General features: G+C 39.4%; 6 protein-coding genes, 1 long non-coding RNA gene, 8 other non-coding genes and 1 pseudogene across 18 annotated transcripts; 6 read left to right on the top strand and 10 right to left on the bottom strand.

Annotated features, from left to right (window-relative positions):
- The first annotated feature begins 1,812 nt into the window (after window positions 1–1,812).
- On the top strand, window positions 1,813–8,861 carry LOC133743008 (type I inositol polyphosphate 5-phosphatase 2). Of its 4 annotated transcripts, none has more exons than XM_062170745.1 (11): window positions 1,813–2,801; window positions 2,906–3,017; window positions 3,107–3,199; window positions 3,527–3,614; window positions 3,711–3,815; window positions 4,654–5,536; window positions 5,901–6,085; window positions 6,720–6,828; window positions 7,248–7,396; window positions 7,812–8,039; window positions 8,386–8,861. In XM_062170745.1, the coding sequence occupies exons 1-10, from the start codon at window positions 2,772–2,774 to the stop codon at window positions 8,023–8,025; spliced, it is 1,968 nt and encodes a 655-aa protein (XP_062026729.1). In that variant the 5' UTR covers window positions 1,813–2,771; the 3' UTR covers window positions 8,026–8,039; window positions 8,386–8,861. The 4 variants fall into 4 exon arrangements, with proteins under 4 accessions (XP_062026729.1, XP_062026728.1, XP_062026730.1 ...); XM_062170744.1 differs by having other exon boundaries at window positions 1,817–2,801; window positions 8,455–8,861; XM_062170746.1 differs by having other exon boundaries at window positions 1,819–2,801; window positions 2,971–3,017; window positions 8,455–8,861.
- An 8,400-nt stretch (window positions 8,862–17,261) lies between these two features.
- LOC133746269 (peroxidase 20-like) lies at window positions 17,262–20,446 on the top strand. Its single transcript, XM_062174442.1, has 4 exons — window positions 17,262–17,504; window positions 17,703–17,894; window positions 19,597–19,762; window positions 19,829–20,446. The coding sequence occupies exons 1-4, from the start codon at window positions 17,280–17,282 to the stop codon at window positions 20,257–20,259; spliced, it is 1,014 nt and encodes a 337-aa protein (XP_062030426.1). The 5' UTR covers window positions 17,262–17,279; the 3' UTR covers window positions 20,260–20,446.
- A 2,257-nt stretch (window positions 20,447–22,703) lies between these two features.
- On the top strand, window positions 22,704–23,999 carry LOC133744758 (serpin-ZX-like; annotated as a pseudogene).
- Window positions 24,000–27,263: 3,264 nt separating this feature from the next.
- Window positions 27,264–30,734, top strand: LOC133707100 (uncharacterized). Its single transcript, XR_009844920.1, has 2 exons — window positions 27,264–27,415; window positions 30,494–30,734. It is a non-coding gene; the product is annotated as an uncharacterized LOC133707100 (long non-coding RNA).
- Window positions 30,735–32,052: 1,318 nt separating this feature from the next.
- Window positions 32,053–33,735, top strand: LOC133744756 (serpin-ZX-like). Its single transcript, XM_062172808.1, has one exon. The coding sequence runs from the start codon at window positions 32,053–32,055 to the stop codon at window positions 33,676–33,678; it is 1,626 nt and encodes a 541-aa protein (XP_062028792.1). The 3' UTR covers window positions 33,679–33,735.
- Window positions 33,736–35,562: 1,827 nt separating this feature from the next.
- On the top strand, window positions 35,563–38,787 carry LOC133745491 (S-norcoclaurine synthase 1-like). Its single transcript, XM_062173573.1, has 5 exons — window positions 35,563–35,708; window positions 36,166–36,580; window positions 37,542–37,789; window positions 37,932–38,256; window positions 38,367–38,787. Exons 2-5 carry the CDS (start codon window positions 36,323–36,325, stop codon window positions 38,619–38,621), a joined length of 1,086 nt encoding a protein of 361 aa, XP_062029557.1. The 5' UTR covers window positions 35,563–35,708; window positions 36,166–36,322; the 3' UTR covers window positions 38,622–38,787.
- Window positions 38,788–40,649: 1,862 nt separating this feature from the next.
- Window positions 40,650–40,729, bottom strand: LOC133707581 (small nucleolar RNA snoR14). The gene has a single exon (XR_009845196.1). It is a non-coding gene; the product is annotated as a small nucleolar RNA snoR14 (small nucleolar RNA).
- Window positions 40,730–41,033: 304 nt separating this feature from the next.
- Window positions 41,034–41,127, bottom strand: LOC133707572 (small nucleolar RNA Z101). The gene has a single exon (XR_009845187.1). It is a non-coding gene; the product is annotated as a small nucleolar RNA Z101 (small nucleolar RNA).
- Window positions 41,128–41,209: 82 nt separating this feature from the next.
- Window positions 41,210–41,292, bottom strand: LOC133707584 (small nucleolar RNA snoR14). The gene has a single exon (XR_009845199.1). It is a non-coding gene; the product is annotated as a small nucleolar RNA snoR14 (small nucleolar RNA).
- Window positions 41,293–41,393: 101 nt separating this feature from the next.
- LOC133707582 (small nucleolar RNA snoR14) lies at window positions 41,394–41,480 on the bottom strand. The gene has a single exon (XR_009845197.1). It is a non-coding gene; the product is annotated as a small nucleolar RNA snoR14 (small nucleolar RNA).
- A 1,693-nt stretch (window positions 41,481–43,173) lies between these two features.
- Window positions 43,174–43,252, bottom strand: LOC133707566 (small nucleolar RNA R12). Its single transcript, XR_009845182.1, has one exon. It is a non-coding gene; the product is annotated as a small nucleolar RNA R12 (small nucleolar RNA).
- Window positions 43,253–43,333: 81 nt separating this feature from the next.
- Window positions 43,334–43,427, bottom strand: LOC133707573 (small nucleolar RNA Z101). Its single transcript, XR_009845188.1, has one exon. It is a non-coding gene; the product is annotated as a small nucleolar RNA Z101 (small nucleolar RNA).
- Window positions 43,428–43,545: 118 nt separating this feature from the next.
- LOC133707583 (small nucleolar RNA snoR14) lies at window positions 43,546–43,629 on the bottom strand. The gene has a single exon (XR_009845198.1). It is a non-coding gene; the product is annotated as a small nucleolar RNA snoR14 (small nucleolar RNA).
- Window positions 43,630–43,701: 72 nt separating this feature from the next.
- LOC133707578 (small nucleolar RNA U61) lies at window positions 43,702–43,793 on the bottom strand. The gene has a single exon (XR_009845193.1). It is a non-coding gene; the product is annotated as a small nucleolar RNA U61 (small nucleolar RNA).
- Window positions 43,794–46,049: 2,256 nt separating this feature from the next.
- Window positions 46,050–46,523, bottom strand: LOC133744755 (putative invertase inhibitor). The gene has a single exon (XM_062172807.1). It carries the CDS (start codon window positions 46,521–46,523, stop codon window positions 46,050–46,052), a length of 474 nt encoding a protein of 157 aa, XP_062028791.1.
- Window positions 46,524–56,071: 9,548 nt separating this feature from the next.
- On the bottom strand, window positions 56,072–60,073 carry LOC133706945 (ribose-phosphate pyrophosphokinase 1). The gene is made up of 8 exons (XM_062132495.1): window positions 59,793–60,073; window positions 59,334–59,504; window positions 58,840–59,088; window positions 58,393–58,536; window positions 58,145–58,312; window positions 57,623–57,692; window positions 57,122–57,203; window positions 56,072–56,597 (listed from the first exon to the last, which is right to left on the bottom strand). The coding sequence occupies exons 1-8, from the start codon at window positions 59,931–59,933 to the stop codon at window positions 56,417–56,419; spliced, it is 1,206 nt and encodes a 401-aa protein (XP_061988479.1). The 5' UTR covers window positions 59,934–60,073; the 3' UTR covers window positions 56,072–56,416.
- Between the last annotated feature and the right edge of the window lie 5,038 nt (window positions 60,074–65,111).

Raw genomic sequence — 65,111 nt, 5'->3', positions numbered from 1 at the left:
AGAGACTCTTTTTTCCCCAAAGTGGAGAAAAATCAAAATATGGGGAAGGGGAAAGTGAGGAAAGAGAAAACCAAATTCTCTATATTTATAGCAATCTCTAAAATTTTAAGGAATAATATGAAGATTTTAGAGATTGTTGTAAAATAAGGAATCTGTTGGAGTTGGGGAAGAAAAAGATGCTAAAGTTTTAACTTTTGCTTCCTTATTATACAGAAATTATAAGGAAGTTGTTGGAATTGCTCTAAAAGAAGGAAATCCTATGTTTAATTAAGGGACCTAGGGAAGTAAAGACAATGACGCCTCAACATTTCAGTTAGAGTGTGTTTGGATGAGGGAAAAAATGATGGAATTTAATTGAAAGTGAGGATTTCATAATTCCTAAAAGCCAATTCTCTCGTTTGGCATTATCAGATTGGAAATTTTAAATTTCTCTGTGGAAAAAAATGAAGGAATTCGTTATTTAAATTTCTCACTTCAATTTCCACCAAAATAGGTGTCATTTACGAATTCATTTGCATTATTTAATTTTTATTTCCAAAACAAGACTTTTTTCTATTTTATCTTTTTATTTGTTTTAAACTTTCTTAATTTATTACACATTTCAAATCCTAAATAGATGCAACCAAACAATAGAAATTGCAATTAATGGAATTTTAGATTGATGGAGTGAAAGATTCCATCATTTATAAATTCCTATACGGATTTTAAAATTTTCTCATCCAAACACACCGTTAATGATTCAAACCATGGATTTATGTTTGATATCACTCCAACCAAATTAGTCAAATCAGAAATTATGTAGTGGCAGTTGATGAACTTAAACATTGTATGATTAGCGGATTAATTTATACATTGTGGAGCCAAACGTTTCCTAGGAAACCAGGACAAACATTTTGACATGCTTACCCTTTAGAAAATTGGGATTTCGACATCTCTTTTAACGGGATGTTAACAAAGATATATGAGTGCATTTCGAAAGAATAACAAGTAACAATTGCTTTCGAAGTTTGAATATCAATTTGTCCCTTCACATTAAAGGGAGAAAAGTTATGTATTAAAATCATTTTTTTTTATTATCATACTCATCTTAGGCAGGTAAATAACGATATTATTAGTATTATGTATAATAAATACACCACATGACAAAATCAAGTACAATGTGTTAATGAATTGTTGCTTCACTTATTAGGGACATAATTGCAGCATACTAGCTAACAGCTTTTTAATTGATGATCTGTACGCACTAAAAAATAATGCATCCTTTCGCAGTGTATGTGACTTTTCCCTCAATACTCATTTGACTGTTCAAAGTTAAATGAGCGATAAATGAATAGTATTTATTACGAATCAATTCTTATGAAATGTACATTTTTACTATCAAAAATTCTTTAAAATTCAAAATAATCTCCAATTACGCCAAACCTAGGTAAACAAAATTCTTTCTAACTGATAAACTGAATGTTAATATTTTATTTTGAGAAATATTGGAACCACTAGAGAAAAGTTTAATGGGGACCTAATTATGACGTAGTTTTCACGTAATAAAACAAAGAAATAGAAGAAGAGAAAAGGAGAATAGAGTTGGCCGGAGAAATGGAAAAAGAAAACTCGAGTGCAACTGCATGGCATTCACATATGGTGCTCTCAGTCCATCTATGCTGCTGTGGTCCCTTAAATCTTCGTATCGTGTCGTTTTTCCATTTCTACACTGACATCAACCTACACCAATGACCAATCTGGTACATTTGGCAGAAAAGCGGAACCAAGGTCTGCCATCCTCATCTACAGCTGTCCCTAACATCACCTCCCTCCCTATTACTTTAGTTTCTGATCAATCAGTGAATAGTTGAATACCCATTTGACTTGCTTAACCAGGTTGCCCCAAGTTCCTTTGAAATTTTATGTGGTGGGGATCACTGAATCTTGTCACTGACGGTGTGAATAGTCATTTAATTTGTTACTTGGTGCCTTGCTGTTCTTATCAGTGTTCAAGTTTTTTGGTTGATGAACCACCGGCCAAAATTTCTAACTTGGGTCAAGACTTGTGGTCGGCAATAGTCAATTATTGTTGGGTTTTGGCATTTCAGGTGAGAGGTTGAGAAAGCAGCCAATAGTTTGCTGAAATGAGAGCAAAGCCAGTTGGAATTAAGTGTTTCTGAGGTGTATTTCCCATTTGTTTAATTAAACTTGTACTAAACTATTCCATCAGTTTCTACTCTGAAAGTGAGTAGCTTTTTGTTAACTGGGTATACTTTTTTTTTACTATTAAGTCTTTGTTCTTTAGTTTCCGGCTAAATGGCTTATCTTGGCAGTGGAACCAGTAGCTGTAGCATATCAGTTGGTCTTATGACTTTTGGTTTGTTATGATGAAAGGGACATCATTGTCGAGGAAACTTTTTGGGGACTTGTGAATTTTTCAAATACTTCCATGGTGTTGTTTTGTGAATCAGAAAAAAATATTTGTTATGTGAGTGGGAGGACCATTGAGTATTCTTCTTTGGCAAGTTGAAATTATGGGTGTTTGTTAAGTATGTCCTCGCTTTCTGTCCTTTTTCTTCTGTGTCCTCGCTGTGGATGAATCTTCCCTGTGAGAAGTTTACTTGTGGGCTACCATGTAATGGTCTGAAAACTCTTATTTAAATCATAAAAAATATCCATCAACAGAGGTAATTGGATCCTGTTCTGAGATACCTCCATATTTAAGAGCTTGTGCCTTTTGAGTGTAGTATATAAGTAATCAAAAGTAAGTTCTTAAGCTGAGGCTGAGGGGGATGAATAGCAGAGGAGGAAAGCGCCCTGAGGTATGCTTTTAAAATAAGCACTAATCTGTTAACTGCTTTTTGATGAATCAAGATGAGGTACATGGTTCTTGGTTACTGATGTGGTCAAATTGCATTGATTGCAGGCCTTCTGGCCTTCCATTATGATGAAGAAATGGTTGAATATAAAGCCTAAGGTCTATGATTTTAGTGCAGATGAGGTTGACACCGAAACTGAAACTGAAAGCGAAGAAGAAGGTATGGTTCCAGCTTCCTACATTAACATCAGGGTTCTTGTGTTTTCTTTGCTCTGCTTTAATCATGTTTTCTGCAATCGTTTCTTGCAGCTTGCTCTCCTAAAGTTGCAAGAACGCGTATGCGCAGGGATCATGGCCTTAGGACAGAGGGGAACCAATCCAGTTTCTCAACTCAACTTCCAGGCAATACTTCTTTCTGTGTTAGCAAATTGGTTCTCTTAATTGATTTCAACCAGTGTTAAGTCACCTTACAAATCAGATCTCAAACAACCATTTTTAGATGTTCAATCTGTGTTATATTCCAGTCTTTCTATTTCATGATAAAGTGATTAGTTCGGTTTTATTTGGCGGGCTTCAAGTTGATAACATTGCTGCAATCTTGTGGGGTTCCTTGAAAAGGAAACCACTTGGGAATGTTAAACATGTAGCTGCTTGTTCTATCGTATTTTGGAGTGCTTTTACATTCTTCTTGTCTAATAATGTACATATATATGATATTTATTGGTTCAGATCCGCCTTCTTTTGGCTATCAGTTAAGACATAGGAGAGGAAAATCAGAAACTACGCGTGCTCAGTACATAAACACAAAGGATGTGAGGTTTGTCTATGTTTTTCTACCTCCTGCAATGCTAGGCCTAGAAGTAGCACCAGTTTGGTTCTTAATGGAATTTCCTGGGGGCAATGTTTCATGTAGGGTGACAATAGGCACTTGGAATGTTGCTGGAAGAGTTCCAGATGAAGACCTTGATATTGATGATTGGATTTCTTCGGAAGAGCCATCGGATATCTACATTTTCGGGTCAGTACTTTCCATCTTCCTCAACATAATCAACCTAGGCACATACTTTTAGTGTTTTCTGCACCAGGTCCTCCCTTCCGCTCCATAGGCAGCAAGTTCCATGCATGTTGGCGTCTGTTTTGTATCATGCTGCAAAAATTTCCCGAAATATAGTAGAATGCTTATACTTTTTACATCAACCTGCCCCACCTAAAATATCTTCTCTGCTAATCACTAGCTACCAATGCCTTCTTTTATTTTTTGTTAAGGAATCTGTTATTTATAGCATTCTATATTCATTGTCCTGATATAAAATTGAATGGGGTGACAGCAAATAACATTAGAAACGAATAACTATATAGTGGTCTGTTTAAATCTGTAGAAGAATATAAACAAGATGCTCGTCTGCATGTCTATAACCTTGAAGAAGCCTTGGAAGAAATCAGTAACATTTCGGATGATCATCATGCATGTCCTGGTATATGCTAGTTGCATAGCATCATCCTGAATTATCATCTTATCAAGCTTTAATCATTGTGTCCAGTGCTCTATAAGTCTATATGCTTTCTTTGTAACACATTTGAATGCAGAGTGCTTTGCCTACTGTTTATTGAAGGATGTCAAGAAGTTAGCATATAGTTGACATCACATTGTTTAAGCTTTTCTAAATGGTTTAAGTATTAGATGCCGGTGGGTGCATTGCATGCTTAACTACATGAAATTTCAGCCTAGCAGAATCTTGATGTTAGATATGTCTATCTAAAAATAGTTAATACTGTAGATATAACCAATATCATGGCCGCTAAGAAAGTTTTAATGTAATTTTGATTGGCACTAATGTATCAGCTGTATGGTTCAGTTTTCAAGAGGTTGTCCCTTTGAATGCTGGGAATGTATTCGGAGCAGAGGATAACAAACCGATACCAAAGTGGGAGGCAATCATTCGCAGAACTCTGAACAAATCATTGGAACCTGAAAGCAAACATAAATGCTACAGTGCTCCACCTTCACCTGTACAAAGGACTTCTTCTGTTGCTGATGTACTTGCAGATGAGATTAATGATCTTCCACTAGGGTTGCTCTGCCAGGAATATGTTGGAGCTGCTAATGGTTGTGACTTGGAACAAGTTGAATTGACTAAAGCACTAAGTATCGGAAAGAACTTACAGTGGAAGAGAATTTATGGCATTGATTGTGATAGTAGACTAGATTGGCCTGAACGCTCATTAGATGCTACCCCTCAAGTTGTCTTCTCAAATTCTAAATTGCGGCGGGTCATGAGTACTTCTGCAAGCATTGGCTTTAATTTGCCTAATCCTTTAATATTCGGTCCTCAAAATTTATCACTAAAAGGTAGTGGATTGAAAAGATCACACCATAGCTTTGGGAGTCTGGGATCAATATTGATGCAGCAGAAAGAGATGCCCGACTTTCTTGACTCTCTCGCTGCTATGTCCGACAGGTTTTCAGAAGAGGAAGAGGACACCTTCGATGAATTACCAACTGAACAACCTTATAATGAAGTAATCATAGCTGGTGTAAAGTTTCATCCAACTGAACAACCTGATAATGAAGTAATCATAGATGGTGTAAAGTTTCATCCTACATACGTGCGAATTGTCAGCAAGCAAATGGTAGGGATATATATATCCATCTGGGTGCGTAAGAAGTTGAGGAGACACATTAATAACTTGAAAGTATCTCCTGTTGGAGTTGGTCTAATGGGCTACATGGGAAACAAGGTAGTGCCTTTTATTTAATTTGCTGACATATCTTTTGCAAAAAAGTATGTGGATGTTTTGGAGAATTGTCATTTTCTTGATTTTTTCTTTTACAATCTGTAGCTGTCTGAAGTGAATTACATTGTGTTCAATCTTGCTAAATGTTGGTGCTGTCTTTATTTCTTAGTGATTGTGTGCCCCTTGAATTGCTGTTTTACAATATGATTAGCTCCAAGCTGAAGATTGCATTTTTTTTTTTTGAATAAAGCTGAAGATTGCATTTATTGTAAAGGAGATAACATTTTAAAGCATATACACTGATTAATTTAAATGTTCTTGCCTTTTTGTTGTTGGCTATCATTGTAATTCATGGTTTCTGATGCAGGGGTCAGTTTCTGTAAGCATGTCCCTTTTTCAGTCACGAATGTGCTTTGTGTGTTCTCATCTGACCTCTGGTCAGAAGGAGGGGGCTGAACAGAGGCGAAACTCAGATGTGTATGAAATTATACGACGCACCTGTTTCTCATCTGTCTTCGATACAGATCAACCACAGACAATTCCATCCCACGAGTATGCATATAATTGTCATTTCAATTTTTCGATGATGTCCTTTATGTTAACGGTTTTTTTATTCTAGATCTAATTGCAGCACACATATTTTCTGTCATCTATTTATACCCTATCTTTACTCAAAAATGCTTGAACTACTTTAGAAATACTAATACCTATTCTTTTGTGTTTACGATAACCTCATCTGTTTTTGTTAAAACTTGGTTACGTCTGGACAATGTCAATATAGACAACAAATGGGCTTTATAGAAATTTCCACACTAGATATGAAAGTACTAACACTTAATAGATGAATAAATAATGGTCAGTCACAGTGCAAGTAATTGTTCTTGATCCATGAGAGCAAAAAGGGAGGGTGAAAATACAAAAATCCTCTTTTGTTTTTGTTTATATGCTGTAGATACTAATTCAGAATATTATTAGAGGTATTTAGATGATAAATTAGTGAGAAGTGTTGATGGAAGTTAAAATTCTGAGGTGCTTTTCAGTTTCTCATGGCTGAGCCAGTTGTTTAGTAACTTTAAGTATGTGAACAACTTCTATATTGGCCTCTTCCTACTAGCTTTACTTCATACCGGTTAAATGCCAACATGAAACTGTTATTTAATGTGTTTGGGGGTGTTTTTGTAAACAGTCAGATCTTCTGGTTTGGGGATTTGAATTACCGCCTCAATATGTCAGACACCGAGGCAAGGAAGCTTGTTGCTCTGAAACAGTGGAATGAACTTCTCAACAATGATCAGGTGAGATCATCATGCTCTTTGCAAAACCATGCTCAGTGTTCCAATCAAGTTAGCTTTTAGTGCCAGTATGTGAAATATGCCTCTCCGATTTCATTTTGCTACAGAAAATGGTTCAGGAATTCTATGTCCTGATACAAATCTCTTAAATACCTTAGAAAGTTTTAATTTGGATATAACTTTGCTTCCAAGAGTTGTGATCTACATTCAATTAGGAAGTTTTTAATTCACCTATCAGGCAAAAGGATTGGATATTTGATCGTTTGGACCTTAAAGGAAATTGTACGAATCTTTGGTCATGATAGTCTTCTGAATCTAATGAAAAATTAGTTCCCAACCTTATAGTCTTGTAAATATACCGGCCAAAAGAAACAAAGTCTTGTAAATTGAGGTGGGGTTTAATGTGATTACCCAATGTGCAGCTAAGCAAAGAACTCCGCAGTGGGCATGTATTCGAGGGTTGGAAAGAGGGGCTGATACATTTTCCACCTACCTACAAGTATGAAATCAACTCCGATACATATGTTGGCGAGAATCCAAAGGAAGGAGAGAAGAAGAGATCACCAGCATGGTGAGTAAAACTTTTGTGGACCTAATGAGTTAAGTTATCTTTCTCATTTCTTGAACGCTAAAAGTAGTGTATTTGAATCAACTATATCATGTTAAATTGTTAGTATCCTTAACTTTTGTGAGAATGTGGAGTGTTGTCCCATATTGCAAAAATATAAATTTGCATCAGTGAAAGGGTCTGGACCTCTCCACCTATGGCAATTGGTTTTGGGGTTAGATGCCTTTGTTTCTTCATAACATGTTCACTTCTTTTCCCTTCCTTCTTGGCGAGGGCAGAGTTGTTTACATCCCCTGTGTGGAATGGTTTGCAGCTTCATGAATATAAGTACTTTTTCCATTCTAGATATGGATTAAGTTATCACCATGAATCAGGCAATTGATGTCTAGTTCCTCTGTCTACTTGGTTACTGTAACAGGTGTGATCGTATACTGTGGCTAGGAACAGGCATCAAACAGCTTTCTTATAAGCGGGCAGAAATGACGCTTTCAGATCACCGACCGGTTAGTTCAAACTTCGTGGTTGAAGTTGAAGTGCTAGATCATCAGAAGCTACAAAGAGCTCTCAATTACACTAGTGCAGCAATACATCCCGACATTTTCTTGGATGGAGATGAGGATTTAGAATGTTAAGTAGCAGAGACGAGGTAACAATCTTGAGAATCTTTTATTTTCCGTATGTTTGTTTTACTTTTCTAAAACTGATCAGGAAGGAACAAGTAAGAATTGCCTAATGTGAATTGCATTGGCAAAAACTTGATGATAGTCGGTTCAACTTGTGAGACTTGATCATTAAAACAGTCTGGATGACATCCCTGCCTGTGATACATAATTTACTAGGGAAATGCTGCCGACTGACCCTTTTTTGCTTCAATACCTTTATCCTCTAACTCTACCTCAGAAGACTTCAATATGTGAAGTTTATTCAGAATTTTTTGTTTCCTGGCTGTTTATTTTGTGATATATTCACTGTTGCTCATTTCATATTTGAAGGAATATAATGATCTTCCTGCTGCATCTACATGCATGTCCGTACATAACGTGGAATTATTTTTCAAACAGGGAATTGCAGACCATTCGACAATGTTGAAACGTTGGTTGGTATCTTTTTTGACAGACGGAGTTCAATCATTCAAGATGCTGCTTTCAATTACTGTTTACTGCCATAGGAATGTGGATAGCAATAGCTAGCTAGGATAACAACAAACTTTAGATATTATACAAATCAGGTTACTGTATAGATGGGAAAAAGAAAAAAAAAGAAAAAAGAGCATCTTTTTTTTACTCGAACTGTTGTATCTTTTGATTCCCTTGTATTTGTCGTATGTATTACGGTTTTTGGGTTGTGCCAGTGAGACTCTTTGTTACTTGGAAGCCTAAAAAGGGGGTCATATACATAACAGTTGAATAGCACATTGATGTGATTAACAGAATATTAAAGTTCCAGAATATCATCCACTTTGAATGTGTATCTTCTCTTGGATTTGTGCGGATTGCGGAGGAAGAAAAATATAGTTGTTTTAAGAAAATGTGGTGTTTGATGCTGATAAGGATTATATTTTTCAAGAAAATGTGGTGTTTGATGCTGATAAGGATAGAGGTAGGCTTTTAATTTTGATTTTCAGGGATTCGGTTGTATTAGGGGTTTTTCTTTGTAATATTTTGATTTCATCTAAAAAATGAAAGAAAATCGTGCTTGGTTGTCACAGTTTTGGCAGGTGAATTGACAGAAACCATTTAATAGATCCAAGGGTGTTATTGGGAAGTTGAGAGACTTCAAGAAACCGTTGTTAGTTTTATTTCCGAGATTTGATCGATCCTCTTGCGATCCTGAATAAGGTGTAGGGCGGATATAAATTGAATGTGGAGAGTTAAATGAAATCCAGTTATGAAACAGTTTTCAGGTCCAACAATAATATTCAATTTTTATAACACATATTCTTCATGAAAACCTAGACCTCTGAATTTATCAAGAATGTGAATAGTTTGATAGTAAATACATCAATGAGAAACATAAATTCCTCGATAGCATCTTACATTAAAAATTTAAAATACTCATAGAAAGTATGTAAGCAAAAAATAACTCTAAAAGATACATCAAAACTACTTTTCCTAGACTCTTAGTAGCATAACATATTTTAATTTTTAACAATTTCAAAAATTTATCTCTCAATCAACAACTTGTCACCATTTTGTGTTCAAATTGAGAGGGCTAAAAGAATTACTATGCCCACTTGTAGGAGGTGGTCGCGTTGGGGGTGGCGGGCATGTAACTTGCTCTGGCGGAGTCAATTTGGATGCTTTATCTTTTGGAGTTGTTGAAGATGTCCACTTGTTGGCATCTGTTGCTCCATACACTGGAGAATTATTTGAAGAACTCATCTTGCCTAAACTTAGGATATTTACTAAAATTCTAAACCAAAAGGTGTTGTGAATAATTTGATGAGAAAAACATGACCAGGAGCCTCTATATATAAGACTTGTTTTTCCTTTCCACAATTTTAGAGGAATTGTAATAAGACTAGGGAGTAATTTTTTCATAACAAGATAGGAAATCTTTCCTAATCCAAAAGGGAAAAGCTTTGATTCATATTACAATTGGAAAGATTAAACGAATCCACTTCCAAGTCTTAGCTGACCCTCTTGCAATGATAATTTTGTAAATTGATTTCTTGATTGTTTTCCCAAACCAAACAAAGAAGACAATTCAATAAAAGGGAGGTAGTTGATAGTTGAGAAAATCCTAATTAATCATCCACCATTTCCAAGTTTGCTAGATCAGGGTCTCAGATTCAGAAGAATTCAAGATGATTATTATACGTGGAAGCTGCTTGGTGTTCATCTGCAACCCATACTTTCATGTGGAGTGACCTTCCCTTTTGAGACTCGTCGATGGAGAGAGTAGATTAGCTGTATCATGCTCTTGTTAATATTAATAAGTAATATTACTTTACGTTGTTTCATTGAGCTGCCTGAAGGTCTCAAACTTCCAGGAACACACCATCTAGTTGTGAGCGCGGCGAGAGGGCGTCTTCAGATATCACGGTGGGACGATGTTGATTCCATATATCTTTAGAGTTTGGAACTTGAAGGAATGAGAATTTGTAGAATATGTTAACATATAACATACATATAGTAACTATAATTTTAGGATTTAATAATTACTCAAGTCAGAACCTACTTTACTCTAATGTAGACTTTATTAATGAGGAAATTTCTAGTAAGTACACCATGGAAGAGAGGGGGAGGGGTGGGTTAATTCCCTTCCGGTCATTATACTTTCAAAATGACGAAAAGGGCATCACATGCTCTTTGCAAAACCATGCTCAGTGTTCCAATCTAGTAAGCTTTTAGTGCCAGTATGTGAAATATGCCTCTCCGATTTCAGTTTACTACAGAAAATGGTTCAGGAATTCTATGTCCTAATAAAAATCTCTTGAATACCTTAGAAAGCTTTAATTTGGATCTAACTTTGCTTCTAAGAGTTGTGATCTACATTCAATTAGGAAATTTTCATTCATCTATCAGGCAAAAGGATTGTATACTTCACAGTTTGGACCTTTAAGCAAATTGTGTGAATCTTCGGGCATGATAGTCTTCTGAATCTAATGAGAAATTAGTTCCCAACCTAATAGGACGTCTTGTAAATATATCTGCCAAAAGAAACAAAGTCTTGTAAATTGAGCGAAGTGGGGTTTAATGTGATCACCCAATGTGCAGCTAAGCAAAGAACTCCGCAGTGGGCATGTACGTATTCGAGGGTTGGAAAGAGGGGCTGATACATTTTCCACCTACCTACAAGTATGAAATCAACTCCGATACATATGTTGGCGAGAATCCAAAAGAAGGAGAGAAGAAGAGATCACCAGCATGGTGAGTAAAACTTTTGTGGACCTAATAATGAGTTATCTTTCTCATTTCTTGAACATTAAAAGTAGTGTATTTGAGCCAACTATATATATCATGTTAAATTTTAGTCCCCTTAACTTTTGTGAGAATGCGGAGTTCCATATTGCAAAAATATAACTTTGCATCAGGCAATTAATTGTGACTAGTTCCGCGATCCTTTGTCTACTTGGTTACTATAACAGGTTTGATCGTATACTGTGGCTAGGAGCAGGCATCAAACAACTTTCTTATAAGCGGGCAGAAATGTGGCTTTCAGATCACCGACCGGTTAGTTCAAACTACGTGGTTGAAGTTGAAGTCCTAGATCATCAGAAGCTACAAAGAGCTCTCAATTACGCTGGTGCAGTAATTGTTAATTAGATGCGGATTTAGAATGTTAAGTAGCATAGACGAGGTAACAATCCTGAGAATCTTTTATTTTCTGTATAAATGTTTGTTTTACTTTTCTAAAACGTACAGATCAGGAAGAAACAATTGAGAATTGCCTAATCTGATATATATGCGCTGGCAAAAACTTGATGATAGTCGGTTCGACTTGTGAGACTTGATCATTAATTAAAACAGTCTGGATGACATCCCCGCCTGTTGATCATTGAAACAGCCTGACTGACGTCCCTTTTGCTTCAATACCTTTATCCTCTTAACTCTACCTGAGAAGACTTCAATATGTGAAGTTTATTCAGAATTTTTTTGTGTCCTGGCTGTTTATTTTGTGATATATTCACTGTTGCTCATTTCATATTTGAAGGAATTAATATTATAATGATCTTGCTGCTGCATCTGCATGCATGTCTGTACGTAATGTGGAATTATTTAATTTTCAAACAGGGAATTGCAGACCATTCGACAATGTTGAAACGTTGGTTGGTATCTTTTTTGACAGGCACAGTTCAATCATTCAAGATGCTGCTCTCAAATACTGTTTACTGCCATAGCAATAGCTAGCTAGGATAACAACAAACTTCAGATATTATACAAGTCAGGTATTACTGTACAGATGGGAAAGAAAAAAAAAAACAGAGCATCATATCTTTCTTTTACCTCAAACTTGAAATGTTGAACGTTTAATTCCCTTTTCTTTTTTCATATGTATACGTATATGTATAGTTAGAATTTTTTGTTAAACAGCGACAAGCGTGGTCCGTGGTCCACCATTGTACCGATACTGTCTCAACTTAACCACATGTTAATTGAGTTTTAATTACAAAAGGCATCGGTATAATTGGGTGTGATCCACCCACTTATAAATTATATGGGTCCTTGACCCAAAGCACTAAAATTGAACAAAAATATCCCACTTACCCTGTTTAAAGCAAAATGACAGTTTTACCCTTAGCTTAATTAATTAATTACATGTACCCTCTATGCCTCTCTCTTTCTCTCTCTGCTTTCTCCACGATCTGCACTCTCTCAGTCTCTCTCTCTCTCTCTCTCATCACTCTCCGATCCGATCCTTCCTTGGATTCATTTACGAGTCTTCCTGCTCCGATCGAGCCACTCTGAAGCGGAAGTACTCGTCCATGGCAGAAGACGGCGTCGGCAGTGGCGGCGTTTCGATCGAGAAGCATCATCATCACCACCTCAGGCCTAAGATCGGCGAGTTTTGTTTGTTGTATGTTTGAAGGAGTTTGACCAAAGGCTCAGCTTCCCCAGCATCCTAAGATTCACGAGCGAGTCACTGAGTCGGCCGCCGAGTTGGAGGCGAGGCAAGCGGAGCTCGGAGACCCTAGTAGTATCGTCGCAAAAGACGCAGCGCCAGTCGCAGGGAGCGGAGGGCGTGGAGAAATCCCAGCAGTTCCATGCGGCAATCGGATCCTGGAGGTTGAGCGTGAAGGAAGGCGTGGATCTTGGATGGGCTTTCAGGGTAGCGCTGGGTGGGCAGGGAAAGAAGGGCGGTTGCAGAGAAGCCATTTGCGATGCATTTCCGTAGGTTCATTTGCGAGTCTTTCTTGTCTATTTGTTTGTTGTCATCATGGTTGGCGTTGTGCTATGTAGATACACATTGCATTGGATGTGAATGTGGAAAGGGCAGAGCATGTGCTCATATGTGCCCAATTTTTTTTTTTTTTTTTTTTTTTTAAGTAATGGGACAGAAGGAAAGAAAAAAAAAGTTTTGAATGTCTATTGAGGGGCAATAGACGTTTTAAAATTGATATAATCTCTTCGTTTTATTTGTCTAATTTTAGGAATATTAGTTCCCATTTTGGCTATCGAAAGTTCTATTGAGGGGCAATAGGCGTCTATTGGGGGGCAATAGACCCCAATAGACATCTATTAGCGGGGCAATAGACGTCTATTGGGGGCAATAGATGTTTTTAGAAAATTTCGGTGGGCAGCGATCGGTGACCGGATTCCGGCGACTGGTGATGGACTCCGGCGGCCGGTGACCGGCTCCGGCGAAGTCTCCTATGGGTTCTCTCTCTCTCTCTCTAAGTAACAAAGGGATGAGGGTAAAATGGTATTAAAAAATAAATAAAAAACAAAAAAAAAACCTTAATGGGGGGTATTAGGGAAGACCTCCTTAGAGTGTTTTGGGTAAGAGGGAATTAAAAAAACTTAATGGGGTAAGTGGGAAAAAAATCCCTAGAAATGGGGTAAATGGACAAAAACCCTAAGTTATATTTTATTTGTCACTTTTCCAATGTGTTAAATTTTATTTGTCACTTTTATTTACCCCTTTTATACGAGGCCTTTTTCAAATTTAAAGCTGCTTGGCAAAGAAAAGAACTTAGCCGGCCCCCTCCGACCCATCAAGCTCGTCCTCTAGAATGTCAACATGATTCAATCTACCGAAATCTGTCTGACTGTCGACGAGAGTTTGCATTAACAATCCAATTCCCACATTGGAAATTGGGACACAAGTCTCATATCAGAGACTTGGCCAATATAACAATCCAAGGCCCACATGATTCAATCTACCGAAATCTGTCTGACTGTCGACGAGAGTTTGCATTAACAATCCAATTCCCACATTGGAAATTGGGACACAAGTCTCATATCAGAGACTTGGCCAATATAACAATCCACGACCCACATCGGACACTTGGTAACAATCCAATCGGAATATTCCGATGGCAATATAAGGAACCCAAATTCGGGCCCATGACAATTGGAGACGCAATTGAAGAGAGACCCGCTCTGATACCATGTTAAACAGCGACAAGCGTGGCCCGTGGTCCACTATTGTATCGATACTGTCCCAACTTAACCACCTGTTAGGTGTTGGGTTTTAATTACAAAAGGCCTCGGTACAATTGAGTGTGATTCACCAACTTATAAGTTATATTTTATTTGTCACTTTTCCAATGTGGGATATTTCCTCTCCAACATTTTTGCTTGTGAGGCTGTGACTCTGGGACTTGGAACTCTAAAACGGGGTCATATACATAACACATAACAGTTGAACAGCACATTGATGTGTTAAGAAAATGTACTTTAATATGAAGTGGTGATTGATGCTGATAAGAAAGGATGTAGGCCTGTGTTTTGTTGTCACAGTTTTGGCAGATGAATTGACAGAAACCATTTAAATAGATCCAAGGGTGTTATCGGGAAGTTGGGAGACTTCAGAAATCTTTGTAACTTTTATTAAACAGAGTTGTTCTATTTCCAAGTTTTGATCGACCCTCTTGTGATCCTAAATAAGGTGTAGGGCAAATATAAATTGAACGTGGAAAATCAAATGAAGGCCGGTTATGAAACAGTTTGTGTGGTACCAGGATAAAATCCAATTTTTATAATACATATTGTTCGTGAAAACCTGGATCTTTGAATTTATTGAGAATGTGAATAATTTGATAGTAAATATATCAATGAGAATACATAAATTTTTTGATAGCATCTTGCCATCTTACATTAAAATTCTCATAAAAAGTACGTAAACATAAAACAATATATGAACAAACTAAAAGATACATCAAGACTACTTTTCTTACACTCTTAGTAGCATAACATATATTAATTTTTAACTACTAGAACAATTTCTCACTTGATCAACAATTTATCACCATTTTATGTTCAAATTGAGTGGGGTAAAAGAATTATTGTGCCCACTTGTTAGAGGTGGTCGCATTGGGGCTGGCGGGCACACAACTTGCTCGGCGGAGTCAGTTTGGATCCTTTATCTTTCGGGGTTGTTGATGATGTCCAATTGTTGGCATCCATTGCTTTATAAACTTGTGAATTATTTGAAGAACTCATCTTGCCTAAACTTAGCTAACACAAAGAACGATATTGACTAAAATTCTAAACCGAAATGTGTTGAGAATAATTTGATGAGAATAACATGGCCAGGGTCCTCTATATATAGGAGTTGTTTTTTCTTTCCACAATTCTAGAGGAATTGTAATAAGACTGCTAGGGAGTAATATTTTCAAAACATAATTGGAAATCTTTCTTAATTCAAAAGGGAAAAGCTTTGATCCATATTACAATAGGAAAGAATATTAATGGATTCGTCTTCCGAGTCTTAGTTAAGCCTCTTGCAGTGATAATTTTGTTCCAAAAACACTTGATTTCTTGATTGTTTTCCCTCACCAAACAAAGAATACAGTCTAATAATAAAAGCGAGGGCAGTTGATATTGAGAAAACCCTAATTAATCATCAACCATTTCCAAGTTTGCTAGGTCAGGGTCTAACTATTCATAATGATTATTATACACGGAAGCTTCATGTTCATATGCAATCCATACTTTAAGTACGAAAAGTAGATCCTGACTTTCATGGGGAGTGAGTCAGTGACCTTCGCTTCTGAGACTCGTCGATGGAGAAAGTCAATTAGTTGTATTATGCTCTTGTTGATATTAATAATTAATATTACTAAACGTTGTTTCATTGAGCTGCCTGAGGGTCTCACACTTCCAGGAACACACCATATAGTTGTGAGCGTGGGGAGGGCGTCTTCGGATATTACTCAGTGGGGCGATGTTGTGTTCATATATCTTTAGAGTTTGGGACTTAAAGGAATGAAAAATTATAGAATATGTTAACATATGACATACATATATACGGTAATACTATTTTAGGATATTAGAGAACTTTATTAATTTATCTTAACAAGAACTTTTTTCTAGTTAAGTTGTCGTCGAAGTGGTAGTATGAGTCCTTAAATGATAAAATATTTAATAACATAAGGCATGCATGAGAAATGTTAGCATACATGTTCCTCATCCAGAAGAAAGTAGTGGAGACTGGAGAACAATCTAGTCCAAGACAAATTCAAATTGTTACCCGAACGAGTTTCCCTGCAGGCCTCCAAAGATATTATAGTATAGTATCAAAACGGTAAGGTTTTCTGCACTAACTTTGTTCTACCTCCTTGGCACTGGCCATATATGAAACCTGCTGACTATAACTTATATAGGTGCAGAAAGTTGTTTACAATATTTAAGAATTAAACTAAGGTTAATTACTGTATAATGTCTTCCTTATTTTTATTTTTTACATCAGAACCGGGGCATTCTTATCCTAGCTAGCTACATCAATTTTTAGACCATTTCACAGACTATATAATGTCTGCAATGCATATCCATATAAAGCAATATGTGCATTGGCGGTGCTGCACTTACACGCCAGTTCGTCCTCGAGAGTGCAATTTATATGCTGAATATAAATTAGATGAAGTAGAATACCATGATCTTGGAGGAAAAACGGACAAGAGTAAGATACTTTCTGGTGGCTGGAAGTTACGTTTAGTTAAAGATTAATGTAGCAAATATTAATTTTAAGAGGCAGTTAGCTAGGTAGCAGTTGTTGCATCAACTTTGATCAAAGTATCAAAAAAAAGGAATGTCTTTATGATAAGTTGGTTTGAAAACATGAAAAGAAACACTTTGAAGGGAGCACAATTAACAAAACGTCATTCTATGACACACACAGCCTGATAACTAGCTAGTTTACTTATAAAACATTCCTATCCCAGATAAACCGATCAGTTATTATTATTATTATTATTATTTCATGCACCACTTCATTTTCTATGATGGAGCAGAAGGGGAGGATATTCTTGATTTTAGTAGCAATGGTTTTTCATGGCACTGAATCTTTCAGTGATGATGATGGACCTCTTGTTCTTGACTATTACAAAGAAAAATGCCCTTTGTTGGAAGAGATTGTGAGGCACAATGTTGAAGTTGCAGTTTTTAAGGATCCTCGGATGGCTGCTTCTCTCCTTCGCTTGCATTTTCATGATTGTTTTGTCATGGTACTCTCTCTCTCTCTCTCACACACACACACACAAAATCTTTCAAGAAGAAATAGTGACAGTTTAGCGTTGATAAGTTGGTTACCTCCAACTGGTAGATCTGTGTATCTTTATATAAGAAATAACCAGAATGCATCTTTAAATTTATTATGCTTTCTTATTAATTTCGGTTTCTTCATTTCTTGTGTGAATCTTCAGGGTTGCGATGCATCTGTTCTTTTAGATAGCTTTGGAGGCATCACCAGTGAAAAGCAAGCAGGCCCCAACCTAAATTCTTTACGAGGATTTGAGGTCATCGATCAGATCAAATACCTCCTGGAAGAGGCTTGTCCAAGAACAGTATCATGTGCTGATATTCTAGCAGTGGCTGCTCGTGATTCTGTTGCATCGGTACGTACGTCTCTCTCTCTCTCTCTCTAATATATTATACATTTTAGGGTATGTTTTTTAACCTCTATAAGAGATGTTATCAGATAATATGGTAGATGCGTTTAACATTACTATTTTACTAAGAGAAAAGTTTAGTCACCGTCCCCAAACTATGCTGCCAAGGCCAATTTGATACCCGAACTCTCAAAAGTATCAATGTGATACCCAAACACGTATTTTGACATCAACGTGATACTTCCGTCAAAAATTCCTAACGGCTCCGTTATTTGATGACGTGGCAAGCACGTGGAGACAAAAAAAGAAGTTAAAAGACCAACTTACCCTTTTGATTTTGTTAATTCATTTTTATTTTTCTTTTTCTTTTCATTTCTTCTTCTTCTTCTTCTTCTGTTCTAACTAAACCGCCGCACCTCCGAAGCAAGCTCCGCCACCAGCCACCAACCACTCACCCCAAAATGAATTCCGATTTCGGCCTCGAACGTGAGCTCGGCCCCGACCACAGTTACCGCCCCCAACATCAAGAATATCACATTACATGCAAATGCAGCAATTTGACAACTTCTAATCCAATTCAAATTGAGAAAACAAGAACAAACAATTCAACTTCTAATCCAAAATTTCAATCTCCCATCTCCACTCCCAAAATTGGAATCCCACTTGCAACAATCAACAATTCTCAACGATTTGGCCGGAAAAATCAACTAAAAAAAAACCAAGAACTCGTCAGGTACTGTTCACGCAACTGTTCACACTCTCAAACACCTTCAAATCTTCCTCCACCGATCATGAAAAGCTGCAAAAGGTTAGGGATGAAGGTTAGCTTCGACCCAGCAACAAAAATCCCAAAGAAATCCGGTCAGAACCTGCCGGAAACCGGAGATCGAAGGAATCTCCGATTTCCCCCTTTTCTGGAAATCCCTCTTCGATTTCTTCTCAAATCAAGGCTACCCAATTCAGAAATCTTACCTTAGATGCAAGAGGAGGAAGAGAGGATCCTCTAATAGCCGGTGATGAGGCCGGCGGCGGTGATTCCACCGGAAATGGGTTCCGGGTCTGAAGAGAAGAGAAAGAGAAAGAAGGGAGGGGGGGGGGGGGCTGGAGTCGGTTCTCCCGAATTCACTCTCTCTCTCTCACCTTTTTACCCACTTTCCATCAATTCCTACCTCTCCTCTCACTCCTCCAAGTCTTCCTCAAATTCCCAATCCCTCCCGCCAGAAAATATCACTGAGGCCCTCAAATTCGTCGTCGCCCTCTCGGTGATCGCCAAATTAGAACCCTCCCCAATCAAACCGGACGAGAGTCGCCGATTAGAGGAGGGAGAGCGAGAGAGAGAGAGAGAGAGATGGAGGAGCTCTGTGCTTTGGTGTTTTTGGGGTTTAGGAGTCGCCGATCAGGGGGGGTGGGGGGAGAGAGAGAGCGAGAGAGAACTTTGTGTGTGTTTTTTTTTAATTACTTAGTAGTGAAAGACTATTCTGCCCATGATAAAAATATCACATAGGACCCACGTGTTTGCCACGTCAGCAAACAGACGGCCCCGTTAGGAATTTTTGACGGAAGTATCACGTTGATGTCAAAATACGTGTTTGGATATCACATTGATACTTTTGAGAGTTCGGGTATCAAATTGGCCTTGGCAGCATAGTTTGGGGACGGTGACTACATTTTTCTCTTTTACTAATTGCACTTTTTTTCTCTTGAAAAGAGAGGAGGGCCTAGCTGGGATGTGTGGCTAGGCAGGAGAGACTCTCTGCAAGCAAGCTTCAGTGGTGCCAATCAGTTCATCCCCGCTCCAAATTCCTCTCTACAAACTCTCATTTCCAATTTCAAACAACAGGGACTTGATATAGGAGACTTGGTTGCCTTATCAGGTAACATATTCTTCAGTGAAATAATTTGATGATCAAATGCTAGAACTCATAAGGATTTATGAACAGGTAGCCACACAATTGGAAAGGCAAGATGTTTAAACTTCAGGCAGAGGATCTATGATGTGAACTTCAGAGGACAGTATGAAATATACGATAAGTACAGGAGATATACTTCCTTCCGAAGAATCTTACAGTCCATATGCCCCAAATCAGGGAGGAACAATGATTTAGCACCTCTTGATTTTATGACACCAGCCCGATTTGACAATCACTATTATGTCAACCTACTCCAAGGAAAAGGTTTGCTAGTTTCTGATAATGTATTGGTCACGCAAGATCATGAAGGGGAGATCCTAAAGCAGGTGTGGGCTTATGCCACTGATGAGAAACTTTTCTTTGCTGCATTTGCAAACTCTATGGTGAAGATGGGAAACATCAATCCAATCACCGGAAATCAAGGAGAAATCAGGAAGAATTGTAGGTTCGTCAACACCTAGCTATGTAGTTCACGTATGGAACTCAGAGTTCAGCTTATGAGTTATCTATATCTGTAGTTCCGTAGTAATTGCAGAGCATTTGAAGAAGAAATTTTACGTGGTGGGATACTATGTGTTATGTTTTCAATTCTCATATTATGTTGTGTTATGTTTTCAATTCTCATATTATGTTGTGTTATGTTTTCAATTCTCAAAAATTGCATGTTCTTAATTTCTACTTAACCATTTTCTAATATAAACCTTATAAACTAAATGCTAACCCTTGTCCAAATATTTGCAGAAACTATCTTCTCCATCCCTTCTCACCATTTTGTAATGTAACCCTTAACCAACTCTCTCTCAGTCCAATGCTTAGTTATGTTCCTCATAGAGATCTCTTGCCTTGTCTTCAAGCTCACCAACCGTAGATTTCTGCAAAGGGCAGCTTGTCATGTTTCATATCAAATCCTCGCTTCATCTCTCCATCACTGGATTCCCTATGGAAGTGAGCTCGTTTTCTTAATCTGCAAGAACCAATTCTCTACTGAATCAAGCTGTCTCTGTTTCTCTTCATGGTCGATCCTTAAATTGAATCTACAATAAAACTGGGATTTGTTACTCTAAATCAAAAGGGGTTTTAGCCTTTTAGGGATTGTACATAATGAGTTTCTCAATCTCTAAAGGTATAGAATTTAAGGATCATACTTATTAAGGATGAATTAACTTACACAGAATCATATATATATATATATATATATTGATTCATACAGCTTAAATCAAGGATCTGATTACTGTCTACGATATATTTGGGGTTAATAATTTTTTTTTATTCTGAGATGAACCTAATTAATAGGTTTTGGGTGTATTTTAAAAGATTTTTGTGGGTGGGTTTAACTAATATGTGATTAGGAAATTGGATGTATAATAAAATTCTCCAAATAAAATAAATTTTTCCCATTGGAAAAAAGGAAAATAAAAGCCTTGATCAACAAGGCAAAAACCGATCATCATACCTATAAAAGAGGGCTACGAAAACAGGAAGAATCACCGAATTCCGAAACACAAGCACAAATCAAAGAATTTTCTCTCTGGTTGTATCTTAGGGCAATGATATAGGGCCTCAATGAGGCCTAAGATTTGTGGCCTCAAATCCTAGGTGTCATGCCATGTAAGCAAATACAATTTTTTTTTTTAATTCCACATAATATATCTTGCCACATCATACTATTGCAACACCAACTTTTCCCTTTTATATTTCCTTTTAGATGTTAGGGGGTGAATCAATTACATTAATGAAATGAATTTAATTAGGTGATGAAAAAAATATCAGCTATTAATTATGTACTAATTTAAGAGATATGTCTACAAATTATTTGACCAATATTTTTCTTCATTTAATTAAATTCTTTCCCATAATTTTTCTTTCCAAATAGCATTAATATATTGAATTAGGTGTCAAAAAATAGGCCTTAAATTTTCTTTCCAAATATTGATTAATTTCATCCAAAAAAATAGCATTAGTAAATTGAATTTGGAAAATACGTGGTCTAAATTAAGAGGTAAGAAAAAATTCCATGTTAGTACCGGTCATTAATTACCATCTACAATCTAAATATTAGGGAAAAAACAAACAAAGGGTCGAATTAATCTGATTGCAGAGTAAGGTCGGAAATTTAAAGACTGTCATAGGATAGGCCGGGACAGCCAAAGCAACTGATTTTATCAAAGTTTCCTTTCCCGCCTGTGTAAGAGTCGATTGGTGCCGACCAGAAATTCTTTTCTCAATGGAGTCTTTCACATAAGTTAGCACAACCACTTTTGACCTGCCCCACATGGTGGGCAGTCCCAAATACTTACCCGGATCCAAAACAGCTTCCATAGCCAGGGCAGAGCTGATGATGTTGACGGTTTGTGGTGTAGTATCAATTTCAATGTTTAAACCCTAGCTACATAAAGAGAAAAAAAATGAACAAAAGAATATATAATAATCATATGAATATGTATTTTTCACATTATATTTTCAAAATTTGCAGGAACCCAATAAAGGTTGAATTTATATACATGTGTTATGCAAAGTTCGAATGTATGTGCAAATCTATTGATTGAATTACATGAAATTTTTACTATTCTTAATTGAAGAAAAAAAAAATTGTTGTTTAAATTGAAGCATGAGTGTAATGAAAAGGAAAAATGAAAAAAAAAAACTAAAATATTTTTTTTTAGAAAAAAACCAAACTAATTTAGGGTCATTAGATTTTGAAAGGATAAAATAGTATTTTTCTCAAGAATTACATAACATGATTTGATAAATAAGTGACGTGTATAGGTGACATGACATGACACCTAAGATTGAGGCCATAAATCTTAGGCCTTATTGAGGCCACAAATCATTTTCCTTGTATCTTATTAGTTTGCATTAAAAAAAGGCTTCGCGCAATGGAAAACAAAGAAGAGACGAATGAGCAATGCTACCCATTATGCCCTCCCCAATTCAACCATTTGAATATCATACTCCGTCGTCTTCCTCCAGGTATTATTCAGCAGCCGATTATCACCGACCATCATCGCCACCGAAGCCTTCCTTCAAACCATCTAGGGAACTCGAAGAATCCATCAAAAATCAAACCGACGTTACACTGAGATTCACAAAGCAACTGCTTCTGACTTTCGGCAAGAACAATAACATGGTCTACTCCCCACTGTCCATCCACGTGGTTCTTAGCATGATAGTGGCTGGGACAAAGGGCCACATTCAGGAGAAGTTGCTCCGTTTCCTCAAGTCCAAGTCCATCGACGAGCTCAATGATCTGGCCTCCAATGTCGTCCCATTGGTCTTTGCTGATGGATCCTCAAGTGGCGGGCCTCGCTTGTCATTCGCCAATGGCGTTTGGGTTGAGAAGTCTTGCCCTATAAAGCTTTCTTTCAAAGAAGTAGTGGACACTACTTACAAGGCGTCATTGAACCAAGTAGATTTTAAGACCAAGCCTGAAGAAGTGCGATGTGAAGTGAATTCATGGGCGGAGAAAGAGACCAACGGCCTTATCAAAGAGATTATTCCTGAAGGGTTAGTTACCAGATATACAGAGCTCATCCTTGCGAATGCATTATACTTCAAAGGAGCTTGGGATCAGGAGTTTAATGCATCAAAAGCACAATGGAAAAATTTTCACCTTCTGAATGGGAGCTCAATTAGGGCACCCTTCATGACCAGTTTGAAGGATCAGTATATTAGTGCCTTTGACGGTTTCAAAGTCTTAAAGCTCCCCTACAAACAAGGTGGTGATTACGAGAGACGTTTCTCCATGTTGGTGTTTCTTCCAAATAAATGGACTGGACTGCAAGCTTTGGTTGAGAGATTTTCTTCCGAGTCTGGGTTTATAGATCGATACATTCCTCACCGAGAAGTTTCAGTTGGTAGATTTAATTTTTATCCCCAAGTTTAAAATATCTGCTCGCTTTGATGCTGTTGATGTTCTGAAACCGTTACGATTATCTCTTAAAGACGGAGACTTCACAGAGATGGTGGAGGATATGAACATAAGTTTAGACAATATACTCCATAAATCCTTCATTGAAGTTAATGAAGAAGGCACAGAAGCTGCTGCTGTGACTGCTGCCCTTTTTTGTGGTCGTGCGATGGCACCCAGAATTAAGATGGATTTTGTGGCAGATCACCCGTTTCTTTTTCTCATAAGAGAAGAATTGACTAGAACAGTTATGCCCAACATGTCCTAAACCCCATCGCATATGAAGCCATCTAATCGTGATTTTGTTTTCGTTGAGTCATCACATGCATAGAAGCTCTGCCCTAGCTATTATCAGTTTTCTTAATTAATTTCCTGATACAACGATTATAGGCTTTGTATCATAGAGCTTATGTTTTCTGTTTTGTGTTGATTGTTGCCAATTATGGTTTCTTTTTGTCCATTATTTTTGTCATTTTTATCTTGTTCAATCAATTTTACAAAGACTCAGCAAGTGATATTGAGTTAGAAACTAAATTATTGAGTCAAAATCATGTTTCTGCCTCTCGAAAGAGAGCTTTCTCCTCCGCTTCCTCTCTTCGCTGGTGGAGGCAGTGTACTTTCGATCTGGAAGGATGGCTTTGCCTCCTTCTATGGTCCAAACTGTGGTGGTGGAGACGGGCTCCTCCGTCGAAATCTGCCTAAATCTCTCTCTCAAGCTTCTGATGGCAGAAGTGAGGGTGATCTGGTGTTTGATCGGATCTACAGTGGTGTGCTCGTGGGTGAAACGAATGGTGGCGCTTGGAGAGCTGATGGATCTGATCGGATCTGGAATTTGGCTTACGAGAGGCTGAGTTTTCCGGCTGATGGTAGCGCTTTCGGGCATGGCTGGGATCGATCGTTTCTGTTGGAGGACAACGGAATCGGTTGTGCTCTCGATTCTTCTTTGCCGGCAGAGGTGGATGACGGGCTGGCATTGGGCGTCGAGTATGGTGGTGGGGTTCGTCCTCTTCTGCTCGAATGGGATTCGTTTCTGTCCGGGTTTCTTGCTGGTATGGGTGGTGGTCTTTAGGAGGAGGCTATCAGTGATGGTGGTCGTGCAGGGGTCAAACTCCGGCGAGTGGTGTATGACGGCGGCGGCTTGACTGCAGTCTCATCTCGGGTTTGCCCTAGGTGTTTTATTTGGGCCTGGTGTTGGTCTGCTAGGGTTCTGTTTTGGGCCAGAGCGTTTGTTTTGTCTTTAAATTTTAATTTAGTTTTGGGCCTTCATTCGTTTGTGAATGATTGGCCTATTTTTTTCTTGCATTGAGCGGGAGAGATCGCAAAGAAAAGAGAGACCTCGTCGTCCCCATTGGGGTTTTTTAATCATCTTCGGGGCTCTGCTTTTCTTTGTTTTGGGCTTAATCCTAAAAGGTGGGTGTGCTAGGAGATTACTAGTTTGTTTGCTCTTTTAGTTAGGGGTGGCTTTGTAGTAGTTTCTACGGAACGGTTTTTTCTGTCGACCCCATAGGGGTGGATCGTTTTTGTACTGCTTGCTGAATTACATAATGGGATGACCTCTTTTACTCAAAAAAAAAAAAACAAGTGATATTGAGCATGAAAGAAGAACAAAATCCAACCCTCTCAAAACTATATTTAATTGTCCCAAAATTTCTTCCAGAGCTCAATTCATTCATTAGCGTCGTTAATTAATGAAGAATTAATTACAAAATACTCCCTATGAGGATTTTTTATTTTCACATCCAACTCTCAACTTATTATATTTGCATGCCTTAGCTTTCCTTATTCTATTAATATTTTGGTACCCCGACCACTAACATTGTTAAAATTCAAGGCCATTTCCATCACTTTAGTGAATTCATGATTTTTTACATTTACTTTAACAATTTTTTTCTCTCAAAATTATCAAATAGGATTAAATACTGTTTACTCCCTATACTTATAAAGTTTCATCGTTTCAGTCCCTAGCATTCGAATTTCACCTAAAAAGTCCCTGAACTCTCAATTTCCTCCTAATTGGTCCCTGCCATCAAAATTTTCTGTTAAAGTTGCCCAAAATGTCTATTATGCCCTCACTTACTTTGTTTTTTTTTTTTTAATTTATTTTTTCTCTCTCTTTTATTTCTTTTTTTCATTTCACCTAGGGGTGGGCTCGCGAAACCGAAAACTGAAACCGAAAACTGAAAAAAACCGCACCGATACCCGAACCGCAGCCGAAAAAAACTGCATCGAACAGGAAAAAACCGCACCGCACCGAATCTGTTCTGTTCGGTTTTCGGTTTCGGCCCGGCTGAAACCGAACCGAACAGCAAACCAAAACACTGTTCACTTACTACAAAACGATGTCGTTTTTTATTAGGGTTTGGAGACCAACTTACCTCGCTGGAGTCGCCTTGCCTCGAGTCGAATCCTCATTTCCTCTGTTCCTCAGCCTAAACTCTCTCGGCCCCGACTTTTTCCTCATTTCTCAGGTGATCCTCGCCGCCACCAGACGCCGCCAATCAATTCCGGCGACACAAAGACGGGAACTCAGGAAGACAGGAACTCACAGCAGCTTTCCATCTCTCTTTCCATCGGTAAGGTTAGTCGAAGTGTCGAACTCCATCTTTGATTTTCACCGATCTGAGATTCTGAGCTAGTTGATCTCCAATCCGACTTTGATTTTCACCGATTTGTGTGTAGCTAGTATTTCCCGATTCATTTTGCTTCTCCTCAACCTCAAGTCTTCAGTGACTCACGAATCTTCACCATGTTGTCTTCTTATTTCGTGTTTTTCGGCTTCAGAGATTGAAGTAGACTCGGCTTCAGAGATTGAAGAATTCCAGGTTATTAGGTCTGATCCAAATTGAAAGGGTTTCTTGATTTCGTGGATGGGGTTTCTTGATGGTTTTTGATCTGGACATTCTCTTGTGCTATTATTGTTGTAGATTAGCTTGGAAGAGACTTACAGATTTGGGGCGAAGATCTACCCTGGCAGAGGCATCAAATTTATCTGGTTCGACTCTCAGGTAATAGAAAAGATTTGATTTAAAAGATCTGAGCTTTGTTGCCAAGGTATGTTTAAAAATGAAGGAATAGAAAGGATTTATGTTTAAAAGATGAGAGCTCTGTGTATTTGTATATATCTATAGATCTCTCTCTCTCTCTGTTTGATTCTAGTTGATATTAACAGTTATATTTCATGAAAACAGAGATGAAGGTGATCGCTGCATATTTGCTCGCTGTGTTGGGTGGCAAGACCAGCTTTCTTGCTGGGTACGCCAACTTTTCAATTTTTATGTCTCTTGTTCTTGTCAACTAGTAGTTTATGGTGTAGTTAGTTCGTTATTTTGGTTTTTATGGTTTGGGTGTAGGGGTTAATTGAATGGAGCAGAGATTGGTTATGTGCAGTTCAGATAAAACGAAACCCACTACATCATCACCTCTGGATCTCTCTATTTCGTTTTCTGGTCAATTCGTTTATGGGCTGTACTAAAATCAACAGAAGATAATGACCAAGTCCAAGAATTTCCTTAACAATCTCATCAAAACCTTCGGGTTCAGCTAAAGCAAAGGTAAAAAGCCAAACTTAGATTCCAGTTTCTTCAATTTCAGCTTCAAGATATGATCTTTTAAGATTTTGCTCTGTTTTGTTTTTTTGATTGATCATATGGCAATAACGAAGAGGACTTAGAGAGAATTGCTCAACAGGAACAGGTTCTCCAGTTTACAAGGTTAGATCCGATTGAGTTTTTCTTTTTGGTACATTCAGATCCGATTGAGTTTTGAGAACTGATGTAGACTTGTTCTGCTTTCTCTATTTTATATGTAATTGAGAATTTTTGCTCTATGTTATAAAGTTCCTACCTTCTCTATGTTCATATTTAATTTTATTAAATAGGTTAGTTGGTGAAGAACTGGAATCAATTATAGACAAGGTGGTTTTGCTGGCAACATCACCTTTAATTGATTGCATTCATTAAGGATTTAGCATATTTATGTTTTGTTCATGATTCGGTGTGCACAACTGCACATGCAGATACATGTATTCTCTATTTGTTATGTCAAGATCAGCAACCTTTATTCTAGGGTTTGTTTGTTATGGGTATGGGTATTTCTGGGTATGGGTATTTCTGATGCCTTTGGCTATTCTAATGTGGTTTTTGTTAATTTCTATTTAATTTAAGGTTTTGATTTTCTGGGTGTTAATATTTTGATTTCGATCTTGGTTTTCATGCATGTTGATGACTTGATTGCAATAACAAAGCATTTTGATGACTTGATGGTAATATCTGTTTTTTCTCTTGGTATTTTACAGGATAGTTTCTTTGCTAGTTTTTGCTGGGATGGTTAATTACAATTGGACCTGGATTGGCTTCATACCCAATTGACACAGTGCGTAGAAGGATGATGACGATGTTTGATATTTATTTTCATATTATTTCACTATCTGGGTGTTTTGATTTATGGTTCAAAGTTCAAACTTGAATGACAGTGTGTGACTGTGTGTTGTTCCTGGCTTTTTTTGTTAGGCAGATGCTATCATTTCAAGGATGCAAAGTAGTGAACTGGATGGTGGTGCTGATCAAACAACACTATTAATTACTGCAGGTACAGTATGCGTTGTTTGGACCCAAAATAAGCATTTTGGCCTGACAAGGCGTGTCTTGGAGAAATTGAGCCAATGTCAGTGGCTCAAGCTATATATTGTCGACAAGTTCGAAATATATATTTAGAGGCTAAATAAAGCCTACTATGAAAGCATGGAAGCATGGAAACATGAAAAGTCAACTTTAGCACATTTTCCTACTTCGGCTAGGAGAAACCGAGCTAAACAAGGAAGGAGGGGCGGCAGACTGACCAAATGAACTTGAAATGAGCTGAAACTCTGTAGATCCATTCTAGACAGCCCAAGGATCATTTCTTATGAAGAGTGCCAGAGATTTTTTTGAGTGGAAGGCCTTCAAACAATCAGCCCAATTTTCTACAGAAGCAAAACTGGAAAACTGGACCTGTAAGAGGTCCAGCAGCATTTTCGGCCCAACCACATGGAATAAAAATCTGAAAATTTGTCAGGATGATCTACACTCATAGTGGAACATTTCATATGAAGAAGTCGAAGGCATATAATGAAGTCTTGTTGGAGAAATAATTGAAGGAATAAAGGGGCAGAAACTGACCTAAAACCAGCTCAATATTCACATGTTCATGTTTCCTACCCACATGAAGAAAGCTAGATGCTTTTCTCTTTTTCCTTGGATATATTTTTCTTCTACAATCTCTTTAATAGATCATCACCACTTCCATGTTGCTGCACCTTCATGCTTTGCTTTCATTTCATCTTTTCTTTATCTTTTCCATATTTTACAAGTGAACTTAGATCTACTTTCATTATTTTTCTTCCACTCATCATTTCACTCTTCTTTTTCTTCCCTATATAAACACCTTCTCCTCTCATTCTAAGACACACATTCACAACACAACATCAAAACATCTCTAAGATGATCTAAGTTCTCTCTAGAGCAAACCTCTCTAAGAGCAACTCCTCTCCCTCTCTTTCTCTTTCTCTTAGCGGTGATCACACTCCTAGTCCTAGTCTTCTCAGAAGCCGACTTTCAGTGCCACCAAACCCTCTGTCAACGTGCTTCGGTCCTAGTCTCCTCGAGAGCCGATTGTAGTACCACGACCAAACACAACAACCCATTCACATACAACAACAACATCTCTAAGATGATCTAAGTTCTCTCTAGAGCAAACCTCTCTAAGAGCAACTCCTCTCCTTCTCTTTCTCTTAGCGGTGATCACACTCCTAGTCCTAGTCTTCTCAGAAGCCGACTTTCAGTGCCACCAAACCCTCTGTCAACGTGCTTCGGTCCTAGTCTCCTCGGGAGCCGACGGTAGTGCCGCGACCACAACGGTTACAGAACCAGCCAAGCAAGGGTAACGCCCTAGCAACCCAGCCAAGCTAAAGTCACGCTTTAGCAAGATCTCAACATTTCCCGGTGATTTCGCTCTGCTCAATCTGCAATATTGAGTATCGATTGTGTGAACAAGAAGAAACTACAGCAAAGTCCTTACCACAAGGCACAAAGAATCCCGCGACGAGGTTGGTGCTCTCCTCGTCTACAATCGCTCAACAGAAGTCAGGTCAAGGGACACCCCCGACGACCGCACCCGAACGGTGCTGGCACGCCCGCGCAGAAAAGAGACTGTTGACCAGCTGCAGCAAAATTGGAGCCAAACATGCGTTTATAAGTAATATATGTTCATTACTTTAAAACATTGTTGGTTTCTCTGTTCAATATGTTATGTTTTAGCTGGGATGATGACTTAAATCATATACTTTGTTATAGCTGGGTCTCTAACCACTATGTAATCTGGTCTGTTTAACAAGACATGCTTTAACTGGTAAACATATCAAAATTATTGAATCAGTTTTTCGTTTTGGTGTTGTTTTCCATACACACCTTTGGCTTTCCATATAGAGGTTGTGCCAAAGAGAATCCTCGAGTTCATGAATGTGCCTGGCTTGACTAGGGAGAACGTAGCTAGTCATTTGCAAGTTTGTTACTCTATAAGTCTATATATAAGTTGATAGATGTGTATAAATTTGATGATTATATATGATGAGACTTCCTTTTTAAGCCGTATAGCTAGCTATTAACACCAATTCATGTCACTTCCCATTTCAAGCAAAGAAAGTTATTATATTTTTTATTTATCAAAAACATAGGACAAAGATTGACTGTGGCATTTTATATTGATTTGGATTTAGAGATTGACTCAGTTTGTGTGATCTGAAATGTATGCAGGAGCTTTGGTAGAGATTACAAGCATCAGTTTTGAGACAGAAGAGGGATGCTCTTTTTTGTTTTTGTTTTTCACGTCTTTTGCTTGTGTGGGTGGTTATTGGTTAATGGGTTGCTCTTTTATTTTATTTGTTATATGGAAAAGGCTCCAATGGCCTTGATTCCTAATTTCCTAGTTTCCGGAGTAATTTTTGTAAGTAGATGGACTTGAATCTCTCGAGTCTACACCAATGTGTTTGATGCATAGTTTTATTTTTTGGTGAGGAAGGGCCTAAAAGGCTAGCAAAAAGAGAGAGAATGAACTATAAAAAAAGACTTGGAAAAAAAAAACACAATTATTAAATTATTTTTATTTTAAGTAAGTAGAAGTTCGTAAAAATCTGTTTTTCTAAAAAAAAAAAAAAAAAAAAAAAACCGAAACTGGGCCGAACCAACCGAACTGTTCGGGTCGGTTCGGTTTTCGGTGTCAACTTCTCAAAACACAAAAACCGAACCGAACCGCACCGAGCCTAAATTCAGTTCGGTTTTCGGTTTAGGCTCGGAACAGAACCCACCTCTAATTTCACCTCTTGAAGGTCTGTGGATTGGAACCATCTTGATGAGGAGACGAACAGAATGAGGCGAGAGAGCCGCAAGAAGAAGAAGAGGTAAAAAGAAAAAAAAATAGAAAAAAAAAAAAAAAGAGGAAGAGAAATATATATATATATATATATATATATATATATATATATATATATTTTAAGTAAATGAGGGTATAATAGACTTTTTAGGGGAAGATAACGGAGTTTTTTATGGATGCTTGACGGCAGGGACCAATTGGGAGGAAATTGGGAGTTCATGGACTTTTTAGGTGCAATTCGAAGGTAATGGACTGAAACGATGAAACCCTATAAGTATAGGGAGTAAGCAGTATTTAACCCTATCAAATATTAGTAGTTTATCAAGGACAAAACGCTCTCCCTTTGAGACAAGGACAAAACCCAATCACGTATAAAGAAGAGGGCAGAAACAATTGAAGAAACACTTCGCCGTCTTCAACATCGATCGATTTGGACAAAGAGACCATCAATTTGGTGATTGCTCTTTCTCTTTATATAGAGATTGTCCTCTCTTTCTTTATCCATAATTCTACTTTTTATGCTTTTAAATTCGTACTACTCTCTAGTACTCCAAGAATTTTCTTCTGGGTAATTAGTGGATTCATACACGGACGTTGCTTTCTTCTTTCTTTTTTTTTATTAAAAAAGAGAGAATCAGAAAGAGGCTAAATATTGAGAAACCTATGGAGCGATAGATATCGAGAGTTATGTTTTTTCTTCTTCTTGTTTTTTATTTTATTTTTAATTAGTATGGGTTTAATTATTTGCTTCTTAAACCCTTTTCTTCACGTCCTGCTTGAATTATAAGGCAGAGTATTTATGATTTCGGGTTCGATTCATGGCCATTGGGTGTATCGATCTCCTTCTATCTTGATTACTTGCCTTAGTTGGTTTTTTCTTCTTATTATTAGTAGTCTTTTGTTCTTGTGCAAAGTAGTTGGCTTTTGGGAAGGTTGGCGTGCAATGGACAACAAAGATGATGATCACCCTGCAAGACAATATGAGGATTATGAGCAATCTTTCTATACTCCAAGTATTCCACAGGTTACTCCTTCTCCAATCTACATTCCACAACCATATCGCCCTGCACAACAATATGAACATCCTCGATATTCTCCTTGCTCTCCGTCTTACATTCCACAACCATGTCACCCAACACAACAATATGAACATCCTCGATATTCTCCTAGCTCTCCATCCAACATTCCACAACCATATCACCCTACACGACAATATGAACACCCTCGGTATTCTCCTTTCCCTCCATCATACTCTCCATGTTCTCCTTCCTCTCCACCATACTTTTCACAGCGATATCACCCTACAATACAATTTGAACTCCCTAGGTATTCTCCTGGTATAGATCCTTCCCCTGGCGGGGGTCATGTGACCAGTAGTTATCCACTGCCTTCCTTCAAACCATCTAGGGAACTCCGAGAATCCATTAAAAACCAAACCGATGTTGCACTGGAAATCACAAAGAAACTGCTTCTAACTTTAGGCAAGGCCAAGAACATGGTGTACTCCCCATTGTCCATCCACATTGGTCTTGGCATGATATTGACTGGGACAAAGGGTCATATCCAGGACCGGTTTCTCTCTTTCCTCAAGTCCAAGTCCATCAATGAGCTCAATGATCTCGCCTCCAATGTCTATCCACTGGTCTTTGCCGACGGATACTCAAAGGGCGGGCCTCGCTTTTCAGTCGCCAATGGTGTTTGGGTTGAAAAGTCTCTCCATGTCAAGCCTTGTTTCAAAGAGGTACTGGACACTGCTTACAAGGCAGCAATGAATCAAGTCGATTTTCGAAGAAGGGCAGACGAAGTGCGATGTGAAGTGAATTCATGGGTAGACAAGGAGACCAATGGACTTATCAAAGAGATTCTAGCCGCAGGGTCTGTTAGCAGCGAAACAAAGCTCATCCTTGCGAATGCCTTATACTTCAAAGGAGCGTGGAAGGAGAAGTTCTATGAATCAATGACAAACGAGTTTGATTTCCATCTACAGAGTGGGAGCTCAGTTAAGGCACCCTTCATGACCAGTTCGAAGTACCAGTTTGTAAGTGTCTTTGACAGCTTCAAAGTCTTAAAGCTTCCCTACGAGCAAGGTAAAGATTATGGTCGTCGTTTCTCCATGTGCTTGTTTCTTCCAAATGCAACTGATGGACTACAAGCTTTGGTTGAGAGGGTTTGTTCCGAGCCTATAGATCGATATATTCCCCACAAAAATGTTCCACTTCGTAGATTTTTAATCCCAAAGTTTAAGATATCTGTTGGGTTTGATCCTATGGATGTTCTGAAACCGTTAGGATTCTCTCTTGAAGAGGGAGATTTGACAGAGATGGTGGAGGGTGCGATTTCTCTCTCCATGTTCCAGAAATCTTTCATTGAAGTTAATGAAGAAGGCACCGAGGCTGCTGCTGTTTATATTGCCTGCGGTCCTGCTTATTCATCGGGTGAACCACCCAAACCTCCTCCGATAGATTTTGTGGCAGATCACCCATTCCTTTATCTGATTAGAGAAGAGGTGACTGGAACGGTCATGTTCATTGGGCACGTCCTAAACCCCATTGAAGAAAAATTCACCTAATTAAGCTAGCTAGTTTTTGCTATAAATTCAGTTAGACATTTGAGTCTGCTAGGCCTATTCCCGGTTTTTTCTTTTTTTTCTTTTGGACAATCATTCTCAGTTTACTTAATATCATGATACGATTGCAGGCTTTGTAGTTTTTCTTAACAACTGAGGCCGACACTCATGCTGAGCAAATTTCCATGACTGAGCAAAGAAGAGTAAATCATTAACTGTATTATTGGCTTGTTGCCACTCTGAAACCTCATGTTGCTGTGCATTTTGAGTTCAGACATTTGTGTCTAAACTCTCTCTTATTTATATTTATTAGGCATTGTAGCTTTTGCTTATACCTTTCAGAAATTTTTACATCCTTGACGTAAACGTTTACATCATTTGAGTTAAACTATATATTATATATACACAAATAAAAGAGCTTCTTTTTTTTTTTGGCATTATACAAATAAAAGAGTTTGGATAAGCTGTCGCATACAGGTCCATACTGACAGTTTGTGGTTCATTGGTGCTTTGGTAGGCGTTGAGATATGCATATTTTGAATTTATGTAACATGCATGGACATTATGTTACGATAACCCCCCGTAAGCCAAGAAATCTGGCTGGTTATTTCGTCTGTGACGGTTTGATTCCTCATTTTTAAGTCTCCCCCCTTTCTCATCACTCCCTCTCTCATTGTTGGCCTGCAGAGCCGGCTTAGAGGCTGTGCAAAGTGTGCGATGGAACAGGGCCCCTAAATTTTGGGGTCCTATATATACTTCTTTGTACATCTATATTATTTATGAAAGGGCCCTTACTACTTGGAAGTTTTGTAGTTCAGTTGGCAATTAGCTCTCTTTCCAACTTAGTAGACAAGTTCGATTCTCATTGCAGCTGATTTGCTTTTTATTTCTTTTTTGGGCCCCTTTTCCTACCCCCATTTTCTTGTTCTTTTGGGCCATTTTTCCTCATTGCAGGTGATTTGCTTTTTATTTCTTCTTTTTTTTGGCTCCTTTTTCTGCCTCCATTTTCTTGTTCTGGTAGATATTACATTTAGGTTTCATTTATTTCTGTCTTTTTTGGGCCTCTTTTCCTACCCCCATTTTCTTGTTCTTTTGGGCCCTTTTTCCTCATTGCAGGTGATTTGCTTTTTATTTTTTCTTTTTTTGGGCCTCTTTTTTTGCCTCCATTTTCATTGCAGCTGATTTGCTTTTTATTTCTTTTTTGGACCCTTTTTCCTCATTGCATGTGATTTGCTTTTTATTTCTTCTTTTTTTGGGCCCCTTTTTCTGCCTCCATTTTCTTGTTCTCGTAGATATTACATTTAGGTTTCATTTATTTCTGTCTTTTTTGGGCCCCTTTTCCTACCCCCTTTTTCTTGTTCTTTTGGGCCATTTTTCCTCATTGCAGGTGATTTGCTTTTTATTTCTTCTTTTTTTGGGCCTCTTTTTCTGCCTCATTTTCTTGTTCTGGTAGATATTACATTTATCTTTGATCATTGTTTCATTTATTTCTGTCTTTTGGATAGTATTGTATTTATCTTCGTTAATAATTCATAATTCAATTGTAATTTTGTCTGTAAATGGTTTTTTGTTAGCAAGCTTTAGTCCTCTTTCTCTCTAAATTTTTTTGTTTTTAAAGAAGTGGAATAATAATCTAAGATAAGAGGGCCAAAACAAAAACAAAAAAACTAAAGTAATTAATTATGTATTTATATTTGTTTGTATATAACAAAAATTTTCAATGATATATTCATGTATAATCGCGTAAAGAGGGACTATATTTTCTATCTCGCACAGGGCCTCCAAAACTTTTGAGACGGCTCTGTTGGCCTATTGCCCTATCTCCCCACCAAAGAGCTTTCATATATATCCTCATCTTGATCCTCACACTGGCTCATTTTTATTCGTTTGATCACACCCAAGAAGGCTCAAATCTGCACTTTGCAATTTCCGAGTGCTTGTATTTTCCTCATTATACATACTCGAACAATATTTTTCTGGTACTTGGATTTGTACTGAAGTGCTGGAGAAGAGGATACATGTCCGGATTGAAAGTAAGTGACTCAATTTATATTCTTTTGACAGCTCTGCTCCTCACAAATCTTTTGTTATTTCAAAATCCCAATGTCCCTGATGAAATATCAGGGCAAGAACCAAAGAATGCTTCAGCAATAGTACATAGTTTAGTACTTTAGTGTTACTTAGAAGGAAAGTGCTTTGAAGTCCTTGGACCATAAAATCAGGAAAAGAAACATGAAAAGAGAAGCTTGCGATTTCGTAATAGTATCTCTTAGGAACAGTGATTTAGTCTTATAATACAGCCAAAAAAGAAAGATTAGCAATTGCTTAAAATACTACTTAGTAATAAGCTCCTAAGATTATTCTGTCAAAATGAGACCTCATGATATAATGCCGGTTACTTTTGGTTCTTATATTTGTTTGGAAGCATAAATAACCAGCCAAGCATCTTTGGTTCCTGTTTCATGAAATAAACAAGGCAATACATTGCAGGCCACATGCAGACAAGCTTTCCCCAATTAATTAAGAAGATCCGGTTCCTGCCGGCCGAAATGGTTCATATCTATAAACCATCACACTACATGGGTAGTAATCATTCCAAATTTGTAGAAGGCAATACCAAAAATAATTTCAGCTCATAGTGCAGAGAATGGAGACTGAGCTACTCATTAGAAAAGACCTGGGTGGTTCTCTCCCAGTTGAGAATGTTCAAGCCCTGGCTTCAAACAACTTGAAGGACATCCCGTGTCGATATCTCAGGCCTGAAGCTGAGATTGAACAAATTTCCATTGAGGACTCGCTTCAAATTCCAGTGGTTGATATGGACAAGCTAATAGGGAATCCATTGTTCCATGATGATGAATTGGCAAAACTTCATTTGGCTTGTAAGGAATGGGGCTTCTTTCAGGTACCCAGTAAATATCTAAGTACACCCAGCAAATTTTTTACACCCTTACACCCATCAAGTTTTCCTATAATACCCTTTTCTTTAATTAAACCCAGCAAAATTCATACACTCTGAAGAAGAATACCAAACACCAAGCAAACTCCCTCTTTCTCTAAGATAATCTGAAGTTTATAGCAACTTTAAGCATGTTTTTGCCTTTATCAATTATCACAACATTCATTTGCAACATTAATTAGGAAATAATAAACCGTGATGACAAAAATAATTAGTTGCATTCTGCTCTCAAACCACCACCAATGAATTACGTTGAATAACACACATATAATACAATCACTGAATTAGAACTCAACAACACAAATGAAAGTCTACCATGCACTGCTGACTGCTCACTGATGTTATATTCGGGAGCCTTTACTCTGTTAGTTCAGGTAAAGAAGAAGAAAAAAAAAACACAAGACAAAAAAAAAAAAAAAAAACTAATTTAAGGAAAAGGTCGTGTACTTGATCAGTCGATCTAAAGCATCTCTGTCATTTGTGTTAAGAGAGAGTTGGGCAGGGAACTGTGAAGATCTAAGAGACTTGCAGCTATTTAAGTGTCCCTTTCTCCAATCCAGTAATTGACTTATTGACAGCGTCAGGGAATCTATCGGGTGTTTGGTATTCTTCATCAAGGTGTATGGGTTTTGCTGGGTGTATGAGTTTTGCTGGGTTTAGAAAAGGTTATTTTAGGAAAACTTGTTGGGTATAGTTAGAGATTCTATAAATTTGATGGGTGTAAAAAATTTACTGGGTGTATTTAGATATTTGCTGGGTACATTTAGAAAGACCTCAAAGTTTTCCTTTAACCTGAAAATAAACATAGTTGTAGATTAGAAAGATTTATGACTTTCAGTGTACTAGACATGTATTGCATGCATAATTCAAACTATACAAGTATATATTAATAGTGATGTTGATGCAGCTGATCAATCATAGGGTATCAGAAGAAGTGATTGAGAAAATGAAGAATGACAAACAGGAGTTCTTCGGGCTGCCATTAGAAGTAAAGAAGGCCTATGCAACACAGCCGAATCACATCGAAGGCTATGGCCAAGCCTTTGTTGTTTCGGAAGAGCAAAAACTTGACTGGGGAGACATGCTCTTCCTTCTCTCTCAACCAGTCCGCCAAAGGACTCTCACATTCTGGCCTACCCTTCCCACTTCTTTCAGGTAAATTATACACTCCATGACCAATATTCTAAACCAAATAAAGCATCTGAATAGGAACAAGCATCTGTGTGTTACTCTAAGATCCCAGCAAGTTTCAAACACCTGATATGAGCATCAAACTCTTTATCTTTTGTTTTGGCAGGGAGACATTGGACAAGTATTCACAGGAGCTGCAACGAGTAACAATCTACCTATTGAAGTCCATATCTAGTAACCTAGGAGTCAATTTAGAGAAAATGGAAAGCATGTTTGATGATGGAGTACAAGGAGTAAGAATGAACTACTACCCACCCTGTCCACAGGCAAACAAAGTTATCGGTCTCACTCCACACTCTGATGCTGTGGGTTTGACTCTACTACTGCAAGTTAATGAAGTTCAAGGATTACAAATCAGGAAAAATGGAAAATGGGTACCTGTGGAACCTGTAGTTGGTGCATTCATCGTCAACGTAGGGGACGTCATCGAGGTACTACAATGAATACTGAATAGTATAAGATAGCAAGAAACTAACTCTATACACAATATATCTATATATTGATATATGCAATACAAGCCTTCTAATGACTGTTATCACAGATAATGAGTAATGGAATATATAAGAGCATAGAGCACAGAGCAGTGGTGAACCCAGAGAAGGAACGCCTTTCAATTGCGGCATTCCACAGCCCAAATATTGGGACCATGATTGGTCCTTTACCGGATCTGATCAAGGAGAATGCAGCAAACTACAAGACTATGAGCAATGAGGAGTATATTAAGCTTATAGTGACCAGTAAACTTGATGGTAAAACTCTGCTGGACCAAATGAGATTGAACCAACAACTTCATTGAATTCTTTTCATTACAGATATACCAGAACCTTTCTGTATATTTTCTTCACTTGCCCAAGTATTTAGTCCAACACAAATGTGAATGCCAAGTATTTGTTGGTGCTTGAAATGTTACCTTTATAATTTCAAGTGAATCAAAGTGGCTGGCATCTCCACTCCATCAATTACATCCTGTTGCATGAAGTCAATCGCGTAACGATTTAGCAATAGGCTCCCCCTATAGTGAAGTAGCTCAGAGATGGAGCAATAGTAGTAAGCTTTTAAGCTACTTCCTTATCCTCACACATGCTTATTTGTTAACGTCCTATTACCCAAATAAGAACAATAGGAAGAGCAAGAATTGCATCATCAAGTGGCCTAATTATCACTGGTTCTGTTCTGAATATCAGTTTGAATGTATAGCAAGCTGTCATACCAGTTTGCTCATGGCAGTGTCATCTTTCTGCAACAAACTTCTCGTTAGATAGAATGAAATGTTCCTCTTCATTTCCTCACAGTACCAGCATATGATTTTTCCACTCAAATTCATGTTTAAGCATATTATGTTAAGGTCCTGGGTGCAAGAATGGCAACACTCCACACACCTCTACAATGCACTCGATCTCAACATCTCAATCCCAACGATGTTAAATTCTTGGGGGCAAGAATGGCAACACTCCACACACCTCTACAAGGCAATCTCAGCATCTTAATCCCAACACAATTCGCTCACCATTGTTGAACCATCAATCAATTAAACTAAACAGTAGTCACTGCTAACTGCTAGAAATTTTCAACTTTTAAATTCAATTGTTTCGCAATTCTGTTCTCATGACACAAGCTTCATTATATTGTGATGCCCAATATGACTCGGAAGATAATTTAACAAGGAGGTTATCTGCATAATATACACCATTGGATAAAGTTGAGAATCTCAAATTGACATATATATGACATACAGTTTTAACAGAAGCTTATAATGCTAACTTGAAGAGATTGCATTGCCGCACAATTCCTATAAGGAGCCATTAATTCTTGACCTCTACTTTAATCAATTGACGGAGTTCTCCCTCTCCAAGTTGGCAAGCTCTCCAACTCAAAACTCATTCATGCGTACATAGCTAACAAGGAACTTCAGTGATTAAGACTTGAATCAGAATAGCTTGATCTAGCTGCCAAGCATTTGAGTCAAAATTGATAACCTGATCTTTCTTAAAGATGTAATGCAAGTCCTATTGGGTCATGGACTTGCTGATGATGGTCGGGGAACAAGAAAATGAAGTGGACAAGCCAATGGTAACAAGAGTTAACCATATTGTCCGGTTGGAATGTAAAGATGTCAAAATCCCAATATTCAAATATTGCAAGGAAAAGCATCGATATATGTACCAGCACACAATTCACATAGTCAACTATATGACTTTTCACATTCGGTGTAACAAGGTAAAAATGAGGGGTGTAAGTCACCTTAGGGGAAACAATCCTTTTAACAGAAACATTTGATAAACATCTACCGACAAAAGATTGCTAACAAATAAAAGTACTACTTTTAATGGAGTTGGCCAAGTCATGATGAATGATACAGACTAATAAAAAAGCAATATTTTCCATTCGAGTTTCACCAAGAACCTTCAAACATTTGCTCATATACTAACTGATAGCCAACAATATAATTATATAAAGATTTCAAGCTCCTTCTGTGCAAAGTTGTGGGGCATAATAGTATCAGCAACTTCAAGTTGTACAGAATTCAAGCTGTGGCAGGATGGCGGAATTTGATAAATGGTATCCCAATGTGTCAACAAGCTTGGATAAAACAGAAAAGTAATATTCCAAACATTGGGATAGCATCTGTCAAACTTAGCTATTCTGCTAATTCAATGACAATTCCATTGGCATTTATCAACAATACTCACTAAGCTCCTTCTCCATGCCAAAAGAACCACTCACATACAGAACTCTCAAATCAGCAGATGTTAACATGAACATTCAACTGGAGTGATCTTAGGTAAAACATGCACAAAAACTGGAGGATGGAAATGGACAGAAAGCGATCAGAACCTGTCGGGATTCACAGTAACATCACAAAGTCAGTGAGTTGAAAAACATGAATTTCTATCGTCACCTCGCTTTCTTTCGCCAATCCACCATTTGCAAAATTTTAGAGGATAACTAGAAATGCTCTTAACAAAGACAATACTCACAGTGCAATAATGCCTTGCTAAGAGAAAATCCAGCAATCTCCTTAAATACTAGCAGACATTTGAAAATTGGGCATTGTTGTGAAACTCAAAGTAGTCAACATACAATTTTTCTTACTATTCTTCTAAAAAAATTAAAATTCATCAAGAAAACAGGTCACTACAACAAAGATAATCCCACAAAATTGAGCCAAAAATAACTTGGAAACCAAAAAAAAAAAAAAAAAAAACTTTAAGGGCATCAGTTCTCCAAGGTGAAAGTAAAACATCAATGAATATTCAGACGCAAATTACCCATAATACCATAAGACTCATCACCTGCCCAGATTCACAGGAAAAAGAAAAAGATTGAAACTTGACATGTTCAGATCCATGTGGGTGTGTGTGAGATTGAAAGATGAGAAAGAAAGCGATCAGAACCACAGCCAATTCAGAGTAACATCACACAGTAAGTCAGTGAATTGAAGATATGAATTTGTATCGTCACTTCACTTTCTTTCATCGATCCACAAATTCCTCAAAACCAATTCAACTACAACCAAATACAGAAACATCAAAGTGGGGGAAATTGGAAGTGGAAAAACGGATTGAAAGCGATCGGAACCTGTCGGGATTCACAGTAACATCACACGATTAAGTCAGTGAGTTAAAAAAAACATGAATTTCTATCGTCACCTCGCTTTCTTCCAATAACCCATCCACCTTTCACCAACAAACATTTGAAATCAAATAATATTAGCAAAAGAAAACCCAAAAAGAAGTGCTGTGTGTTTAGAAGTGAAAGCTCAAAACTTGGATGCAGAGAGAGGGAGAGAGTTGAGTAGTAGTGGAGGCAATTTATAGACCGTGCGGTTCTAGATAGAAACCCTAGCAATGCGCGAAATTACAAATTCACCCCAATAGAAACCCTTTTTTTTTTTTTTTTAGAAAAACCCCAATAAAAAGTTTAAAACTTAATATTAGCTCGGCTAGATAAACCGAGAGAAACCGAACCAGCCAGTTCGGTGCAGTCTTTCATGATTGGTGGTTTGGTTCTCGATTCAATGCAAACGATGTTGGTTTTATTGCAAATTCTATCCCGAACCCAGTCCAACATGTCGGTTGCCAAGACATGTAATGGTGCAATGACACAAGTGTTAGTGAAAAAATATTAGACTAATAACCGGATGGTGTCACACTCAAAAGAACAAACCCACATCCTCGAGAATTAAACCTTGATATCCAAGACCATAACCACATAGATAAACCTTGATCGAAATGTGGATTTAAACCTCAATGTAAGGATTAAGGCCGATACCTCATTTGTGGTCACCATTGACGATGAAAGTTATGGTTTAGGGTTTAGGGCACAGGTATCGACGAGACACTCTTAGGTCTTGTTTGGTTCACGGAAGGGAAATCAATTCCCTTGTCTTTCTCATAGGGAAGGGAAATTAAAATTCCTGTCAGGTTTCTTTTCCTCTATTTGGTAAAGCAGGGAAAATATTCAGGAAAAACCATTTGATTTCCCTTCCGTGTTTGGTTGGTGCAGGAAAGGAAAGTAAAAATGTACCAATGTTTCAATAATACTCTTGTATTTTAAAATAAAAACAACATCATAAAAATTCAAAAATACACCAATTTTGTATGCAAGAGATGATATTGTTGTCCAAAACTTTTGTAACGAGGCATTAGTTGGCATAAATGTGAGGCTAGAGGGAGGTGGTGTAGCCACTCATTTGATGTCAAATCATTCAGATGAGGGAGATCTGATAAGATGATTCCTGAGTCAAACAGGTTTCATTACTCTTCAAAAATCCTGATTAACAGCTCCCTAGTTCCTACTCTTCTAAAATATTTCATGTCAAGTCCTACAAATTAAGGTTCATGACTTCATGTCCACCAATTTTCAAACAAATTCAGACATTTTAATATTAATTTCTTTTACAAAAGGACGGTTATGTAACAGGACCATTAAACATATTTCTTGGGAAGAAATTATCATTCTCCACATCTGTTTTAAAGAAGCATCTCAACAATTATGAATAAATCAAATTAGTCCATCTTAGATGATATACGGAATTGGTATGCCGGGATTAAGGTACAAACAAATTTGGTCCATCCTGGCAGGAATCTTCAATTTTCGAGGAATTGGTAAGCACAAGATGGGGTGCAGCCTAAAATACACATTGTTTTGTTCATTCATCCAACGGAGTTAAGCCTAGACTACACAAATTGTTCATTGACTACTTCAATTCTGTAGATTTCTTTCAGTTTGAAGTTCCGACAAACAGGCATTTTAACAATGGTTCGACATTGCTTGAGAAATTACACCCAAGATTACGTTTTGTTTTGCTTTTAAAACAAACAAACAGAAAGGGAGTGAGGGAATGATGTGATCAGAAGTAGCTGGTTGTGATATCATATATATGCTATCATTGGGAATCCGAATGATTCTTTTCATCATACAACATCAAACCCCCTCAATCCAAAACCATTGATTAAAAGAAAAACCTCTGAGAAAGAAGAGAATAAAAATCAGGTAAAAAATCTTTAAGGGCATCAGTTCTCCAAGGTGAAAGTAAAACATCAATGAGAATTCAGACGCAAATTACCCATAATACCATGAGACTCATCAGCTGCCCAGATTCGAAAAACAAAAACCATTTTCAACAAAAAAAAAAACAAAAATTCAGAACTGAACCCAGTTCAGTTCAGATCCATGTGCTTAGTGTGCAGTTGAGATTTGGGAAATGAGAAAGAAAAGCGATCAGAACCACAGCCAATTCAGGTTAACATCAAGCAGTAAGTCAGGGGATTGACAGACATGAATTTCTATCGTCACTTCGCTTTCTTTCCAAATCAAATTCCAACCCTACAAGAAACAATCAGGAAATATATAAGGAGAAAAAACAGACAAAAAAGCTCAGAACTTCTTAGAGGGTTGTGTAGCCGTCACAGACAGAGCCCTATTGAAGCACCCGCCTCTGGCACAAAAGTGTTCATCACGGCTATCAATCAGTTACTGTAATCGAAATCGAGTCGGAAAAAAAAAACTGAAAAAAAAAAAAGAAGAAGCATGCGGTGAGAGAAGAGGAGGGAAGAGGCTTGCAGGGGTTAGTGAGGATGGAGAGGCAATTTATAGAGACACTTATATGAGAAACCCTAGTGTTTTTTTTTTTTTTAATATGGGCTGGAGCGTTGGGCTGTGCTTTGTGAATGGGCTTGCTCCTTCCCATACACTTGTTATTGTTAAACATAGATTGATCATTGTTATTGTTAACCATGCCCTGGCCCCCTAACTAAGGGAAACTGCAGTAATGATTCTTATTAACAGCAACTTGGCCAAAACTGCAGTTCCTTGGCGGATTAAAGTCGTAGTTAATGAAATCAAACTTCTATCCCATCAATTTGATTACATTTCATCATTTTAGACATGTGTTTCTTAAAGATAATTTTGTAGCTGATAAGTTAGCGAGTTTGGATCACAAGAACATAAGGGCCCGTTCGGTATCATTTTGCGATACTGTTTTTTATTTTACGAATTCAAAAACTTATGTAATTTGCGTTCGGTGCATTAAATTTGAAAAACAGGGAAAACAAATTTTAGGAAACAATTCAAGAACTATGAATAAATATAGGAAATGACTTTTTGACGTTTTCCTTGTTTTCTGAAAACCCGCCTTGCAATTAGAGAAAGTGATTTTTTTTTTTTTTTTATTTCTTTTAAGCACATAGATCCACAAACTCTTCTCCTCTGTTTCTCTATTTCTCTCCCACAATTTCCATTGAGACTTATCCTCTCTTCTCATAATCTCATCTACTTTATCAGCTGTTTTAACTTTCTTCTTCCCAGCAGTCTTTTTCAATCAATTGAAACTTGCAGAATCATACAGTGGAGAAGAATGAAGGATTTAGAAAATCCCTCTTTCATGTGTCAGATCTAATTTATATGGATGATTTAGGGTAAAGCTTCGACATTTTATGCTTCAATATAATTGGATTATCTCATGGGCTAGAGGAATTAACAGCTAAGTTTGAGACATTTGATTGAATTATCTTTTTGAACTAAAGATTCAGGAGCTTGCAATTTCATATGATATATTTTATAAACAAAATTGAGGGATTTGGTTCTTCTTGTTTAATCTCCTTCACAATACTCTGTTTCTTTTTTCATAACAACCAATAAAGGATTCATGATCAATACAAACAAAATAGTCAATCTTTCATGATTACTGAGGAAAAACTAAAAATGATTTTTTCTCTTCGAAGAAAAAAAATAGAGTTTCAGATTGTATAAACTGAGTGCTACAGTTTTTTTTTTTTTTTAAATGATAGATATGTTTTTAATATTTCAAATTTTGAAATACTTGTGCCGAACATGTATTTAGTATTTACATCTTAAAAACTTGTAGTTTAATTCTCTGTTTTCATTCTACAATCCAGTATTACAAAAATAGTTTCATAAAACGTTACAGGACACACCCTTTCTATGCTCTCAATGTTCCAATTGAATCAGGTAGGAAAAAGTTGCTATCATGTTTTGTTTTGTAATTTGCTTTTCAGTCAAAATAATATAAAAATGAATAAAAATAAAAAAACTGGTACTTTGGTGTCAATGTCATTTGTTCTGGTTATTTGAATTGGGAGCTCTGTAGCATTTCATTTGTGAAGTCCTTAGAACATATAGCAGCAAAAATAAATATGTTACCGGCAATACTCATATCTGTGCAATGCACATGTTATACTAATGATGAAAGTTGAAATTTCCTTCTCACCACTTCTTTAATTTTTTTCATTTTTATTTTTACGTGTTCTTTTTAATTTTACTATAATAATCATTTTATTAATTTTATTATGAGTTTTTACTTCTTTTTTTTGAAATAGTGTTTTACTTTTTAAGTTAAAAGGTATTATGAGCACTTCAAAACTTGGTAAAACCCATTGATACTAAAAGAGCGTCTCAATTTATAGTAGTAGAGATATGACGATCAAGTTTGTTAAACAATTGGATTATTTTGTTGTGTATATGTTAAAGAACACACATATATATTTTGTCATAAAAATTAGTCGAGAAACATGAAAGAGTAAGAAGGAAAAGAGTTAACAACCAACCTTATTGTTCAATTTATGATATGTTCCGTTATATTTTTTTCTTTCGTATCAAGAAAAGTCATTGGAGAAATCAAATTCAAAGTGGGTGTAGAGACAAATGCTTATTGTGTGTCCCATGTAATTGGCCAATGAAAGCAAGAGATATGATGCCCCAATTAAGTGAAGTCATTGTCCTCCTTCTTCAAGGGAGACACTACTTTCCTCTCTTGAAATCCAGTTTCACAAGTATGATCAGGTGCATTCAAGGCAGCACTAAGAGTATTAAGAGTCGACTCATAATTCTTGGCCTTGAAGGAATTTGTAGCTTCCTGCATGCTACCAGTGGCATCTGAGTATACTTCTTCGTAGTCTTGTAATGCAGGTTGGTCAATTTTTGGATCCTTCTTTAGCTCTTGAATGTGTGAATTGATGCTGGTCACCTTGGCTCCGGCTAGGTCAAGTACGATCGCTGTAAGTGTTGCAAGGTCTGCACTATGGCTTTTAGGGTTGGCCTCAATGGTTGAGACACAAAAGTCGTAGTTCAAAGATGGTTCGTGATCTGCGGCTTTCTTGCAATATTGTTGGATCAAATCATCACTGATTGTGCTGTGAAAGAGCATGAGAAAAATGACAAGGAAGGAACACCTCATTTTGAGAAGCATATAGTGGAGCGGCTCTGTTAGGATTGGGGGGGGTTCGCTGCTATAGGGTATGGAATTCTGGCAAATACCTTCCTCCTCGAATGGAATCTTTTCCGACGTCGTCACTGGGGTCGTTTGCATTGAAGAATTTGGGTTAGCTGGAGGTGTTGTCGGGTTGTGGCAACGCTGATGGTGGTGAATTAGAGCTGAGCTTTGTTGCCAGATCAAGGTTCAATAGCGGTGTTATTGGAGCTGGGTTGAGTCAGGCTGGTTCCGGCACCATGGTGGTGCATGAGCTTCAGGTCAAAGCAACATGGGGGATTGGCAAGAGGATCTGATGCGGCGGGGTTATAAGGGAGGTTGCTTTCTATTAACGTTTGTGACCGAGGGGTCTAATTAACGTTTAGAGAGAGAGAGTAAGAGAGAGAACGACACAAGAGAAGTATAGTGGTTCGTCTCCCGCCTTAGCGGGAGACTACGTCCACTTGAATGTTTAACTATGTGTGTTTGGGCCTTGCGGCCCAAGGGGATTACAAAGTGTGTAATGGAGTGTCTTGAGTTGTGGGAGAAGGCATTCCTTTTATAGGTGAAGGAATCCATTTCCTTTACATGGTTTTCGATGTGGGACAAGCAACAACTATTTCTAGTCTAGAAAGCCTATTTGTGAGGGCATGTTGGCAAGGCTGGGAAGGTGGCTTCCCGGTAACGTATTTGCCTCTTCCGGATACCGTGGCGTAGCTTGAACATAGGGCTACAAGATGCATGTTTCGGTTGGGCCTCACCATGGCTTGTGGGTGTCCCAAAGAGAGTGTTACTTATGCTTGGTGATGTAGCAAATCCTCCATATTGTTGGAGGTATGTACAAGTCCCTGAAGTCCCCAAGTAAGAGGAGCTTCTTAGTTGGGGAGTTATAATCATGAAGTCATCAAGCATAAGTAACCGGGCGGCACGAAGCCCCTACAAGTCCCTGAACTCCGTAAGCAAGAAGGGACTCGTTAACCTGCACAACAAGAACATGCATATGTGGAATGCTTGTTGCATTGGGCAACAAATGTGAGTTGCATTGATATGCGTTGGCATATACGGATGTATGAGGTGCGTGATACATGTGAATGGCGTCGAGTACGATCGGTTATGACGTAAAAACTCGAGAACACATATGGTTGTGTGAGCAAACGGATTGCATATGATAAATGCGTGATGCGCGCAAGAAAACGAACGAGGTCGAGTTTTACGAGGTTACCCTTGGTCTAAGTTGCAGGAGTGCCATGAAGGCAAGCTTTTGTAATTCGTGAATGATGAATACGCGAACGCTTGTGTTTGTTTGGTTGCCGCTCGTATTAATGGAACACGAAAAGAATTCGATTTGTCGTAATCGGTAAACGACAAATGGTAGAAAAATTAAATGTTCCATTAACGTGTAGTGTGTCGAGGAGACATGAGTGTAAAGTTTGGGAATGCCGGGAGGCAAGAGTATGGAAGTCGTTGGTGCCGGGAAGGCGTGAGCGGGAAGCTCGAGGGTGCCGGGAAGGCGTGAGCGGGAAGCTCGAGGGTGGCGGGAAGGCGTGAGCGGAAAGCTCGGGGTTGCAGCGAAGGCGTGAGCGGAAGCTCGTGAGCAGGACGCTCGGGGGTGCCGCGAAGGCGTGAGCGGAAGCTCGTGAGTTGCCGCGAAGGCGTGAGTGGAAGCTCGTGAGGTGCCGCGAAGGCATTAGCGGAAGCTCAAGGGTTGTCGGGAAGGCATGAGAGGAAGCTCAAGGGTTGCCGGGAAGGCATAAAATGAAGCTCAAGGGATGCCGGGAATGCATGAGCGGAAGCTCAAGGGTTTCCGGGAAGGCATGAGCGGAAACTCGTGAGCGAGAAGCTCGGGGGTGCCGCGAAGGCATGAGCGGAAGCTTGTGGTTGCCGCGAAGGCGTGAGCGGTAAGCTGGTGAGCGGGAAGCTCGGGGGTGCCGCGAAGGCATGTGCGGAAGCTCGTGAGCAGTAAGCTCAATGGTGCTGGGAAGGCTTGAGCGGAAGCTCGGGGGTGCCGCGAAGGCATGAGCGGAAGCTCGTGAGCAGTAAGCTCAATGGTGCTGGGAAGGCTTGAGCGGAAGCTCGGGGGTGCCGCAAAGGCGTGAGAGGTAAGCTCGTGGTTGCCGCGAAGGCGTGAGCGGTAAGCTTGTGAGCGGAAGCTCGAGGGTGCCGGGAAGGCGTGAGCGGAAGCTCGGGGTGCCGGGAAGGCATGAGCGGGAAGCTCGTGGTTGCCGCGAAGGCGTGAGCGGTACGCTAGTGAGCGGAAGCTCGAGGGTGCAGCAAAGGCGTGAGCGGAAGCTCGGGGTGCCGGGAAGGCATGAGCGGTAAGCTCGTGGTTGCCGCAAAGGCGTGAGCGGTAAGCTCGTGGTTGCCGCGAAGGCGTGAGCGGAAGCTCGAGGGTGCCGCAAAGGCGTGAGCGGAAGCTCGGGGTGCCGAGAAGGCGTGAACGGAAGCTCGGGGTGCCGAGAAGGCGTGAGCGGAAGCTCGGGGGTACCGCGAAGGCATGAGCGGAAGCTCGTGAGCGGTAAACTCAATGGTGTCGGGAAGGCGTGAGCGGTAAGCTCGTGAGCGGAAGCTCGGGGGTGCCGCAAAGGCTTGAGTGGTAAGCTCGTGGTTTCCGCGAAGGCGTGAGTGGTAAGCTAGTGAGCGGAAGCTCGAGGGTGCCGCAAAGGCATGAGCGAAGCTCGGGGTGCCGGGAAGGCGTGAGTGGGAAGATCAGGGGTGCCGCCAAGGCATGAGCGGAAGCTCGTGGTTGCCGCGAAGGCGTGAGCGGTAAGCTCGTGGTTGCCGCGAAGGCGTGAGCGGTAATCTCGTGGTTGCCGCGAAGGCGTGAGCGGTAAGCTCTTGAGCGGAAGCTCGGGGGTGCCGCAAAGGCGTGAGCGGAAGCTCGTCGGTGCCGCTGAGGCGAGAGCGTGAGAGCTCGTGGATGCCGCTGAGGCATGAGCGCGGAGCTCGGTGTTTCCATGAGGCATTAACTGGTAGCTCGAATGTGATGCCCTGAGGCATGAGCGTGACCATTGCTAATTATACTGGGCTGTATGTACAAGTCCCCGAAGTCCTTAGTGAAGGAGGGCATTCTTGCGGGGTTGATACCAAAGCGTAGCTTTGTGCCGTATGACGAGCATAATTAGTGCAAGTGCGTCGTCCATCTAAAATTTTGCCGGAGCGAACGCTTATGCCCTTTCGTGTGGGCCCCCTGCTAGGCCCTCCGAGGAGTCCCAGACTCCTGGATATAGACCTCCGTATGGTCGGAGAATTGTTTGATGAGGGGAGCTGCGTATGAGCAGTGGGTGTTAGGGAGCGAACCTGATCTTTGATACCCGAGCGTCGGGGGTTAACCGCCGGATCAATGGCTGCCATGGGCTACGTTAACCGATCCTTGTACTCTTTCCCGGAGGAGAAAAGCTTGACTGTGATGCCGCGTAGCGGTCATTGTCATTATAAGGCGTTGCCTTACCGCTTGGCGGTTGGTCGTGGACCATAGACTCGTGGAGCCTTTAGACCCATTTAAGTCTCCTTCCCGTGGGGAGGGATTGACAAAATATGGTGGCCAAGAGGCTAGACAAAATATTTTACATATAATGTACATGTAAATCTTGCTAATTGTATGAACAACAAATAAGCATAGCATAGTTTGTCTAAGCGTCACATGTTTATTTAATTGAGTTGCAATTAAATAGGAGCATGGCATAGTTTGTTTAGCATGTACTTGTAGTAAAGTTGCTAATAATGTTTTTGCATTATTGTAAACATGCTTAGAGATCATGAAGACATGTAAATGCATGGCATATCTAGCATGGCGGATGTACTAGTAACATAGATACATGGTGTACGCATGCTTAAAGTTATAGAAGCATGTAAATGCATATCAAGTGAGATATATTGTAGGCATGCTTAGAAGTAGTAACAGCATGGCATTGACATGGCACTAGCTCATATTGAAAGAGCGTAAAGGAACATATAGTTACTTATCTTATGCCGATTTGGAGCGAGTTGGAGTTGAAATTGATGTAAGTACCCAAATCATGTTGGAGTTGTCCAAGCATGATGCTCCATTGCTTTGGTTGGCCAGCGGAGGATGTCCAGCGGAGGATGGCCAGTGAAGGGTGGCCAGCGGTGGGTGGCCAGCGATGGATGACCAGCGGAGGATGGCCAGCAGAGGATGGCCAGCAGAGGATGGCCTGCGGAGGATGGCCAGCGGAGGTTGTCTGGCCATGGATGTCCAGCTGTGGATGGCTAGCAGAGGATGTCCAGCGGAGGATGTCTAGAGGAGGATGGCCAGCGGAGAATGGCCAGCGGAGGATGTCCAGCGGAGGGTGTCCGGCCGTGGATGTCCAGCTGTGGATGGCTAGCGGAGGATATCCAGCGGAGGATGGCCAGCGGAGAATGGCCAGCGGAGGATGTCCAGCGGAGGGTGGCTAGCGAAGGTCGTCCGGCCGTGGATGTCTAGCGGAGGATGTCCGGCGGAGGACATTGTCCAGCGGTGGATGTCTAGTGGAGGATGGCCAGCGGAGAATGGCCAGCGGAGGATGTCCAGCAGAGGACGTTGTCTAGCAGTGGATGTCCAGTGGAGGATGGCCAGTGGAGAATGGCCAGCGGAGGATGTCCAGCGGAGAATGGCTAGCGGAGAATGGCCAGCGGAGGATGTCCAACGGAGGATGTCCGGCCGTGGATGTCCAGTGAAGGGTGGCTAGCGGAGAATGGCCAGCGGAGGATGTCCAGCAGAGGATGGCCAGCGGATGATGTCCAGCGGAAGCGAAGAATGGCCAGCGGAGGACGTCCGGCCGTGGATGTCCAACGGAGGGTGGCTAGCGGAGAATGGCCAGCGGAGGATGTCCAGCAGAGAATGGCCAGCGGAGGATGGCCAGCAGATGATGTCCAGCACGGAGGACGTTTTCCAGCAGATGATGGCCCGCAGAGGATGTCCAGCGGAGGACGTCCAGCGGAGGGTGACCAGCGGAGAATGGCCAGCGGTGTAGCGTTGACCAACTTTGAGTTGGCGTTGACCAGCTTTGATCAGAGTTGGTCGGCGTTGACCAGCCCCAATGGGCGTTGACCAAGCCCTAATTTGATGTTTACCGAAGTTCATGGTACGTGACGAAGCCTTTGTGTTGGCTTCCCACAGACGGCACCAATGTTAACGTTTGTGACCGAGAGGTCTAATTAACGTTTAGATAGAGAGAGAGTAAGAGAGAGAACGACACAAGAGAAGTATAGTGGTTCGTCTCCCGCCTTAGCGGGAGACTACGTCCACTTGAATGTTTAACTATGTGTGTTTGGGCCTTGCGGCCCAAGGGGATTACAAAGTGTGTAATGGAGTGTCTTGAGTTGTGGGAGGAGGCATTCCTTTTATAGGTGAAGGAAGCCATTTCCTTTATATGGTTTTCGATGTGGGACAAGCAACAACTATTTCTAGTCTAGAAAGCCTATTTGTGAGGGCATGTTGGCAAGGCCGGGAAGCGGGAAGACGTATTTGCCTCTTCCGGATACCGTGGCGTAGCTTGAACATAGGGCTACAAGATGCATGTCTCGGTTGGGCCTCACCATGGCTTGTGGGTGTCCCAAAGAGGGTGTTACTTATGCTTGGTGATGTAGCAAATCCTCCATATTGTTGGAGGTATGTACACTTTCAGGTCAATCGTCAACGTAGGTTGTGAACTCTATGATGGCGGAGACGCTTTGTGAGGCGATTCTAAAGATGGTGACGACAGAATCGACGTGGGTGACTGTAGTGTGGTTGCTGGTGTATTTGGCTGCTGCTTGCGAATTTGTGGTTAGCGGCGACGGCTCTGTGGTTGGGATGTCTAGAATTTTGGAGGTCCATAGTAGTTGGTTCTGGGCTAATAGTTAGCCCTGGTTTGCAGGCTTTGTTAGGTTTTGGGAATTTGGCTCGGGTGTAGGATTTTGTACCTGGACTTGGGTTGTGGGATTTACTTTTATCTTTTATTTTGTCATGATGGATGGGGCATTTGCAGCCTCTCTGCTTGCTTAGAAGAGATGTTGTGCTCTAGCCCCCATCTTTAATTGCTCATGGGTTTTGTAAGGGCTTTTCTGGCTAGGCTTAACAACTTGAAAAGATGGGTTTACTTAGGTAGTGGTTCTTCTGTCAACACTGGGATGGATCGTTATGTGTAACCTCGTTGAATTATAAAAGACCTGACATTTGCTTAAAAAAAAAAAAAAACATATCGACTGATGTTTAGAGTCTTTTAATTTCTAAACATTGTACAAAGAAAAATAAACAAAAGTTTAGTTTGAATATTTCCTTCATAAACAGGGGAAACCCTATTAATTGCCATTAAACCCTACGTTCCAAACCTCTACAACCTCCAAAACCCTAGGTATTCCAAAACTTCGTGTTTGCTTTCTGATGACTTCTGTGGATGAGATGGCAGTGAGACTGGCTTCATCTCTTGCTCTAGCTGAAGGCAAGGGACCAATGGATCTATGACCATCTAAGGGTTCGAGGCTTCGACGCTCTCAAGCTTTGTTGGTTGGTAAGTTGTTGACTGCTCAAGATTATTCTCCGGGTTTTTTCAAGGGCATGTTCCGGCAAGTGTGGAGATTCAACGGAAGTTATCAAATTCAAGAACATGGTGAGAGATATCAGTTTTCCTTCACTGAACCCTCTAATCATACTAGGGGTTTGAAAGAGGGGTCTTGGAGCTTTGATCGTGCTCTGGTGGTCTTGGCGACCTTTGATGGTGTGATGCCAGTGGAGATGGTGCCCTTGAATTCATTAGGCTTCTGGATATGAGTGCTTGGAATCATACCGGCAATTTATTAGGCTTCTGGATATGAGTGCTTGGAATCATACCGGCAATTTAAACTAAGAGGCTTATCAGATTGGTAGGCAGTTCTCTGAGCAGGTTGTGGAGAATGATGAAGTTAAATATGATGTAGGTTGAGTACGGATCTGTGTTGACACTAGTCTTCGCATCTTCCAGTGCAGTTTCACTGTCGATGATGGTATTGTTTTGGATTTGGAGTTCTTTTTCGAGAATCTGGCTGGACAATGCACGACATGCGGACTCCTCATTCATGTCGATCTTCTATACTTCGGCCCAGCGTTGCCTGAGGAGTTGCAGAGACGTCTGATTCAAACAAGGACTGTGTTGCCTCGGGCTTTTGGTCGAGTTCTTGGCGCTAGCAATGTTGTTGGTGGTGCCGCGCCGGGAGGGAACGCGGTGATTACACGGTAGTCTGGGATTGGAGCTGGACTGAGTCGGTGACCGGAGCAAGACCAGAGTTTTAGGGTTGAGATGGCAAGAGCTGATGGGGATAGGGCTAATGTGACGAGAGATGACGTGGCTAGTGACTTGGAGCCTACTGGGCTAATTGTAGCTCCTAGGCCGGTGTAAGCTTCTAAGTCTGAGTTGATTTTCAAGGCCCATATGTTTCAAATTTTCTTTCCAGAGGTCTTTCCTTACCAAAGAATTGAAAAAAAAGTGATTATACGAGAGCTTGAAGAGACTATAGCTTCTCCACCAAAAGTGAGTGGGAGGCGGAGACAAAGAGAGATGTTATGTAGTCATCTCCAAAGAGACAACACCTGAGCCTAGCTGTTAGCAAATCAAACATTGATGCGGCTAGTATAGGTCCGGAAATGGTGACTATTCCCTAAGAGGTCCTAAAGAAAAGGGGCTGACCTAGAGATAGCAAAAACAAAGTGAAAGTTACTAAGACAAGCCCTATGAAAGTCAAGGGCTCGCCCAACAAGAAGAAAAAGGATGCAGGACAGCGAAAGAAGAAGGTAAGGGAGCTAACCTTTAGCCTCCCTACTGACTTTGAGAACTCCAACCCTAAGGGGAAGGAGCTCAGTTAAAATCGACATGTCTAGTCTTTCCTAGCTGAAGGCCTTCTATGAGTCTTCTTAGAAGTTGTTTATTTTTCGTACCACAATTGCGTGCTCGATACAAGAGGTAAATAGTAGCCTATATGTTTCTTTGAATGCGAAGGTTCTTTTGTTAGTTTGAACTTTGTACTTTATTGATTCATGAAATAGTATGTGTGCCAATTTAAGTTTATGCCTATATCTTTTTTGGGTGGTACTTTTTCAACCATTGTGTTTCATTAATAAGAATGATCAATTCTCCTTCTTTTTTTTTATTAAAAAAAAAATATCATCCACAACCACCTACTCATTCATGGTTTAACATCATCAATGACTACAAATGAGTTTTCCCTTGTAGAGGACTAGTGTAGGAGATTATGGGCAACAACTTTGAAAATGTGAGCATGTTTTTGAAATGAACCTGAGGGATTATGTGAAACCGTTATAAATCACTCAGGACTCGGGATACGCCTTCGTATTTAATTTGGGTGTTACAAATCTCGATTTTTTGGAGGATCTGTTCCTGAAAAGATAGTTCAAGGACTGCTATTTATTTTGGGGGAAAAAAATACAAACAGTACCCAATCTAAGGCCCACTCCGAATTTCTATACCCAAGGTTTCGAAACTATCACTTTGGTACCCCAAATACCTTGCCCGACCCAACTTTAGTACCTAAAACACTGTTGGCAGTTATAGCGTTAGTCAACTGTCAAACTTTGAGGGGTATTCTCGTCCTTTCACTAGATTTCTTCTTCTTCCTCAAGCTCTCTTCGTTTTCTTCTTCCTCCCAACTCTCCCATCATCTTCTCCAGACCATTGCCAAAAGAATGAAACCCAAAATTGGGGCAAATTAATTTCACTTCTTGGATGCGGCCTTGTTGCATCACCCATGTACGTGATCGAGGGTGGGCGAGTGTGGGCAGGTTGCAGGCTTGCTGCGCTGGGTGGGCTTCGCAGGCTAGGGACGCGGGGCAACAGCGCGGAGGGCGATGTGCGCGCAGAGGGGGGGGGGGGGGCTAGGCGATGCGCTGGGCGAGGCTGGGCAGCGACCAGGCAAGGCAGGCGACTGGGCGTGGCTGGGCAGCGCTCGGCCTGGTGTGCTGGTCTGGCCGGCTGTGGGGCTTCAAGGCAGGGGCTGCTGCAAGGCGGGTGGGGCTGAAGAGGAGGAGGCGCGGGGCAGAAGCGCCGACAAGAGGAATGACGGTTCTAATGGTGGTGGTGGTTGGTCGTTGATAATGGTTAAGGGAAGAGAGAGAGAGAGAGAGAGCAGAGGTAAATATATATATATATATATATATAATGCCAGGTACTAAAGTTGGGTCAGGCAATGTATTTGGGGTACCAAAGTGATAGTTTCGAAACCTTGGGTATAGAAATTCGGAGTGGGCCTTAGGTTGGGTACTGTTTGTATTTTTTTCCCTTTATTTTGGCAATCTTTACTACTGTGCACACGATTTATATGCAATTGCTGCAACATATAGCAATGCCGAGGAAAATGCCAAGCTGCAAAATTTTTCAAATAAGCTGATTCCAACTTGCATTTGGCTGGTTACAGGAATACACTGTCAAATGATGCTGTTTCTGCTGATGATGATTCTCAAGTGATATAGTCAGTTTGTTACAAAGGAGGGGAATTTGTCTTACGTCCTGGGAGAAATGATCCTTCAGTACACTGATTTGTTACCTTCAACCCATCCTATATATTGCAAATGCAACAAGACACATTCTCACTTTGAAACTGGTTGAAGTATCATAAATTTCAAGTATTACATTAATCCTGACATACAGAACTTCCATAAGCTAGCTGTGTGCTTATTAAGCTCATTGAACAAGCTCAACTTCTCTTAAAGATAGCAATGTTCACTTGCGAGCCTGAACCCACCACCTAAATGACTATAGAGTACACTGAGATTCTACTACTATTATTACCACCCCAAAAGACTTGGCGAGACTTGGTGAACTAATGAAAATAGAGGAGGAACCAATGTGTAAATATGATATACTAGGACCATGATAGATTAGATGGAGCCACTGGCATTGTCTCCTATTCTGATTTCACTGAAATATGCTACTCACAGAAGAATCATCGTGAACACGCCAAATGGTCTCACCCAACAGGTTAGCTACTGAAAGTATAGTCAACTGAGGGAAGTAATTCTTCTCTGCAACAGGGATTGTGTTTGTTACAATCACCTCTTGAAACAGGCCACTCGATAACCTTTCAATTGCAGGAGGGCTGTGAACAAAAAAGCAACAAGAAAATTATCAAATGACTGAGATGGTTGGTATACCACATTGCATTTCATAACAAATAGAAAACAACTTGCAAATAATGAACCAAGTTGTTGGTTCATATTGATTTCCCCTTTTCCGAAAAATTAACAGACAAATAAACAGAATAAATGATCTGTTCTTATTTATTCAAGATATTTTAAGTTCAGCATTGGAGCACTAACACATAGCAGACTTACAAGCACCTTGGTTGACTTCAAGAGAAATAATAAATAAAAAAATTTCAAGGTTTAGTAGGCAAACAAGAAAATTAAGATTATAACTGGAAAGAAGTAATAACAACAATAGAAAGCCAGGCATCAACTGAACCAAATGAAAAAGATCAAATGCTACAAGGGAAATAACAGAAAGCCATACCCTATAAAGCATATTGATACACCTAAAGACAACATGGGCATAACAGAAAGCCATACCATGCATCACGTGAAACAGATGAACTAGAACCGATGCTACGAAGTAAGTTCATACCTAAACACAGCATGGGTACAGCATGCATAGACTTCCCTTGCCCCCTCTTCATGTAACAGGGCTGCGCCTTTTGAGATTGTCCCTACAATGTAGAAGTGTACAGCTCATTAAAAACAAAATGAAAACTGCCTCTAGTTTTGAATTACATATATTATCATCTCATAGGACACAGTTATCGTGTATGAGCTGCAACATTCAACTTTAAACTGAAGAGATGGGTGAGCAAAGAGCTTTTAATAGACAAAGAGAATCATGTCATAGGCAAAAGTTACCATATACTATTGAGAATCATTTCATAGACAACAGTTATTATGTATGCTTCCAACATTCAATTTGACTTTAGTTTCTACTAAGAGGTTAAAACAATTAGATTTTCCTTTACCTTTTCGGTTATTTATACATTTCTTTCTCTTTACTGTTATCTTTCAGCTGTAACTGTTTGACCTCATGAGTAGGGACAAATATATAACATGAAAACTCATATATTGTCACTCGACTCACCAGCAGTGTCAATCATATCATCCACCATCACTGCAACTTTTCCTTTTACATCGCCAATCAAGTTCATCACCTGGGAAGGTAAATATTAGATGTGCAACAGGTCTTTGCTTACCATTTTTCTAAACTAGTACTCATACAAAAAAGGATATTCAAGATTTCTATCAGCTAGTAACATTACTGTGACCATAATATTGAGACCCATGTTGATATGCAGCTGCCAACAGTTGTAACATGATATAATCCCAAGGAAACTAATATGTTGTACAAATTGGAAGAGTAATGAAAGGCAGTAACACTGCCGAAACTATTTCTAAGAGGACGGATTAAAATTTGAGAAAAGACATGGCATTAACAAAAACGTGAATATTGGTTTGACATTGAAACATCTTTAAGTTAGTTGATGATGATAAAGATTTCAGCCAGAATAACCACAAACTGCATTGTACAACTTGACCTAATGATGAACATGTGAAGCATCCTATGTCTTACAAAATATAAGTAGGGGTTTGACACAGAAATTACCTCAGCAATATTGTGTCCATGACGCCTTTTGTCTATGATGGCTAAAGGTGCATCAGATAGTTTCTTTGCAAAAGCACGTGCTCTTGCAACTCCCCCAACATCAGGGGATACCACCACCAAATCATCAGAACAAATTGCCTTGCTGGCTAGGTAATCAAGGATAACATGCTACATTGCGCAGAATAAACAACATAAATTATGGCAAAGAGGCCATGATAAGTCAAGAATGACAACTGTGAGCAGATTACCTCACAATATACATGATCCACTGGTATATCAAAGTAACCTATTGACTGCCCGGAATGAATGTCACAAGCAAGAACACGGTCTGCACCTGCCATAGTGACGAGGTTTGCAACCAGTTTGGCTGCTATGGATTCACGCCCTTGAGTCTGTAGTGGAAACAAGAGAGAATGGCCATTAAGAAAAAATAACTTCTATCACTCAATGTAAGCATAATTCAGTTCAAATGCCACAAATGTAGGACTTTAATTACAAAGAGATATACTGCACTATAGATATGAAACTTTAAAACTGGTCACAAACTTAATCACTTTTCCTGTTATGGACAAAGTGTGGGTGAAACTACTTGGACTGCCATATTTCCTTTCAATTGTTTGTGCTCTTCGATCGGAAGTATTTTCTACTGGTGGATATCCTAGGCAACTTCATTTAAAGCAAAAATAGAGTCTTGCCTTTCTATCAGCTCTGGCATATCCAAAATATGGAATAACTGCAGTAATATTTCTGGCCGATGCCCTCCGACATGCATCAATTACAATTTGTAGCTCCATGAGGTTCTCATTGACAGGAGGGCAGGTTGGCTGCAATAAGAATACATCACATCCTCTAACACTCTCTCCCAACTGAACATATACTTCACCATCAGCAAACCTCTTTATGTTGATCTTTCCAAGCTCCAAACCCATGTACCAAGCAATTTCCTATGCATGAATTACAGACAGACAGTTAGAAATCACATGCACAAGACTCAAAGTATTATAAGAGGGTTTAATGTGTGGGTGTTGAGATTTGAGAAGTTTTGCAAGTACTATAGAGTTAGCCACCACCTCTATGTATATAACTAACTAAAAGCACCCAGCATAGTCCACATGCACAATTTCAGTAAATGTCACAGTAAAAATCCACTGAAAGTTGGAAGTGCAAATCAAAAACCAATTATGATTACCTGTGAAAGAGCAGGATTTGCTGTGCCAGAAAACAATTTGAGCCTGGAACTACTTCTGTTAACCGATTTCGCCAACCGTGCCGATTCCAAGAACTTGGGCAGTGTCCGCTCGTTCACAACAGGAATAATCGGCTTCCCATTTCCGTTTATTGGTTCAGCCATTTCACATTTCTGCCAAAATCATGAAAACCACACAAATCAACCGCCTAAGAACCACAAACCAATGATCAAAAACAAAAATTACTTTTTGAACTAAACCCAGACACCCAGAATAGACGCATTTCACCCCTAACATGTCAAAACTCTCAAATCACACAATAATTTTGATCGAAATTTTTCAAAAGACAACCCCTTTCTTTTATCTTTTCAGAATCAAACTGTAAAAATTGATTCTTATCTGAAAGCCGGAACAAATTAATAAATTAAAAACATAATTACGAGTGGTGTAGGTATTCTTACAACACAGTTAGGAGCGTAGATTCGGGAGCCATATTCACTCCCGCCGAGCAAATTTCTATGGCCGCGAGCGAACAGAGACGAAGCCATCGCCGCCGTGGACGACGACGAAGCAGGCGACGGCATGACGAGCGAGGCAGCCATGTCCGCAATGCAGAATTAGGGTTAGGGTTTTGGGGGAGATAGAGAGAGAAAGTGGGCGTTGCCTTTTTCGGAGCTCTGCGGCTCTTTATCTATGGCGGGGGGGTCTCTCTGGCTTTCCACGGCAATTGGATTTTATTCTTCACTTTTTTTTTTTTAAAGCGGTGGTGGCGGAAGTGGGAAGTGGGAAGTGGAAGGGACAGAACGACGCCGTTTTGGCCGTGGGGTCGGTGTGTCAGAATCTAAGTAAAGTGGGGCCAGTCAAATCCAGGTGCATTTGGAAGCCGGGAATCTTGAATATTAATGGGAAAATGGGGCAACTTGATGTGGAAAAGTCCGGATTCTTTTCCTTTTAGTTTCGCTTTCCCCACATGGCCAAGCCGCGAGAACCTTTTTGTTTCTTTCTTTGTTGAGTATGAAGTCGGTTCTTCCCTTGGGTTAGGTTCATTTTCTTTTTGTCCACTAATCATGGAATCTTGGATTACCTTATTTTTTTTATTATGATTCTGGTTCAAAATCTTGAAAAGAAGAAGAATAAGAGCCCCTCAAAAGAATGATTACTCGCCGCCCAAGTCGAGGGGCGAATTAGGTTCCAACAAAGTTAGGTTAGAGAACTATCGCATAACAGAAGTATTGATTGATTCGAAAAAATAAAAAAATTCTCATATGTCAAATATTATTTACAGTCGATAAGAAACGAGCAATTTCAGTTGTTGGAAAATACGTTTGAACTACACCTCAAGTGTATTGTGTTCAATAGAATAAATTTTGGATGAACATACAGCACCAAATAAGAAATCCCTTGCTGTATTTTTATGATAGGAATACATGAATGATATATTTTGTGGTCAACTTATGATTAAGAAATTTGTAGTCAGTCATGATTTGATATAAATCAGTACTTTTTTTTTGAAATAAGACGTCAAGCTTTTCATATATCAAATATAAGTGATTACACAACATGACTTACCCCCGAAAGGGCCACGTTAATATCAATTCATGCAGGCTACCCTAGAGCAACCAAATGAAATCACTATGGGAATAGGACCAAGAACCAAAACCTAGATAATGTTAGGGCAAGAAAGAAAAAAAACCCTAACTTATTCAACGGAACCCAGGACCTCCCTACGCAGAGGGGGCATCCCCAGGATCCACAGTAACCAGACATAATGAGGTGTCCTCCTCTGTGGCAGCCTCAATCACCGCCGTAAACTCCATCATTGCCAAAGCTCTTATACCACCAAGAGCTAAAACCCAAAGCCTACAGCCAAACACCAAGGCCCAAAACCGAACACCAAATACTATAGCCCTAAGCCCAGATCCACCAGAAGGATCCAGACCCGAACCAGTCCCAGCATTGCTCAGATCAAGAGCTGCGGCAGCACCATCGCCCTTCCCCGATGTGGGATCAACTGCACCATTGCCGACGTCCGCAAAAACTGCAGATCCACCATTCTGCAATCCCAACGTGGTAGCACTACCACCTACACCAACCTCTGAGCAGCCTGCAAAGTCGTCAAAACCGGCTCGCAGGCCTCCGCCACCTCCATGAGGAGCACCGCCAAGATAGCCACCATCAGGACCCAGCATCATGAGCAATAGATCCATACCCGCCTCAAATCCATCATCGCCAAGCACAATCATCGTGCCGCCTACGACCCAAGCAGCACAACCAGCATCAGACGACGTCCTCCCAAACTAGAACCGATCAGACCACCCCGACCCGAGTGAGAGGGAGAAGCCACTAGCACATACAATCCGCACCAAGTCACCACCGTCGTCCAACCCAGCCCTGTCGCCGTAAACCACAGCACCTTGACCAGACAGAAAAACGATAGAAAGGAGGAAGGCAAAGCCAACCCATGACGCCAAGAAGAGGCGACGACGGACAAGGCGACCCACGAGGCCGGCAGTCCCAAACCCATGCACGATTAGTTTGACGGCTAGGTAAAACCCTAGCAGAGCAAAGAGACGCAAAACCATATTTCTTTCCGATTGCTTTTAAGTTAATATAAATCAATACTTCAATAGGGAATAAGTCAAAGAATTATGAGTTTTCATTTTGTGATTTTAGTTGTTTTTCTCCATTGTAGATGTAATGGTGTGAAGTGACTAGGACACTAGTGGCAGGTCATTTAATTATCTCTTTAAGTGAATATGGATTATGCAATATTAACTAGCTATTCAAAGATGTAGAACGGATGACAGTTAAGATTGAAGAGCAGCTTGATCGTGAAAAGGATAAAACAAGAACACTGCAGATTTTGCTCTTCCATATTTGCTATGGATCTCTTTAGATCTTCAAAGTCTTGCTATGGTTACTCGTTGAGGTCGAGGGGTGGGCGTAAACAAAACCATACTAGAAAGTTATTAATGTACAAAAATTATAAGGAGTTCAAACAATTAAATAGATCCGAGACATCAAGGTTTCTTTATTTTTGATGAGAAACGAGCAATTTTTGGTTGTTCGGAAGGACATTTTGGACTCGACTAGCTTTCTAGTTATATATGTGAAGTGTATGTGTTTAATAGAACAAATTGTGGACGAGAATATACATCACCAAACAAGAAATTACTCGTCGTCTACTTTGAAGTCTTTATGATAGGAATATACGTGGTAGTGTATAGTCACTTTATGGCTATTTTTTTTTTTTACCTATGGCATTGTCGCATATCTCGTGTTTACGAACATGAACATTAAATTACATCAAAGTTTTCAGTATCACCGAGGGCCTTATGTGTGCCAATAGGGTTTGTGTGGTACATAAATAGAGCCCTTCTAGTGAGAGATTTCCATTTTTGACAATTTGAAGGGATCGCTTATTAGACCAACTTTTCGATCACATATCCACATCTCAACCGTTCAGTTTTTAGGTATATATGAGTAGATCACGTATGCAAATTTTCAGTCAAATTGATAATCGTTAAGACGTTTATAACTGCTATTTACAATTAGAAATATGTATGGTTCTGGTTGGACAGATTTGGTTCGTCATTTGATTTAATCTAGTTCGATACATTAACGATCATCAATTTGGCTGAAAATTTGCAAAAGTGATATATACACATTAGGACCTAAAAACTGCGCAGTCGAGATACCAAAATGCTATCGAAAAGTGAGTCACATAAGAGATCTCTTAAGATGACAAAAAGGGTCCTCAATACATAAATGCACAATAATGAATTAAAATTTTAAAAATCGATGTCAAAGCACAGTCTAGCACAGTAACTAGTCATGATCCACAATAGATTGACAAATCGCAATTGAAGAGTATTTGCTTTTGTAAAATCTGTCAATTCATACTCAAGTATTTAAGTGATGGTCTCAAATTGTGGTTCATGCACATCTTCTTTGCAAATCAAGGGAAACACGATTTTTTCTTTTCTTTCTCTTGAGTAATTGGACAGTGCCATTTCTTAATGACATACATGCATATGTGAAAATAAATCCTTAATGTGCAAGACAATGTATCCAATGGTGGATGCAGTCCACCAAGAACAAACAACCAAGTCAACTGGCATTTCTGAAGGGGCCAGTTAGTGTTGTTAATGAGTATGCTATCCCTCATTCTGAAACCAAAACCTCAACTGATTGGTAAAAACGCCCAGGTGCTTTAGAGCTGACTAGCTAGGGTAATTATAAGTCTGAAGTGGCGGGCATATGAACCTTGACTTTCCGGCACCGTTGGGATAATAATTAATTAGGTCAGTACGTATGATTATATGAGCTATGGCCCCGATGAATATTAATTTAGATTAAGGCCAATTTGTGGAAAATACATCACATACAATATCTGTTTTATTGTTCATTAGACACTTAATTTGCAACTCAAGTTTACAAACTATTAAAACAATACCTTGATCGAAAATTGCCATAAAATATGATCGCATTCGTGCCCTAGCAAACTTACAGGGGCTTATTCGTCACAACTCACAAGTGCTTTGGGTCTGGAGAAAGTGTACGGTGTGCACCTCACAGCCTCACTTACAAAATTTGGCAAAGCTCAAGAACGGCTCAATCAAGTCCAATGTCCAAGCTCAAGTGTGCTCGCCGGTGACCGAGACCGTCTACTTCTTCGTCCGAAACAATGTCGTCTACTTACAACAGCTCCTAGGAAAGCAATACCCAAAGTCTGAAAGGCAAGTCGATTTTCACATGAAAAACGGAGCATGCTAGTTTGAAGCTGCGAGCTCGTGGTGCTATCAAATGTAGTATTACGAAAGATGGTGCACTTCATTAGTTCATTATGCATCACAGAAATTTTGACTGAGGTGATAAAGTATCTAGCATGTAGTGTTTGAATAGTTTACAAACTGAGATGCCAAAGCTGCATAATGATGCGTATTTTAATAGTTAGGAAACTTGAGATATCGGTATCTTATAGACTAATTCAGGAACTGTTTGTGAGATCACTTTTTCTTACCGATGTTAGGTTTTTATAAAAAGACTTGAAAATGGTATTAGCTCTGAATGGAAATCCAAAAGTTGTCAATATTATTGGTATTTCTCAAATTTCTTTTCTTTTTGCTTGTACAAATAGAGTTGGAATCAATTATGCAATGAAGCTGGGGCAAACTTATGTTGTGAGTAGTTGGATTTGAGACTAGGGCAAACTTATGTGTAAATAATTTAAATTTTCATGTGTTTTGATGTTTATGCATGTTTTGAATCTATAGGCTAATTCTAAACTTTAATGCTTACTAAAGGTGTTTGTAGCTTAGTCACCTAGAAAGCATGTTTAGGAAACTAATGAATCGGAAACTTGAACTTGATCACTTCTTAAATCTGTGAGCATGAGTAGCCTTTAGGTGGTGGCTTAATGATTCCTACGGGAAATGTTAAGTTGCTTGAATTTCTTACTCTAAATTTAATGCATGAGCCGTGAGTTTAATTGCTCTAAGGGGGTGTTAGGCTTGCGGTTTATAGCCCACTTTGTGTTTTAATGAAATATAAAGGAGACTACGGTTGTGTAATTTAACCTAGTTTTACCAAACTTTGTTGAGTTACATGATTAGTTGGTTTCTTCGTAACTTCACCAAAGCACTAAGGGAAATTTGTCAAAGCATGTTATTACATAAATATGGTTACATTTAGTGCATGAGTAAGGTTAGGTGTGATGCCTAAGTCTCTACTTCTCGTCTTCTCTCATTGATTTAGTCTATACACTTTTATTAGTTTAG

The sequence above is a fragment of the Rosa rugosa genome, chromosome 4, assembly GCF_958449725.1.
Source record: "Rosa rugosa chromosome 4, drRosRugo1.1, whole genome shotgun sequence".
In the NCBI taxonomy this organism is placed as follows: Eukaryota; Viridiplantae; Streptophyta; class Magnoliopsida; order Rosales; family Rosaceae; genus Rosa; species Rosa rugosa.
Note: the sequence above shows the minus strand (reverse complement) of the source record. Positions and strands in the feature narration are given on the sequence as shown.

What these genes read in the sequence shown, in the direction of transcription:
- LOC133743008 (XM_062170745.1), top strand. Translation starts at nt 2,772, where the DNA reads ATGAATAGCAGAGGAGGAAAGCGCCCTGAG. An exon ending in GAGGAGGAAAGCGCCCTGAG is followed by an intron (nt 2,802 to 2,905) that starts GTATGCTTTTAA and finishes CATTGATTGCAG; the next exon opens with GCCTTCTGGCCTTCCATTAT. An exon ending in CAGACAATTCCATCCCACGA is followed by an intron (nt 6,086 to 6,719) that starts GTATGCATATAA and finishes TTTTGTAAACAG; the next exon opens with TCAGATCTTCTGGTTTGGGG.
- LOC133746269 (XM_062174442.1), top strand. Translation starts at nt 17,280, where the DNA reads ATGATGGAGCAGAAGGGGAGGATATTCTTGATTTTAGTAGCAATGGTT. An exon ending in TTCATGATTGTTTTGTCATG is followed by an intron (nt 17,505 to 17,702) that starts GTACTCTCTCTC and finishes GTGAATCTTCAG; the next exon opens with GGTTGCGATGCATCTGTTCT. An exon ending in AGACTTGGTTGCCTTATCAG is followed by an intron (nt 19,763 to 19,828) that starts GTAACATATTCT and finishes ATTTATGAACAG; the next exon opens with GTAGCCACACAATTGGAAAG.
- LOC133744756 (XM_062172808.1), top strand. Translation starts at nt 32,053, where the DNA reads ATGGACAACAAAGATGATGATCACCCTGCAAGACAATATGAGGATTAT.
- LOC133745491 (XM_062173573.1), top strand. Translation starts at nt 36,323, where the DNA reads ATGGAGACTGAGCTACTCATTAGAAAAGACCTGGGTGGTTCTCTCCCA. An exon ending in AGGAATGGGGCTTCTTTCAG is followed by an intron (nt 36,581 to 37,541) that starts GTACCCAGTAAA and finishes ATGTTGATGCAG; the next exon opens with CTGATCAATCATAGGGTATC. An exon ending in ACGTAGGGGACGTCATCGAG is followed by an intron (nt 38,257 to 38,366) that starts GTACTACAATGA and finishes CTGTTATCACAG; the next exon opens with ATAATGAGTAATGGAATATA.
- LOC133744755 (XM_062172807.1), bottom strand. Translation starts at nt 46,523, where the DNA reads ATGAGGTGTTCCTTCCTTGTCATTTTTCTCATGCTCTTTCACAGCACA.
- LOC133706945 (XM_062132495.1), bottom strand. Translation starts at nt 59,933, where the DNA reads ATGGCTGCCTCGCTCGTCATGCCGTCGCCTGCTTCGTCGTCGTCCACG. An exon ending in TGGATCATGTATATTGTGAG is followed by an intron (nt 58,313 to 58,392) that starts GTAATCTGCTCA and finishes TGCGCAATGTAG; the next exon opens with CATGTTATCCTTGATTACCT. An exon ending in TGATATGATTGACACTGCTG is followed by an intron (nt 57,204 to 57,622) that starts GTGAGTCGAGTG and finishes TCTACATTGTAG; the next exon opens with GGACAATCTCAAAAGGCGCA.